Source organism: Heterodontus francisci, chromosome 9, assembly GCF_036365525.1.
Source record: "Heterodontus francisci isolate sHetFra1 chromosome 9, sHetFra1.hap1, whole genome shotgun sequence".
Classification (NCBI taxonomy): Eukaryota; Metazoa; Chordata; class Chondrichthyes; order Heterodontiformes; family Heterodontidae; genus Heterodontus; species Heterodontus francisci.
This window is the reverse complement of record NC_090379.1, coordinates 31,648,420-31,720,508: the sequence shown is the minus strand read 5'-3', so window position 1 is coordinate 31,720,508 and position 72,089 is coordinate 31,648,420. Positions and strand designations below refer to the sequence as shown.

The 72,089-nt window shown below is 42.9% G+C and overlaps 2 protein-coding genes and 1 long non-coding RNA gene across 5 annotated transcripts in view; 1 reads left to right on the top strand and 2 right to left on the bottom strand.

The window, feature by feature from the left end:
• LOC137373639 (alpha-1-antiproteinase-like) overlaps positions 1-24,676 on the bottom strand; it is a 30,400-nt gene extending 5,724 nt beyond the window's left edge. The window contains exons 1-4 of one of the 3 annotated variants that reach the window (XM_068038730.1): positions 24,570-24,676; positions 11,524-12,161; positions 5,081-5,351; positions 3,110-3,257 (exon numbers count right to left, since the gene is read on the bottom strand). In XM_068038730.1, coding sequence (XP_067894831.1) covers positions 3,110-3,257; positions 5,081-5,351; positions 11,524-12,154 — 1,050 coding nt within the window. In that variant the 5' untranslated portion in view covers positions 12,155-12,161; positions 24,570-24,676. Of the gene's footprint in view, positions 1-3,109; positions 3,258-5,080; positions 5,352-11,523; positions 12,162-12,355; positions 12,493-24,569 lie in introns of those variants that run through there. The other 2 variants (XM_068038729.1, XM_068038731.1) reach the window with 2 other exon arrangements.
• Positions 24,677-31,054: 6,378 nt separating this feature from the next.
• On the bottom strand, positions 31,055-49,241 carry LOC137373638 (alpha-1-antitrypsin-like). Its single transcript, XM_068038728.1, has 5 exons — positions 49,139-49,241; positions 48,265-48,941; positions 44,288-44,558; positions 38,764-38,911; positions 31,055-31,471 (listed from the first exon to the last, which is right to left on the bottom strand). Exons 2-5 carry the CDS (start codon positions 48,932-48,934, stop codon positions 31,286-31,288), a joined length of 1,275 nt encoding a protein of 424 aa, XP_067894829.1. The 5' UTR covers positions 48,935-48,941; positions 49,139-49,241; the 3' UTR covers positions 31,055-31,285.
• A 19,557-nt stretch (positions 49,242-68,798) lies between these two features.
• On the top strand, positions 68,799-71,848 carry LOC137373440 (uncharacterized). The gene is made up of 2 exons (XR_010975631.1): positions 68,799-68,872; positions 70,978-71,848. It is a non-coding gene; the product is annotated as an uncharacterized lncRNA (long non-coding RNA).
• The last annotated feature ends 241 nt before the right edge of the window (positions 71,849-72,089 follow it).

Here is a 72,089-nt window from a genome sequence, read left to right as displayed (position 1 = left end):
TCCTATTTCTTATGATCTTATGATCTTTTGATCTGAGCACAGATTACTTTCATTCCTCTTGCAATGCAACAGCTGAATCTCTTGATTCCTGACCTTTGTCATTGATGCTTTTATTCGTAATTATAGTTGTATCACATGATGTTCAAATCCAAACCAACAATCGCCTTTTCCCTTTGTTGACGCCGATCTTTGTCCTCCTTTGTGTACAGGCATTCTTAAATATCTCTATTTTTTCTTATCTCAAATGGTGCTCCTATATCTCCTTCATTGATAAAGATGCCTTTGAGAAGCTCAGTGTCCTTTTTAAAGACAAGCACTTTTTTTCCTCTCAACAATTTTTAACTCCCGATAACCCCAATTCTGCCTAAGATACAGGTGCTGCTCCCATCTCTGTGAATGCTCTTGTAGCAACTCTGTAGAATTCCTTAACCAGAGAAAGCTTGTACAATTAAGTGATCCTTCTTTCACCTGTAGTTCCCAATTTCTCTGAGCTGAATTTTATGCACCCCCAAAGAGCGGGAAGGTCGTGGGGGGGCGCGTAAAATAGAGCGGGAGGCTCAGGGGGCCCTTCCCGACCCACTCCTGCCTCCGCCGCCACTTTACACAGGGTGGCAAGAAACGGCCTGTCCGCCCCAGGCCTATCAAGTCCCTTAAGTGGCCACTTAACGGCCACTTGAGGGCCTCCACCTGCCGCCATTGGAATTTTACTGCTGGCAGGCAGGTGTCCCAGGCCTGAGAAAAGCCACCTGATAAAAGCAGGTGGCTCTCTGATGGCCTGGGGTGGGTGGGGGGCCCTCCTGATCAGGCACCCTGTGCCCGATGGAGGGCTGCCCCCACTGCCCCAAACACCCCCAACACCCAACATGCTCCCTGTCCCCCCAGTCGACCACGCTTGCCTCGCCGGGGCCTGACCGATCACCCCCGGCGAGGCAACAAAATCTTACCTTAGTTCCTGGCTCTCCGACCTCTTCTTCGGGTAGCTGGACCACAGACCCAGCAGTGGCCACTGCTCCCGGTGACGCTGCTGGGACTAGGAGCTCCCGTCCGCCAAGGGTAAAATCCCGGCCTCTATTTTATTGATACTAAAATGGCCAGTATTGCTTTGAATGCTCCCTTTTTTCCTAATTTCCCAATATATCATCCTTTACCTTCTTCTTCTTGGCTCTATCCTTGCAGCCTTTAAGTCAAAACTTCAAGCAATATTTCCTACTATAATTCAACCATTCCTAGAATCTCAAATAAGGGCATTAATTCCCTCAGTTTTTTTCACAGCCTGCAATGTACAGAAATTCAACATTCAAGTTTGACATCACTTTGCTACTTCTCCATGATTCATCTCATTTTGGGCTTGAAATTGTGTATCCTGGTTAACGCATCCACATCATTTTCCTATGTGCTATTTTATCTTTACGGCGAAACCATTTATCTTTGTTACAATAGTGTACAGGCTATTGATGAATCATATTGGCTAGTGCATGACAAGCACCTTACATGGAAATTTGAATCTATGACCTCTTACTCTATTCGCAAAGCTGGTGTCTTGAACTTGGCCCTCTGCCCTTCACTTTGGTTTCCCAATAAATTAGTTGTGATTTGCTGAAGTTACATTGCACTCAGATATTGGAGAAAGATATTCCTCCTGTGTCAATTCTTTGTAAATCTGATACAATTCTTAGATTCTCATTTGATTAGTATTCTTCATGATTGTGAATAACTCTTGCTTGGAAATTGGATGCCTATTTGAGTGGTGGGTGTTTGGAATTCACTGCCAGGAATGGTGGTGGAGGCAGAAACCCTCAATTCTTATAAACGGTACCTGGACATGCACCTGAAGTGCTGTAACCGGCAAGGCTATGGACCAGGTGCTGAAAGGTGGGATTAGATTGAGCGGCTAGTGTTTTTCGGTCGGCATGGATACGACGGGCTGAATAGCCTCCTTCTGAGCCGTAATTTATCTATGGTTCTATTTATGTTGCATCATGGATTCCAGAGCAGTGTCAATACGTGAAGACAATTGATCATATATACGTGTGACACAGCTGCAACTTGTTATTTTAGGTCATCGCTGCATTTGGGTCAAGATTTACACAGCAATATGAAAACGGCTGTTTCTCTTTACAGGCTGATTCAACCTGCTTAGAGCCAGAACATTTGGCAACAGCCACTTAAGTTTCCCTAAGGCAATGCAGATTAAAATATTTCTTGAGGTGGTACTTCAGAAATATGGGACTGGATTTTGTGCTGCAGGCGGAGCTCCCGGCGCCGGGCCGAAAAGCCAAGGGGCCTCTGCCTTTTTGCATCCCCCCAAACGATCCTCCAGTCTTTTTACATCAAAGTTTCATGAGCTGGGATCCCCGCCCCTTTAAAGACAGGGATCTTGCCTCCAAGAGCTGCCAGCCAATCAGAGGGCTGGCAGCTCAGCAGTATCAGCAGCACCACGAGGAGCAGTGGCCACTGCTGGTACTGCAGGTCTAGTGCCAGAACCCCAGAAAAGAGAGAGGTGAGGTGGGGTCACCGGGGCCGGTCCGGAAGGCCCCGGAGAGTGGGTGTGGGGGGATGGTGGCGCTGTCCGGGGGTGGGAGCGGTTCTGGGTGGGGGGGGGGCTAAAGTGATTCTCAGTGGGCATCAAGTTGTGACAAAGGAGGTACTCCACCCCATGCCAAGCCTGCGTGTCGGAGGCCCCTACTGCTGCTGGTAAGATCCCAGCAGCGGTGGGAAGAGGCCCTAATTGGCTGTTAATAGGCCACTTACGGGCCTCAATTGGCCTCTGGATGGGAAGGCAGTTGATGGCTGATCCCACCCCCAGGAAGTTCGCTTGGCAACGCACAGTCTGCCCCGCCACCCCTCCTCTGCCCAACCCACCACCCGTCGCGATACTCCGTACCTCCCCCCACCTCAGGCAGCCACACATAATCCTGGCCATGATGTGCAAACGAGAAAGAGCACAAAAAAATTGAAGACATATTTGTGTCTTCCAATCCTAATTATTCAACTGTTATATGTAACCTTTAACATCTAAATCATTTCAATAATTTGGCCAGTGTTTCCATGATCTTTTGTTAGCTTGCAGAAAACAGATTCAATATTTTTTAGTTTTTCAATGTTTTACCTTAGAGACTTTTAGCGGTGCACTTTCAGATATTCCAGAAAGGTTTGCGTTATTGCTCAACGCATCTGTGATACCCATCGTCATCAGTACGTCTTTGAGCTGGTAGGATTTCTTCAACAACAACTTTGGGAGGTGCAGATCTGCAGACCTATTACAAACATAGTGTCAGACAGGTATTGCTTCACTCATCATTTTCTTATTTCTTATTGTTTGTCATTTTTTAGTTTTGTCATTTATACCAATACATAAATTAAATAAAAAAGCAACAGTACAAATTTAATATGGTGGTAAATCTGGCCTTATATATATTCTTTTGGGCCTCCTTATCTCGAGAGACAATGGATACGCGCCTGGAGGTGGTCAGTGGTTTGTGAAGCAGCGCCTGGAGTGGCTATAAAGGCCAATTCTGGAGTGACAGGCTCTTCCACAGGTGCTGCAGAGAAATTTGTTTGTTGGGGCTGTTGCACAGTTGGCTCTCCCCTTGCGCCTCTGTCTTTTTTCCTGCCAACTACTAAGTCTCTTCGACTCGCCACAATTTAGCCCTGATTATATATATATATATATATATATATTCTTCGTATAAACTAAAATGTAAGGCACAGTTTGTCTTATGCACAAAAACTTTAAGATGTCCAATGGATGTCAGTCAGTGTGGACATCTGTAAATGGTCTCTTGTTCTTCACCCTCACACTGCTTTGATGTACTAGAGAAATCATGCTTCTTATGAATGAACGGGACTTATTTTGGGAAAGGCATACTCAATTCACAAGCATTAGGCTTTAGAATTACTGGCAGAATGAGATCAAAAGGAAAAAGGATGCCAACGTGAGTGTCTCTGGGGATTGTTATGATAGTGAAGATATACGGTGCAAAAACAATTATACATCAGCAGCAAACATTGATTAGTTTTGAGGAGCATAATAAAATTATGACTTCAAAGGACACTGAGGGGAAGATGATTTAGTGTTTCAACTATTACACTGCAAGAGGAATTAAGCCTTTTAAAAATAAATGATTCTTAGGATATGGTCATCACTGGCAAGGCCAACATTTATTGTCCATTCCTTATTGCCCTTGAGAAGGTGGTGGCCCTGCTTCTTGAACTGTTGTAGCCTGTGTGGCAAATGTGCTGTCAGAATACTGTTAGGTATGGACTTCCATGGTTTTGACTGCACTATACATCCAAGTCAGGATGGTGTGTCTTTTGGAAGGGAACTTGCAGGTGATGTGTTGCCATGCATCTGCTGCCCATCTCCTTCTAGCTGGTGAAGGTCATTGGTTTAGAAGGTGCTGCTGAAGAAGCCACAGTGCGCCAGTGATGGAGCTAAGATTAGGCTAGTGGATGAGGTGCCTGGGAGCACTAAGGCCATGCAATCTAAAGGAGGTTGATGACTAGAATGGCATTAGCTGCAAAACAGTAACTTTTTTTTCTTTAAGCGGAATCACAGAATCGTTACAGTGCAGAAGGAGGCCATTCGGCTCATCGTGTCCACACTGGCTCTCTGAAAGAGCTACTCCCTCAGCTCCATTCCCCTGCCTTCTCCCCATAACCCTGCACATTCTTCCTTTTCAAATAATTGTCTAATTCCCTTTTGAATGCTTCAATTGAACCTGCCTCCACCACGTTCTCAGGCAGCGCATTCCAGACCTTAACCACTCGCTGCGTGAAAATGTTTCTCCTCATGTCACTTTTGCCTCTCTTACCAAATACTTTAAATCTGTGCCCTCTCATTCTCGATCCTTTCACGAGTGGGAACAGTTTCTCTCTATCTACTCTGTCCAGACCCATCATGATTTTGAATACCTCTATCAAATCACCTCTCAGCTTTCTCTTCTCTAAGGAAAACAGTCCTAACTTCTCCAATTTATCTTCATAACTGAAATTCCTCATCCCTTGCATAGAGTACTCCATCTCTGCATAGCTAGAAAATAATAAATTTAACTTGATTTCATTGATGTGATGAACATACCCAATCTGTAATGAATAAAACAAGTGCTGGAAATTGGTAATGGTCAGATTTTGTTCCACTTCTGCCAATTTTCCTGGGGTTGGTAGAATCAGCACTAGGGAAGCATTTCCTTTATATGGAACCCTAATCACAGTACTAGAAAGTTGTGTATCGTAACCAGAATGATACATCCCCGTCCTCGTCATCATTTGAACTTTCACTGTTGTTGTGTCATCTACATGAAAGTCGGCTTCATAAGTGTTCTGAGGATCAAAAGGTTGCACCCAGTTACCTACAAGAATCAGATTGAGATAATTAGATTGTTTGGTAACTCATATGAATATGCAAGATATAATTTCTTCCTTTCACTAATGTTAATAAAAAAGGAGTTTATTTTCCTCTGTACATTGTGTTTAGTACACTGATTAACACATCCATATTAACTTCACTGTCACAATTATTTTAATGTAGTGGTTTCCATAAAGACAACAGGAAAGACAGGAAACGAATGCCAACACGTTAACCAGTGTGCTAAAAATAACTTGCAGAGGGACTTAAACCTCAGTCAGCGCAAGTGTTGAACAATTCCCCACTTTCTATTGAAATAGATTTTGCTGCTAACAATCACAAAGGAAGGAAACTAAACTCGATGGAAATGGCAGATAGAATACATGGCCAATTATTTATTTTGCCATTAATAATCCTAATCAATTGCTTAGTTATTTATCTGTGATAGTGACAAGTCCTCGAGTTTTAAGAATAATGTTTTCCACAAAGAAAGTGGATCAGTGGATGCTCTGCACTTAGGCCTACCATTGTTGTTGTTGTTGTAGCCTTAGTCCCAAAGGACCATAAGCTTCTCTCTCCATTGGAGAGAGAGAGAGACAGACAGACAGTTGGTAATGTATAGCTTGAGGGTCACCACTCCTCAAGCATGGGGCAAGGTGAGGAGGCAGGCTTCCATGAACTACCACAGCTGTTACGGGGATTGAACCCACACTGTTAGCATCTTTCTACATTACACTCTAGCTGGGCCTATCATACAGCCATTCTAAAACTGAGTGGCTCATTCATTGTCTGTGAATTGCTTTGTCACTTTTTTAGATTGTGAAATGTAAGCTCTATCTCTTTAAGTACCTGTTGAGAATCTTAGATTTCCAATTATATGTCTTTTATAACTATTTGAAAAGATAGCACTTAAATTTTCCTGAAAATATTCTCACTAATCTTCGCTTTACCTTTCCTTCTGAAAGTCTCTCATCAGATATGAGATGTAAGATCTAGAACTGAATAGAATTGGGTGTAACAAGTCTCTAACTGTATTGCTACAAATTGTTTCAGAGTTAATACTCTGAAAATTTGAGCAACTTCAAAGAATTACTGTAAATTCATGTGTGTAGGCCACTTTGTTGTATAGGTCACACCCATTATTTACACCTCCCTGCAGGGTCTCCCATTACCTTACAGCAGCATGTAAAGCAGGTCACTAGGTTCAAAGAAGATACAAGCTCTATACAAAAGCATGACAATAAACAACCTTACAGTCAATAATTTTGTTCACCTGTTATTTGCCCAATGAGTAGATATGAAAAATCCCCGAACTCTGTCGGAGAACTAGCAAGTTTCAGTGCAGTGCTCAGCTTTGTACAAACCCAACATTTTATATCGGGTGGAGGCATTCATTCCTACCCAGCTGATGCCAGTGATGAGTTCGTCTGAAAGAACTGAAATAATCGCCCCTTTTTCTTCCTGAATGGAGTGGAATTCATCTCCTAATTGAATGCTAGCTGAATATTGCTGTGTGCTATAATTTGGTTTAACATTCTTTTGTGTTTTCTGCTTTTTTATTTCTGTAATGATTACTGATAAAACCCAGGAAACTAGCAATGGGATTTACTCAGAGGGTTAGCGTTAAGTAATATAGTTGAAAGTTGATTGATGAAAGTATCCTGGATATTTGCTGATATTAATCAGGAGGGGATTTTCTTTTGAGGTAGAATGAGAAATGTTTTGCTCTGCTTCCATCTATCTAACTTCAGATTGCTTCAAGATGACACAGACTGCATTAACAAAATGACAAAACATTCCTTTGGCTGGATGTTAGCTGTGGCTCAATGGTAGCACTTGCACTCCTGAGTTAGAAGATTGTGGGTTCAAATCTCACACCTGGGTCTTGAGCATAAGATTGAAGCTGATACTCCAGTGTAGCACTGAGGGAGTGCTGTACAGTTGGAAGTGCTGTCTTTTGAATGACATAATGAACCAAGGCCCCATTTGTCCTCTCAGGTGAATGTAAAAGACCCCAATGCACTATTTTGAAGAAGAGCAGGGGCATTCTGATCGATGTAATAGCCAAAATTTATCCTTCAACCAACACCTAAATACAGATTATCTGGTCAGTATCTCCTATTCTCCTATTCTTTACTCTCAGATAGCAGCTATTCAGGATCCTGCCATTCACACCTCCTCTAGACATAGGTTTTGTTTCTTTACTTGTCCCATTACCAGTCCCTTTGGCCTTGTACCATGAAACCTTTTGTCATTTAATCTCTCTCCTGCCTTCCACCCTATCACTGACCTTCCCTTTTGTTCTTTTTCCTACCCTCCCCCCTTTCACTTGTTCAAAACCTATTACATTTCTAACTTTTCCTAGCTCTGATGAAAGGTCACAGACCTGAAACATGAGGCTGGATTTTAAAGTGGTGACCTGGGTCCTGCCACTGGGGTTGAAAGCTGGTGGAAAACCTACTTCAGTGGTCAGTGGGACCCAGAGAGGCAGCTTCCCAGCGGCGACCAATTGCATGGCTGCTGCCGGGGCTGCCATCTCTATTAAGGGCAGCAGCCCTGCCCCCAAGAACTGCTGGTCAATTGGAGGGCTAGCAGCTCAGCAGCACTACTACTAGCAGTGACCACTGCTGGGCTGCACCTGCAGGATGAGGGCACATTGATGGTCATGCTCCCTCAAAGGCAAGTAAGTGGGGTCTGGGGATGCCAGGGCCAGTCAGGCAAGCTCTGGCAAGGGGGGGGAGCGGGGTGGATTCATTGAGAGAAGGTGATATGCCGGGGGGATCCTTCATGGGCCAAAGAGTGCCCAAAAAGGAGGGCACCTCCCCCCCCCCCCCACCCCCTCCCACCAGAGTCAGCCAGGAGGCTACCAGGGTTTACCTGGTGTTCTCCCTAGGCATAGGAGGGTCCTCCAACCACTGGTAAAATGCCAACAGAGATGGGGAAAGGTCCTTAATTGGCCACTTAAGTTACATAATTAGGCCCTGGGTGGGCAAGATGGCATGGCAGCGGGAAGATGATGGGCACACTCCCATGCCATTTTGCCAGCCTTTCCTCCTCCCAGCCCGTCCCCAAAATCCAGCCCATTAACTTTGTTTTTCTCTCTCCACATATGTTGCCAGACTTGCCGGGTATTTTTAGCATTTTTTTCATACTTTTGTCAAATCATCAGTCCTTCTTACTACAACAGGTATAATTGCAAAACCTACAGAAGGAGATGAATAAAACCAATAACTAGTGCAATGGGTTAGAACATCTTCCCATCTGTGAGACATGGCTTTGAACCCAATGGAAACTGATGAGATGAGAGGTTTTCTCACTGTTGGCCATGAGTGAAATTAATGTGGCCAGTTTCAACTCCATTAGTAGACATGAGTACTCAGCACAAAATGTCCCAAACTAAGCATCAGTGGGCGTTAACATTGCAATCTCATTCAGAAAAGCTAAAAACGGCTGGAAGTAGAAAATTCCCACTGATGCTGGTGGGTGGGGGTTGGGGGGGTGGGGGGGGGCGAGGTTCTTTTGAGGCAGAATGAGAAATGTTTTGTTCTTCTTCCATCTGTAGTCTAGCTGACCTCTACTTACTTCATGATGGCACTGGGTGCAAAAACCAAAATATCATAATATTCCATTGCTCAGCATTAACAAGCTTGCATCTTTTCACTAACATTTTGAAATGAACATGATAACATTTTTCAGTTCCCAAAACTATTCCTAGCCTTTTTAAGTGAAGCTGCCATTAAGTAGCAAGTGGCAAGTAGCAAGTGGTGCTGAATGATGGGCAGATTTGTGCTGTAAATATGCATCTTCTAAAAATGAAGTCAATGCTGGCCAAATTTGTTTCACTCTGGATCTTTACACTGAATGGACAATTGGGACTTTCAGCATAATTCCTCTTAGTCAATGTTTAAACAAGTACTGATGGTGATACTTAATTTTATATGAAATATTTGCTTCATTTTTTCACATTTTAGGCAGCTCACATTGCAAGGTATGAGCAATTTGAAGGAATAATAACCTAATACTAGATAATCATCTGGAGGATTATTTCTTGAAATATAATTTTAAATAATCAAAAAAATCTATTAAACCAGTAAAATATGTATTGATTAATGAAACATTAAATGATTTGAATTTCATATCAGTGATGAGCAAAAATTAATTTTATTTCATTTTATAAAATAATTATGTCACTATCTCACCTCTGCAATTGCATATTAACCAACTTCCCTTATAGGACCACTCTGATGAAAAATAATTGCTTGAGGTCACTCTTTCCAATGCCTAACTAAATCAATTTACTCCTTCCAAAAATCCAAGGAACCTACTGTATCTTAAATTTCTTTTTAGTTTAGTTTAGAGATACAGCACTGAAACAGGCCCTTCGGCCCACCGAGTCTGTGCCGGCCATCAACCACCCATTTATACTAATCCTACACTAATTCCATATTCCTACCACATCCCCACCTGTCCCTATATTTCCCTACCACCTACCTATACTAGGGGCAATTGCTAATGGCCAATTTACCTATCAACCTGCAAGTCTTTGGCATGTGGGAGGAAACCGGAGCACCCGGAGGAAACCCACGCAGACACAGGGAGAACTTGCAAACTCCACACAGGCAGTACCCAGAATTGAACCCGGGTCCCTGGAGCTGTGAGGCTGCAGTGCTAACAACTGCGCCGCCCTGATTGCCAAATCTATCTGCACTACTTGAAGAGATTTTAGATTTTTAATTAGTGTTACCCTTATTTCCTGCATCCTGACTTGGCTATCACTCTGTACAATATTTCCATCATGCCTTGGTGTCAATGTCTTCTTCTTCTTTGGCCTCCTTGTCTCGAGAGACAATGGGTAAGCGCCTGCAGGTGGTCAGTGGTTTGTGAAGCAGCGCCTGGAGTGGCTATAAAGGCCAATTCTAGAGTGACAGACTCTTCCACAGGCACTGCAGATAAAATTGGTTGTTGGGGCTGTTACTCGGCTCTCGCCTTGCGCTTCTGTCTTTTTTCCTGCCAACTGCTAAGTCTCTTCGACTCGCCACACTTTAGCCCCGCCTTTATGGCTGTCCGTCTTTATGGTGTCAATGTAAATTGTAACAAACAAACTTATATTTATCGACTTTTGTTCTCGCCTTATTGCTCTCTCCACTTCCCTTCCCAGTGATTACCCTGCCGCCATATTCTGCCAGACTGTGGTCCTGGACGGATCCCTCCCCTACCATTGGACAACTTTTATTCTACAACCACATCTCTAAAAACAGATTAGCTGGTTTTTTATCTCATTTTTGTTCATGGTGCGTTGCTGTGTGCAAACTGGCTGCAATTCAAGAGTAATTCATTGGCTCTGATGTGCTTTAGGTCATCCGGAGCATTGAAAGGTGGTGCATTAATGCAAGTTCTCTCTTTCTTTGAACCCTCCCCAATCCGTGACTTGCAACATCTCGTCAAGGTGGGAATCTTGTCAAGGTGGGAATCTTGTCACATCCTGTCCTCCACTGAAACTGCAGCATAAGTGAAAGAAAAGACAAAAAAGGGAAACAGGCAGGAGTAGGTGTGTCGTTTGAGAGAAAAGAAAGGAGGCAGCAAAAGAGAAGAGCAGAGACAGACTCGCAGGAGTGAAGAGAGATGGACAGAGAAAGAGCAGCCCAAGAGAAGGCAGAGAGACTCAGATAGAAGCGGAAACACAAGATCAAAGAAGGGGCAGAGCACAAGTGAGAGACAGGGAAAACCAGGAGATTGAACAGAAAGAACAGAGATAAGGAGAAAGAACAAAAGATAAAAAAAGAGATGCAACAAGATAACAGAGACAGAACTTAAGAGAAGAACTTCTTTAACTTACTTAAGGAGAGATTTCTAGACATTCACCCCAGAAATAAGTAAACTAAAGGCAAAACATAGCTTTGATGAAAAAAATTACATTTTGCTTAGGATCAATCTTTTAGAGGCCTAAATGAAATAAATTAATTGCTTTGCCAATTGATATCTCATCAAAGCACTGTAATAAAGCTTGTTTCTTATGTATCATCAATCCTCTAATTACTGCATTATAACACCAATTTTCTATCCTCAAAGGAGTTGAAATCATTAAGAAATATTCCTACTCAATTTGCAGATGCTATACCTTCCCTTTGTCCAAATGTTTTAAGATATATGTACATAACTTAGAAAAGACTTTTTACCTTTGAACAAGACATAATTGAGAAGCATCAGCACAGTATTTTCATCAAGGCTTTTAATTAAGTTCTGTATTTTGCCATTCGTTTTCTTGCTGATGTAAGTATTGATCTGTTCTTTTGCTTTCTCTGGTTCTTCGAAATTAACACTCACTGCCTCTGCTTTATAATACTGCCTTGCATCCTCAAGGAATTTCTGTTTAAGGTCAAATCCCTGCTGGATTTGCAAAGAGTTCCCCATCATCAAATGCAGTTCATTGTTCTCACTGGTTAGCTGTTGCAGGAGGTATTTGTATGCTATCTGCACTTCTGCTGCATCATTCCGTGACATATTGCTGTACCCAAGAGTACGTAGAAGTTGAACGCGAGTGTTCTCTTTTGCGCCCAGAGACAGCATGCTAAGGGCGGCAGAGATGGATATTGGCGAGAAGAAAATATTCTCGTTGGTTGAGCTTGGCTGAGCGGCAATCTGTCTGTAGAGACGTAAGGCAAAATCTGTATTTGCGACGGCAAGTTTGAATGAAGACACTTTAATTAAATTGTTTTCGTTCGGTATAGCAGGTTTTCCATTAACACTGGCTATTCCACTGAAGAGCACAGTGACCAGCAGCAAAGCAACATGAATCAGCTTCTCCATCTTCAACCTACAAAATAAAGAACAAACTTGTAGAGTTTTGAGATGGTTCAAATTCTGACCAGCTTTCATCTGACGCACACTTCAATTCTGTACAACCTTCATGATGAATCCTTATAGCATGCCAGTAAGCTGAGTTATAAAGAGATGTGAATTTTGACAATTTAACTTCTAAAACAAATCAATTTACTAAGAACTTCTTACCGAAACTCTGATCACAATTTCAGCGACTTACCGAAAAAGAAGCAGACTTGCACGTACTTTAGCTTTCTCCTTGCTCAGACATGGTCCTTCGTGTTAAATGTCAATTTATACCATAGCAAATGCAAACAGCTCAGTTACACATTAATCAGTAAGCTGACCTTCAGTCTAGCAGTTATCATAGCTATACAATGGTATTTGCATTGTAAATACAATTCTTACAAATTCTTTGTGCTTAGCTAAATACTTTAGTTTCATCCATTACATTTTACATTGAGAAAACTTGTATGCTACCCATTCCCCCCCCCCCCCCCCATTTTATTATACACTGATGTCCCCCAAACTATGATGTTCTGAATAAATTGTAAGTTATTTATTACTTGATAATGTTAAGGTTTAATTATTAATTCACACATTATTACACAAGACTATTGGTAATAAAACATGTATCCTTATAATTGCAATTCATTCTAAATAGATAACTCCAAAGTTGATCTTTCATAGAATTATAAACAGTGGCAGCTAAAGATAATGAGACTATCATTTAAACAAAATCTTAAACATTCTTAATGAAGCAAATTGTATATTTATTCTAATTAGATGTATTTAAAATTAACTGTAATTAAAGTTGTAAGTCAGGGTACATATTACTCATACATTCTTAAAATTTTGCAGCACAGGAGTTTCATTTGGCCCATCATTACTACATCAGCTTTCTGAAGAAGCTATTCATTTAGTTCCATTCCTGTGCCCTTTGCTTAGATCCATTTAACTTTTCTTATTTATTTATCCAATTCCCTTTTTAACCGTTATTATGGATTCGGCCTCCACCATTGTTTTTGATGGGCCATTCCACATCATAACAACTATCTCCATATAACTATTTATCTTGACCTCTCTTTTTGTTCTCTTGCTAATTTATGCCCTCTAATTGTTGGCTTATTGACCAGTGGAAATACATTTTCCTGATTTACTTCCTGAAAGCCCCTCATAATTTTGAGTACAAATTTGGAATTGTTAAGCTGGGCAACTAAACTAATGAGAGTTAAAGAAAAGACTTGCATTTATATAGCACCTTTCACATTTTCAAGACATCCCAAAGTGCAGACAAAGGCGTACTTCTTGTCATAGTTACTCAATAATTTGTTTTAGTGATGTTGATTGAGGTATAATCATTGGCCAGGACACCTTTGAAATAACATCATAGGATTTTTTAATGTCCATCTGGGAAGGCTGACGGGGCCTCAGTTTAATGTCTCGTCCAAAAGATGGCGTCTCTGACAGTGAAGCACTCCCTCAGTACTGCATTGGATAGGTTTTGTGCTCAAGTCCTGGAGTGAGGCTTGAACCTATAACCGTCTGCATTACAGTTGCAAACTTAATTTTATTTAAACTTATTTGAGGTTATGCAGCCAGTGAACAGGAATAATTTACATTCAAGGCTGGGTACTCATACAGCCATATTTAATTTAATCAGCAATAACTGGAACAAGAAAACTTCACTTCAAACAGTGAAGATCAGGTGATGGAAAAATTGGGGAGGATGGCCACCCTAAAACTAATTTAAAGTGTAAAAGTTTATGCTTAGGTTTATTCAAAGGGTAACACCAGCTTAATTTAAATTTGGAAACATAAGCAACTTTCAAAGTTATTGGGCTGAATGTTGGATTTTGGGTTGGAACCCCAACGTCAGGAACATTTCTAGGTCCTAACCCCACATCGCGTTGGCGCCTGTTACCCGAACACAATTTTCAAGAATGTCGCTAATTAGTGGCCATGTGGCACATTTGCTGCCCAATATAGGACTGCAGGCAGGCTACAAAGCCTGGAGGGCCAATAGGAGGCCCCCCAGCACTAAAACATCGGCAGCCCCACTGTCACAAGTGGGAGCTGCCAAGATAAGGGGGAGAACAAGTGGGTGCCTCAAAATGGAGATGCCCTTTGACAAGTTTTCAAACTTTACAAAAACAAAGAGGCCACAGCTGCCAGGCTGTCTTGGTGGAAGGGAGCTGTGGCCCAATGGCAAGTGCAGCTGCAGGGGTGGGTGGTTAAATTGCATAATGGACTGTTGGGTTCCCTCCCCCTTCCCACAGTCTGCCACCGGGAGGCTGCATCCATCCATCGACTGTATTTCAGCCTCAGCAGGGGGCCCAGATGCCGACTGGAAAATTCCAGATGATGTCGAGAGAGTGACCTTAATAGGGCCTTTAAGTGGCCTAATTAGCTACCCGCCACTTCCAGGTGGGTAGTCGCCAAACCGCACATCCCTCCCACAAAAAACTAGCTTCTTCCAAAATGGCCCAAGGACGGGAATAGGCTGGCAAAGTGGCACAACACTCCCCAACTCCAAATAGCGTGCATGCCTACCTCTGACCCACCTCTTCAGCCCAACGAAAATTCAGCCAATTCGTCAATTACGATATGTTCACTGTTTGTCTAGCGCAGCGAGTTCAGAATTTGTCTAGTGCAGTGTGTTCAGAGTTTGTCTAGTGCAGTGTGTTCAGTTTGTCTAGTGCCGTGTGTTCAGAGTTTGTCTAGTGCAGTGTGTTCAGAGTTTGTCTAGTGCAGTGTGTTCAGAGTTTGTCTAGTGCAGTGTGTTCAGAGTTTGTCTAACGCAGTGTGTTCAGAGTTTGTCTAACGCAGTGTGTTCAGAGTTTGTCTAACGCAGTGTGTTCAGAGTTTGTCTAACGCAGTGTGTTCAGAGTTTGTCTAGTGCCGTGTGTTCAGTTTGTCTAGTGCCGTGTGTTCAGAGTTTGTCTAGTGCAGTGTGTTCAGAGTTTGTCTAACGCAGTGTGTTCAGAGTTTGTCTAACGCAGTGTGTTCAGAGTTTGTCTAACGCAGTGTGTTCAGAGTTTGTCTAACGCAGTGTGTTCAGAGTTTGTCTAACGCAGTGTGTTCAGAGTTTGTCTAGTGCCGTGTGTTCAGAGTTTGTCTAGTGCCGTGTGTTCAGAGTTTGTCTAGTGCCGTGTGTTCAGAGTTTGTCTAGTGCAGTGTGTTCAGTTTGTCTAGTGCAGTGTGTTCAGAGTTTGTCTAACGCAGTGTGTTCAGAGTTTGTCTAACGCAGTGTGTTCAGAGTTTGTCTAACGCAGTGTGTTCAGAGTTTGTCTAGTGCCGTGTGTTCAGAGTTTGTCTAGTGCCGTGTGTTCAGTTTGTCTAGTGCCGTGTGTTCAGAGTTTGTCTAACGCAGTGTGTTCAGAGTTTGTCTAACGCAGTGTGTTCAGAGTTTGTCTAACGCAGTGTGTTCAGAGTTTGTCTAACGCAGTGTGTTCAGAGTTTGTCTAACGCAGTGTGTTCAGAGTTTGTCTAACGCAGTGTGTTCAGAGTTTGTCTAACGCAGTGTGTTCAGAGTTTGTCTAACGCAGTGTGTTCAGAGTTTGTCTAACGCAGTGTGTTCAGAGTTTGTCTAACGCAGTGTGTTCAGAGTTTGTCTAGTGCCGTGTGTTCAGAGTTTGTCTAGTGCCGTGTGTTCAGAGTTTGGCTAGTGCAGTGTGTTCAGAGTTTGTCTAACGCAGTGTGTTCAGAGTTTGTCTAGTGCCGTGTGTTCAGAGTTTGTCTAGTGCCGTGTGTTCAGAGTTTGTCTAGTGCCGTGTGTTCAGAGTTTGTCTAGTGCCGTGTGTTCAGAGTTTGTCTAGTGCCGTGTGTTCAGAGTTTGTCTAGTGCCGTGTGTTCAGAGTTTGGCTAGTGCAGTGTGTTCAGAGTTTGTCTAACGCAGTGTGTTCAGAGTTTGTCTAACGCAGTGTGTTCAGAGTTTGTCTAACGCAGTGTGTTCAGAGTTTGTCTAGTGCCGTGTGTTCAGAGTTTGTCTAGTGCAGTGTGTTCAGAGTTTGTCTAACGCAGTGTGTTCAGAGTTTGTCCAACAGTGTGTTCAGAGTTTGTCTAACTCAGTGTGTATAAAGTTTGTCTAGCGTGCTGCACTCAGGGTTTGTCTATTGCAATGGTTCAGTTTGTCCATTGCAGTGGTTCAGTGTTTGTCTGGTGCAGCGTATTCAGGATTTGTTACGGGCAGTGCATTCAGGGGATGTCAAGCGCAGTGTGTTCAGGGTTTGTGGAAAGCAGTATGAATCAATGTTGAACAATTGATTGTCGGCACAACATGTTGCAAGGAAATGAATAGGTTTGAATGTAGACAGTGAAATAAGATCTGGTCCTATAAGAGCTGAGCTGAAGTAGACCCCTGTATTACTTCAATGACACCGACAATGAATTTTCAATTTCACTTGACTGTCTAGTTGAATAAATTGTCGCTCATTGGATTCTCACACTGTTCTGAGTGTTCATGACCAGCTGTTAGTGTTCAAATAAAATTAAGATAGCTAAAATTATATATTGCATGCATTCTTTAGATCATGGTTGGCTCCTTTTTCACAATTGTTAGTCAATACGAGACAGATATAAATTTCACTATAGCACATGTTGTAACTACTTTTGAAAGAATACAATTTACAACTTTGGAGCATTTAGAACTGTTTGAAGAGGTAAGAGTTTGATATTAACATTGTCTGAACGTTAGTGCCAACAGAAAGTAAAAGCATGTGCTTTGATACAAAGTGATGCATAGACAAAACACAACAATTGTCCATACTAAAATAAAAGCAAAATACTGCGGATGCTGGAAATCTGAAACAAAAACAAGAAATGCTGGAATCACTCAGCAGGTCTGGCAGCATCTGTGGAAAGAGAAGCAGAGTTAACGTTTCGGGTCAGTGACCCTTCTTAGAAGGGTCACTGACCTGAAATGTTAACTCTGCTTCTCTTTCCACAGATGCTGCCAGACCTGCTGAGTGATTCCAGCATTTCTTGTTTTTGTTTCAATTGTCCATACTAATTGTACTTAATTTGCAAATGACAGGGACAAAGTTACACCTCAAAAGAAAATGCACTGTCTTTTGATGGAATAGTCTGTTTCATTTTATAACTGCTCTTTTCCATTTGCTGTATTCTTACTATTGATAACACTGTTTGGAGAAATATCCAGTTTTAAAGGCTGTCATATACCATACTAGAGTATACTGTCATTTCTAAACTATAATTGGCAGATTTGATTTGATAAATGAAAACAAAAAGATTCTAAAAAATCCAAGATGCTAAAAACTATATAGACTAAAATCAATTTGTATATTTATCTAGTTGAGTGCTGAATCAACAGCAAATACTACAGAAGATTATTTTATTTTGTAATAATTGAACATTGACCTCCAGATGTCAAGGTGACTGAGAGGGATGAGTTGTTGCTGTTAAAAAGAACTTCAATGTCCCTTAAAACTATATATATATGTCCCTTCTATATAAACAGTGCCCTTTAATTTTTTCTTTCATATTTCAAGAAAAAAAATGAACTTTTTGCTAACGCCAATTAAATTTGTTTTACAAACTCAGCATGTAGCTTTGACAGACAATGTTATTTACTCAAGATTTTTGAACTTAGATCTTTAAACAAGAGAGTGGAGACATTTGAAATATATTAACCTGTGATGCCTGCTTTATAAACAAGTCAACCCATAATTATCTGCAGTGAGAATCAGTTCATGAGTTTTTGATCCAATAACTTTTTTGAACAATGTTTAATTTGTTAATTGATTTTGTGGCCAGTACACTATTTAACAGAGGAGTACTGAATATAAGTGCCATGAAAATGCATCATAATCTGTCATCAAGCACATCAGCTCCGATTGTGTTTTTTTACTTTAACTGTTAAGTTTCCCTCAAGCTGCTGAACTCAATAATAAGCTGGATTTTTCTGTGATGGAGTTTGCTGGAGGTGAATTAGAACTGCACTTCCACCAACTCAGTGTGACCCTACTCTAAATCCATTGCATTTCCCTAGTTCTGGTTAATTTTAATATTGAGGGTAGAATCCCAGCACTATTCGGAACTTGACTCCTTGAAGTCTTTAGACTATTATGCCTTACATAAAATATAGAACAGAACTATACTTAAAAATGGGGTCATTCCAATTGAAATGTTCAGCTTTGTATTCTACACGCATAATGAACATCTAACTAGATTAATAGCTGTTGTTTGCATTGGAAATATTAATCTGTTTATCTAAACTTTAACAACTCATTATTTTAGTTGATGAAAATGTTCATTTTTAAATTTAAACTGTTCTGTTATTTACACCACAAATCATATTTGTTTTCAAATAAGTAAATTTTGTACTGCAGCATACCTTGTATGAACTCCAGTTAAACAGTCAGTCTCAACATCCCCTTTAAATGCTAAAACAAAAACAAGAAATGCTGGAATCACTCAGCAGGTCTGGCAGCATCTGTGGAAAGAGAAGCAGAGTTAACGTTTCGGGTCAGTGACCCTTCTTCAGAACTGACAAATATTAGAAAAGTCACAGATTATAAACAAGTGAGGTGGGGGTGGGGCAAGAGATAACAAAGGAGAAGGTGCAGATTGGACCAGGCCACATAGCTGACCAAAAGGTCACGGAGAACAGGCAAACAATATGTTAATGGTGTGTTGAAAGACAAAGCATTAGTACAGATTAGGTGTGAATACACTGAATATTGAACAGCAGCAAGTGCAAACCTGAAGAAAAACAACCTGAAAAAAACAGTGGGTAAGCAAACTGAACAAACTAAGATGAAATGAAATAAATGCAAAAAAAGATTGTAAAAAATGTAAAAAGGAATGTAAAAAAAAAGGAAGAAAAAATAACTAAAAATGAAAGTAAAATGGGGGGCTGTCATGCTCTGAAATTATTGAACTCAATGTTCAGTCCGGCAGGCTGTAGTGTGCCTAATCGGTAGATGAGATGCTGTTCCTCGAGCTTGCGTTGATGTTCACTGGAACACTGCAGCAATCCCAGGACAGAGATGTGAGCATGAGAGCAGGGGGGAGTGTTGAAATGGCAAGCAACCGGAAGCTCAGGGTCCTGCTTGCGGACTGAGCGGAGATGTTCCGCAAAGCGGTCACCCAGTCTGCGCTTGGTCTCCCCAATGTAGAGGAGACCACACTGTGAGCAGCGAATGCAGTATACTACATTGAAAGAAGTACAAGTAAATCGCTGCTTCACCTGAAAGGAGTGTTTGGGGCCTGGGATAGTGAGGAGAGAGGAGGTAAATGGGCAGGTATTACACCTCCTGCGATTGCAGGGGAAGGTGCCCTGGGACGGGGACGAGGTGGTGGGGATAATGGAGGAGTGGACCAGGGTGTCGCGGAGGGAACGATCCCTTCGGAATGCTGACAGGGGAAGGGAGGGGAAGATGCGACTGGTAGTGGCATCACGCTGGAGGTGGCGAAAATGGCGGAGGATGATCCTTTGGATATGGAGGCTGGTGGGATGAAAAGTGAGGACAAGGGGAACCCTGTCACGGTTCTGGGAGGGAGGGGAAGGGGTGAGGGTAGAGGTGCGGGGAATGGGTCGGACACGGTTGAGGGCCCTGTCAACCACAGTGGGGGGAAATCCTCGGTTGAGGAAAAAGGAGGTCATATCAGAAGCACCGTCATGGAAGGTAGCATCATCAGAGCAGATGCGTCGGAGACGGAGAAACTGGGAGAATGGAATGGAGTCCTTACAGGAGGTAGGGTGTGAAGAAGTGTAGTCGAGGTAGCTGTGGGAGTCAGTGGGCTTATAATGGATATTGGTAGACAACCTATCCCCAGAGATGGAGACAGAGAAGTCGAGGAAGGGAAGGGAAATGTCAGAGATGGACCATGTAAAGGTGAGAGAAGGGTGGAAATTGGAAGCAAAGTTGATAAAGTTTTCTAGTTCGGGGCGGGAGCAGGAAACGGCACCGATACAGTCATCAATGTACCAGAAAAAGAGTTGGGGGAGGGGGCCTGAGTAGGACTGGAACAAAGAATGCTCGACATATCCCACAAAAAGACAGGCATAACTAGGACCCATGCGGGTACCCATAGCGACACCTTTTACTTGAAGGAAGTGCATGGAGTTGAAGGAGAAGTTGTTCAATGTGAGAACAGGTGAAGCAGCGATTTACTTGTACTTCTTTCAATACGCGACATGAAATCGTGTGACATTGATCACAAGTCGTGGGAGTCAGTTGCCAGCATTCGCCAGAGCTGGCGGGCAGCCATAAAGACAGGGCTAAATTGTGGCGAGTCGAAGAGACTTAGTAGTTGGCAGGAAAAAAGACAGAGGCGCAAGGGGAGAGCCAACTGTGCAACAGCCCCAACAAACAAATTTCTCTGCAGCACCTGTGGAAGAGCCTGTCACTCCAGAATTGGCCTTTATAGCCACTCCAGGCGCTGCTTCACAAACCACTGACCACCTCCAGGCGCGTATCCATTGTCTCTCGAGATAAGGAGGCCCAAAAGAAAAGAAGTATACTGTATTCGCTGCTCACAGTGTGGTCTCCTCTACATTGGGGAGACCAAGCGCAGACTGGGTGACCGCTTTGCGGAACATCTCCGCTCAGTCCGCAAGCAGGACCCTGAGCTTCCGGTTGCTTGCCATTTCAACACTCCCCCCTGCTCTCATGCTCACATCTCTGTCCTGGGATTGCTGCAGTGTTCCAGTGAACATCAACGCAAGCTCGAGGAACAGCATCTCATCTACCGATTAGGCACACTACAGCCTGCCGGACTGAACACTGAGTTCAATAATTTCAGAGCATGACAGCCCCCCATTTTACTTTCATTTTTAGTTATTTTTTCTTCCTTTTTTTTTTTACATTCCTTTTTTACATTTTTTACAATCTTTTTTTGCATTTATTTCATTTCATCTTAGTTTGTTCAGTTTGCTTACCCACTGTTTTTTTCAGGTTGTTTTTCTTCAGGTTTGCACTTGCTGCTGTTCAATATTCAGTGTATTCACACCTAATCTGTACTAATGCTTTGTCTTTCAACACACCATTAACATATTGTTTGCCTGTTCTCCGTGACCTTTTGGTCAGCAATGTGGCCTGGTCCAATCTGCACCTTCTCCTTTGTTATCTCTTGCCCCACCCCCACCTCACTTGTTTATAATCTGTGATTTTTCTAATATTTGTCAGTTCCGAAGAAGGGTCACTGACCCGAAACGTTAACTCTGCTTCTCTTTCCACAGATGCTGCCAGACCTGCTGAGTGATTCCAGCATTTCTTGTTTTTGTTTCAGATTTCCAGCATCCGCAGTATTTTGCTTTTATTTTCCCTTTAAATGCTAAACAGCTATCAAGAATTAACTTCAATATAATTTTGTTTTCTTTCCTTGTCCATTTTGCTGACATTTTGTTGGATATTTTACTTATGTGCTGTTTATGTCAATTCAGACAACTAATGCAGGAGTTACCAGGTTGGATTTTCCTTGAGTTTTCAACTTGTTTTTTTTGGAGGAGTGATGAATTGAGAAGAGGAAAATGGATTTGTGAGGATTTAGCTGCATCCCTGTCTCTAAAACCTCAAGGCACTGTCAGCAGCTAGAAAACCTGAGCAAAACACATCTGCCAATTGTACAAATGTTACTTTAGTAACTCTATAATGTGTGAGGTTCAACTTCCTTCCTTTGTCACCTGTGCCCCACCTCATAAAGGAACACTGATGGAAAAGGCACATTTAGGGTTGCTTGGTGGCTAATTATATGTGAAAATGGATTTAAAGGGCACCTGGTGAGGATACTGCACTTGTTCTAACCCTACGGCGCAGTGGTTAGCACTGCAGCCTCACAGCTCCAGGGACCCGGGTTCGATTCCGGGTACTGCCTGTGTGGAGTTTGCAAGTTCTCCCTGTGTCTGCGTGGGTTTTCTCCGGGTGCTCCGGTTTCCTCCCACAAGCCAAAAGACTTGCAGGTTGATAGGTAAATTGGCCATTATAAATTGTCACTAGTATAGGTAGGTGGTAGGGAAATATAGGGACAGGTGGGGATGTTTGGTGGGAATATGGGATTAGTGTAGGATTAGTCTAAATGGGTGGTTGATGTTCGGCACAGACTCGGTGGGCCGAAGGGCCTGTTTCAGTGCTGTATCTCTAATCTAATCTAATCTAATCTACTGCTGTATATTTGCTGGGATTTATCTTTTACCCTTTCCATCTATACCTGGCTGGTAGGTTTAACCTTGCCCTATTATCCAGAACCTTTTCTATTGATCTAGCATGAAAATGTGAGAGTGTTGTCAATCTGATCTAAGATGAGAGCAATTGCATACATATATGGACCTTTGCACAATCCTGTCAACTTTCTCGACAGAAAAGGTTTTCACTCTATGCATGTAGAGTTATATATCCTTAATCACCTCATAATGTATGTGAAGGCTCTTTTTCCAGACAGCTGACACGATTCTTTTAAGTCATGGTATGTATTTGCTCATTTCTTGCACCTGTTATCAGCCCCATTAAGAAATGCATCCTGACACCAGGGTTGCATCCCTTAGATGGCAAGACAAGGGTCTCCATGCTGGAGAAAATTGCCCACATGCAATGACAAAGAACTGCAATAGGTGATGGAAACCTTAACATCTGGCCTTGTAGTAGTATAATGTGGATAAATGGTGGCAAAAACAGAATGGCAGATTATCTGAACGGTGATAAATTGGGAAAGGGGGAGGTACAGCGAGACCTGGGTGTCCTTGTACACCAGTAGCTGAAAGTAAGCATGCAGGTGCAGCAGGCAGTTAAGAAGGCAAATGGTATGTTGGCCTTCATAGTGAAAGGATTCAAGTACATGAGCAAGGATGTCTTGCTGCAATTATACAAGGCCTTGGTGAGACCACATCTGGAATATTGTGTGCCGTTTTGGTCTCCTTATCTGAGGAAGGATGTTCTTGCTATGGAGGGAGTGCAGCGAAGGTTCACCAGACTGATTCCTGGGATGGCAGGATTGACGTATGAAGAGAGATTGGGTCGATTAGGCTTGCATTCGCTAGAGTTTAGAAGAATGAGAGGGGATCTCATAGAAACCTACAAAATTCTAACAGGACTGGACAGACTAGATGCAGGAAGGATGTTCCCGATGGTGGGGGAGTCCAGGACCAGGGGTCACAATCTAAGGATAAGGGGTAAGCCATTTAGGACTGAGATAAGGAGAGATTTATTCACCCAGAGAGTGGTGAACCTGTGGAATTTTCGACCACGGAAAGCAGTTGAAGCAAAATCATTAAATATATTCAAGAAAGAGTTAGATATAGTTCTTGGGGCTAATGGGATTAAGGGAAGAAAGCAGAAACAGGTTACTGAGTTTGGATTAAAAGGAAAATACTGCGGATGCTGGAAATCTGAAATAAAAACAAGAAATGCTGGAAATACTCAGCAGGTCTGGCAGCATCTGTGGAAAGAGAAGCAGAGTTAACGTTTCGGGTCATGATAAAGGTTTACAAAGTTATGAGCGGCATGGACAGAGTGGATAGTCAGAAGCTTTTTCCCAGGGTGGAAGAGTCAGTTACTAGGGGACATAGGTTTAAGGTGCGAGGGGCAAAGTTTAGAGGGGATGTGCGAGGCAAGTTTTTTTACACAGCGGGTGGTGAGTGCCTGGAACTTGCTGCCAGGGGAGGTGGTGGAAGCAGATACGATAGCGACGTTTAAGAGACATCTTGACAAATATATGAACAGGAAGGGAATAGAGGGATATGGGCCCCGGAAGTGCAGAAGGTGTTAGTTTAGGCAGGCATCAAGATTGGCGCAGGCTGGGAGGGCCGAATGGCCTGTTCCTGTACTGTACTGTTCTTTGTTCTTACAAGGAGGAACTCACTGAAGTCTTGAGCGAGTTTACGGGAGAAGCAGTGGGAAGGGAGGTAGAAGCTGCAGGTTGGTAATGAGATTCATGTCCTCATGTCTCAGTTACTGCAGCAGAAATAAAGTCCACCATCACAGCAGACTTTTGGATTTCCTCTCCTGAAGTTATTGTGGCATTCGTGCATGAGAGCTATTTTAATGCCTGCTCTTTGACAACAAATTACAATCTCTTATTTGTATAACGAATTCTACCAGTCGTTCCCATGTTGCAGGAATGATGACAGAGGTTGCAAAATTACAGGGAAATTACTGCAGCTGCACAAACATTACCTAGAAAAAATCCTCTTATACAATTCCTATGAGGCCCTTCTATTTTAATTCGCATTCGCTCTTTCATACCCTGTTTTACTGCAAATCCCAATAGTCATGACATTAATGTTGCTTTCAAGTATAGTCACAGATGTCAATTAATTGCATTTACCTTCCGCTATTAAAGTGTTAATTATTTGATTTTTTTTCTTCTTAACACAAATTATTCATCGCAATTACACGAAGAAGAAAAAATCCGGTTTCAAAAATAACGCCAAGGAATTACTTACTGTATATCCTGACTGATGTCCTGCGTCCTCACTTGTGAAGGGTAGATCGATTGTGCAACCGCCGACTCTCAGTCACACGTTAGACCAACAGAACAAGACACAAAAGAGGCGATCTTTTAAATCAGCCTCTAACTGCACACACTGCAGTTTTCAAGGTGATTTAATACACTTGCATCAATGCATCACGGTTTCTGATACATTTGTAGCAGTTCATTTATTGAACTGTATTGGCTGTTGTTTGGGTGATAGAGGAAAATAATGGAAGCTTTATTTAGGGTGAGGCAGAAAACAAGATGGGGGCAGACGAGTTTACAGATCTGGGTGTTAACAAGCTGCGAGGTATCTTTGGCAGCAGCTCTGTGAGACGAGGAAAACGCGCTGACGTTCATAGATTATGTTGATACAATGTTGTCAATCTTCAGAATCTGTTTTTTAGTTAATTCGAGCAGAACACTTCCTCCTCTCCCACCTCCAAAATACTCGGAGCAGGAGGCTTAAAGAATAAAGTCAAGTGAAAGCGATATAACTTCAAAAAATTGAAGGGCCAACTGGAACAGAGCAATATTAGAGAAAAGGGCATCATTCATAGCACGGGGGCGAGAGACAAATGAACCCAAGTGATCTTTTTCATTTTCTTACAATTTGTTTTTAAAAATAACTTATTTGTTTGTGTTACAGCAAGTGAGCTGAAACCAAATAAAAATGTCAAGACTTTTTAAACTGAGTTTTATTTTGGATAATGAAAACAGTCTTAGTAATAAAACACATTTGAAATGGACACAGTAATTGTATCAATTGCACACCTGGAGTCACTGTGAGTAGTTCTGGGGACCACACCTTAGGGAGGATATATTGGCCTTTGAGGGAGTGCAGTTTTGGTTTACTCCAATGATGCCTGAACTCCAAGAAATAAGCTACAAGCAAGGATTACACAAACTAGGGTTGTAATTCCCTTAGAAGGTTAAGGAATGATTTTATTTATTTAGAGATGCAGCACTGAAACAGGCCCTTCAGCCCACTGAGTCTGTGCCAACCATCAACCACCCATTTATACTAACCCTACATTAATCTCATATTCCTACCACATGCTCACCTTCCTCCTACCTATACTAGGGGCAATTTATAATCACCAATTTACCTATCAACCTGCAAGTCTTTGGCTGTGGGAGGAAACCAGATCACCCGGCGAAAACCCACACAGTTACAGGGAGAACTTGCAAACTCTGCACAGGCAGTACCCAGAATTGAACCGAGGTCGCTGGAGCTGTGAGACTGTGGTGCTAACCACTGCGCCACTGTGCTGCCCTTGATCAAAGTTTTCAAGATATTAAGTGATGGTCTGGAATGCACTGCCTGGGAGGGTGGTAGAGGCAGGTTGCCTCACATCCTTTAAAAAGTACCTGGATGAGCACTTGGCACGTCATAACATTCAAGGCTATGGGCCAAGTGCTGGCAAATGGGATTAGGTAGACAGGTCAGGTGTCTTTAATGTATTGGTGCAGACTCGATGGGCCGAAGGGCCTCTTCTGCACTGTATTATTCTGTAATTCTGCGATTCTGTGAAGGGGAATAGACAGGGCAGATTGGGAGAATCTGCTGGATTTTCGTTTTCTGGTCAGGACCCTGACAAGCAGAGAATTTCCGTAACCCGATCCCGTGCCACGTCACTGCTGAATCTGATCTTTAAATGAATTGTATGTGGTCTTTAAAGACAAGCAGCAGCCATCACTGGGCTTGCCATTGCCTATACAAATGAGTCACCAGGAATCTCGGAGGGCCTGTCTGGGTACGGGAACACGTTCCCAGGTGGTACCCAGCTTTTGCACTGCCTCTATAGAGGATCTAATAGATGGTGTGTCTAAGAGGAGAGAGGTTTTCTACCCAGCCTCATGGAGAAAGAATCCCCCCCCCCCACCCCCCCAACAAGATCAGGAGGGTGTGGATGAAGGTGGCCATGGAGATCAGCAACTGGGGACCCATGAGAAGGACTGGGATGCAGTGCAGAAAGAGGTTTAATGATCTATTGCAATCTGGTAAAGTGAGTGGCCACCGGAAGCCGGTTGAATGGGCACAAACTCTCTAAGTACTAGAATACACACGAGATGACCTCACAGCATGTCCATCCATCACCCTCGCATTGCCAGTTTAAGTGACGTTCACTGCACAGAGACGCTCAGATGGGGACATCACTGAGATGGACATCAGCCCACTTGTATGTCATGGTGGGAGAGATGAGTGGGGGGAAGCATATTTATGGATCTTTCTTGTCTGACCCCGCAGGAGAAGAGAGCCTATAATACATGGGAAATGGCCAAAACGTGAGGTGGAGTGACCCAGCTCCACACTCTAAAGTCAGTGGAAGAGGCAGCGCTGGAGATTGCCAGCATGCCATCCCAGCATTCGGTGGGGGATGGCGAATCAGGAGCCCATGAGCAGCAGGGTCATTTGATAGCTCTTTCTTGAGTTGCAGGACATGGAAGAGACTCCTGCCCAATGCAAGTTCTGGATCTAAGGTCGCCGTCATATAAGGAGCTGAATTCGAACCACTTGTCATTACTATCATCTGTGTCTCACAGGACGAGTCGTGGAGAGGCCTCAGCACTAACATCAGCAGCTGGAAGCGAATCCATGGAAACTGTACCATCAAATCCTAACTTGGCACCCTCCACCAGCACAGACACATTCACCCCAGTTGGGCTAAAGATTAGCATAGAAAGGGGAGCACTGAGTGAACATAAGCAGGAGGACAAGGGTGAGGCAGACTTAGCTGTGGGCAGTTCCCCTTGGAGGACAGAGGACAGTCACACCATTGCTTCGCTGGGTGAAAATGCTGGGCCATGAGTGTCACAGACAAGGAAGGTCTTCCTCGAGAACCAGAACAGATAAGTTCTTGTTTGTCAAAGTTCCTTGAGGTCCTGTGGAGCTATGGCAGGCAATGGAGGAGTCCATGTTCTGTCATGATCCAGGGATTCGATCACATGAACTGATCTATTGAGAGATTGGGTAATCTCTTGGAAAGTCAAATGCAGCACCACTCTGAGTGGGTGCAGGAGCAGTGCGCCGATATGCAAGGAAAGAGTGAAACTCTCTGCAGCATAGGCTGCTCAGTGTCACTGATGGCACAAAGGTGCTCTGAGTGGATGCCAGCTGCGTCCCAGCAGTGGCTGCTTCCAACATCCAGGAGCACCAGGAAAGGGCTGAGATGGACCTAGCGGGTGACCATAGGGCAACTCCTCAGAGGGTTCTGGCATCACCCTTCAGAACCTTGCCCCTTCCAACTCAGGAGCCATCTGTGTGCCAGGGCCCTGTGACAGTGGCAGTCCCTGCCATGACGCAGGCACGGCAGCCTGTGGAGGGGCCCCCAAGGGCACTTGCAAGACAAGGATGGAAGCCAAAGACATCTCAGGTGGTGGCAGAGAGAAGGCAGCAGGCTGCCACAACATCATTCTCTGCCACAGGAGGAGCACCCAGTAGAAATGTAAGGGAGAGGAAGATGCCACATCACTGATTTCACTGCTAAGGTCACCTGGGTGCTAATGATCATTTCTGTCTTTATTTTCTAATGTCTCACAATACAAATCTCGTTTCATCACTCAGCCATGTGTGTTGTTGATGTATCCTCTGGAAAGGGGGATGCCACATTATGCTGCATTGTGGCGCGTGCATGGAGATCTGAAACTGCTATGTGCCCAACCTTCTCAATGTAGAGCAAATGTGAATGGAGAAAAACTCCATATTCAACTTCATGGCTGCCAATGGAACCTTGCAGTCTAGGATCTAAGTGGTGTAATAGTTCTGTGGGTTGGAGGATGAGTAGTGGGCTTCTCAGCTGCAAGGGTTAGGTGAAGGTTGGCTGAATCAGTGTTGCCCTTGCTGCCATTCCAGCCTGTAGATCTCCCTCCTGTTCCTCCTCCTCTTCCTCTTCCCAATGCTCCTCTGGGTTCGAGTGATATTCCTGCTGCTCCTCCTCATCCATCTCCAGGTCTTTTTGCATTGCCATGTTGTGCAGGGCACAGCAGATGACCATGACATGACACAAGGCACTCTCGCTGGCTCCAACTGGTGGGCACCACCTGACTGGTCAAGACAACGGAAGCATCTCTTCAAGAGGCCAATGGTCTGCTCCATGAGGGTCTGTGTTGGAGATGGCTCATGTTACAGCGCCTCTCTCCATCTGTCTCTGCATCTCAAACAGGCATCTGAAGGCAGTTCCTAAAGGGATAAGCCTTATCCCCTGTCATGAGTTTCTTTTTGTTATCTTCAGCAACACAATGAGGTATGTGGATTCCAGTTCCTTGAAGATTTCTAGAAGGTTTATTAACAGCTAAACTAATATATACAATACAGAGCAAACCATATATAGAACCTTTGTTCAGGTGTTGCTGTGTAGAGTGACTATGGCTTCTAATCACATGACTACATCCTGGTACATTAGCATACTGTGTTCTTGAAGGGACATCACTTTTAAAGCGATCATGCAACATCCCCCGGCAGCCACCCACTGTGCTCCTCTGGCCTCACTACTTCCACTGATTGGGGAATTTAGGACCAGGGAGCATAGTCAAAAAAATTAGAGCCAGACCTTTCAGAAGCGAAATTAGGAAACACTCCTACACACAAGGGTGGTGGAGGTTTGGAACTCTCTTCTGCAAATGGCAATTGATGCCAGATCAATTGTAAATTCTAAAACTGAGATTGATAGATTTAACCAAATTTAATGGAATTTAATCCTGAGACGTGTGAGGTGATGCATTTTAGGAGGACTAACAAGGCAAGGGAATATACAATGGATGGTAGGACCCTAGGAAGTACAGAGGGCCAGAGGGACCTTGGTGTACTTGTCCATAGATCACTGAAGGCAGCAGCACAAGTAGATAAGGTGGTTAGGAAGGCATATTTGATACTTGCCTTTATTAGTCAAGGCACAGAATATAAGAGCAGGGAGGTTATGATGGAGCTGTATAAAAGGCTAGTTAGGCCACAGCTGGAGTACTGTGTACAGTTCTGGGCACCACACTATAGGAAGGATGTGATTGCACTGGAAAGGGTGCAGAGGAGATTCACCAGGATGTTGCCTGGGCTGGAGCATTTCAGCTATGGAGAGAGACTGGATAGGCTAGGGTTATTTTCCTTAGAGCAGAGAAGGCTGAGGGGGGACCTGATTGAGGTATACAAAATTATGAGCGGCATAGATAGGATAGATAGGAAGAGGAGGTGTCAATAGCCAGGGGGCATAGATTTAAGGTAAGGGACAGGAGGTTTAGAGGAGATTTGAGGAAAAATGTTTTCACCCAGAGGGTGGTTGGAATCTGGAATACACTGCCTGAACAGGGTGGTAGAGGCAGGAACCCTCACAACATTTAATAAGTATTTAGATGAGAACTTGAAACGCCATAGCATACAAAGCTACAGGCCAAGTGCTGGAAAATGGAATTAGAATAGATAGGCTTGATGGCTGGCATGGACACAGTGGGCTAAAGGGCCTGTTTCTGTGCTGTATAACTCTATTTGACACTTCACAATAAAGTATTTGTGAATATGTTCCTCAAAGCCCAGATAGCTTCAAGGTCCCTTAGTTACGGGGCCACGGTCATATCAATAATCTTCATTTAGCATTGATTTTATCATGGACCTGTCAATATTTCTCAAAGTATGCAGAAAGAATAATGTTATGCAGAGTGAGGAAATGCAGGTCGATGTTGAGGCATATTGTCAATGTAACTGTGGAGTGCGTTTGACTGCATCATATCATTTAGGCATTCTTACTGTCATCACTGGATATATGATTTCAAAAGTACAATTTATATTGTGATTTCCCATTTTGGTACAGACATAGCATAATAGTAATTTTGTTTTTGCATAAAGCTTCCAGCATTTTTAAAGGATGAAAAGTGAAATTGAGTTGGACCAAGAGGGTGGTTTGTGGTACCTACAGCATAATGGCTTGGTCTGGTCTAAGTGTCCCATGGGACCCCTTCGTTTAATTTGAATAAGTCACAGGTTCACTGAAGAGGTAGCCCAAGGAGTTTTGCCAGTAATATATTTGACTGGGGATATTAAAATCCAATTAAGCAGCAGCTCTTAAAGAGCTGCAGATAGCCTTTGAGGGAAAAGTTGGAGTGGGGACTGAAGAATAGCGTAATTAATCACGATGACACAGCAGCGACAATGAGCAACATTCATCCATTTGATGCTAAACAGTTGGCGGTCCTTCTGACACACCACAGCCTAATTTTTGCTCTGAGAGTTGGCCTTTGTGGCCCAATTTTTCAACTCCAACCCATTTTATTCTGCCAGTAGTGCTTCATAAAATTGATCTGATTGTGTAAAAAAGCACCAACATGTCACATGGAAAAAGCATCATACAATTGAAAATGATCAGCTCTTCTGATCCTTCTTAGTCACAAATAAAAAAAGAATAATTTTACCAGATATTACTTCTTGAGGAGATTTGAACAAAAGAGCTGCCAATGACACTGTAAAAGTTCAGATGCATTGTCTACTTTAATGTAAATTATATTAAAGAACCTAGTACTAGACTTTATATAAAGCATGATAAACAATAAGTCTACATTTAATGCACTTGGTTATTATTGGAGAGCTTTATTTAACCAACTTTCAAGCTATTTAAATGTTAACAGCTGTTACAAGTAACTCCATTGTTTCAATTTATTGATGCTGCATTTTTTTGTGAATTTGTGGAGTTTGCACCAGAATTAAACAGTGGGGTTCATCACTCTTCCTGCAAACAGGACGCTTTTGGTGTTGTGTTCAGCAATTAATAGTAAGAAAGGTCTGTTAAATTTAAGCTGAGGAGGCCTTGACATTGGCATTAAAATTCTTGTAACTGCTGTAGCTTCTGCTCCTCTTTCATCAACATCCAGCACTGCCTCATGAACCACCTACAAGATCAAGTAAATATGAAAACTGATTAATAGAAATAACATCTTAACAGCTTAATGTGCTGTATGAAAGTTACTTCAATATCAAGTCAGTGCTTCTAATCCAGCAGTAAAAAAGCTGGCTTAAATGTCAAATGTTAACAATGTTAACATTCCTTAGGCTTTTATAAAACTGCCATTCATTGAATCGTCCAATGATGTAACACTTGCACAGAATTCAGGGAGGTAAAATATTGAATATTTGCGTCGAACACACCAATTAATATGAATGGCAATAATATATCAATCTCTATTTTAAAAAAGAACCCCATTCTTTTGCTCCATTCTACTCTATTACCATGTCAGACATCAGGATCAGGCGTTCCTTGGAGCTGCCCCTGTCGTTACTTTGCTGGAAGTGCGGTAGGACCTCTGTTTAAGCAGCTCTCAACTCTATGATCACTGAAGCCACCAGCCTCTCTTTTCATTGTGATTATTATTACCCTCTGTTTTATTGACACCAATGGGGCCAGCACTGCTTTGAACATTCCTTTATTTTAAGCTGCATATATCATCCTATATCCTCGTATTGCTCTATCTTTATTGTGTTTAGCTGAAGACTCATAAGCAAAATTTCCTCCTGTAACTTGCTGGGGATGAATTTCCTTGAAGCTATTCCTGCTCTGCTGCTGGAACCGAATTAGTCAGGGTTTTAGCTGAACTACCTGTGAAGTTACAGTAGTGGAGGGGAAGCAGCTTTGATGAAATTCTTAGGCATTCTTTCACAGAACCTCAAAACTGTGGAACTCCTTAAATCTCTCAGTATTTCCTACCAGCAACAATGTATAAGTTTTTAAAACCCAAGTTTGGCATCTCTAAGCTATTTTGTCTTTATGTATTTCAACTTGGCATTGAAATTGCTACATGTCAAATCTCCTGTGTGCTACTTTAACAACATTGTTTATTATTGTATCTTAAACAGAGCAACAATGTTATTAAAGTAGCACAATCTGCAGACTATTGTTGGAATCATGTTTGAACCTTTACCAATTACTCTATTCATTGGCCTCTGTCCTTCAGCATGGTTTCCAAATAAATAATTCATGTCTTTCTGAAGTAGCCCTCAGATACTAGAATCATAGAACCATGCAGCACAGAAATAGGCCATTCAACCCATCATCACTCTGCTGGCTCTTTGGGAGAGCTATCCAATTAGTGCCACTACCTTTCTTTCTCGTATTTCTGGTCCCCTGGGCCAGATGGGATTTATCCTTGGATTCTCTGGGAAGCTAGGGAGGAGATTGCAGAGCCTTTGTCCTTGATCTTTATGTCGTCATTGTCGACAGGAATAGTGCCGGAAGACTGGAGGATAGCAAATGTTGTCCCCTTGTTCAAGAAGGGGAGTAGAGACAGCCTGGTAATTATAGACCTGTGAGCCTTACTTCGGTTGTGGGTAAAATGTTGGAAAAGGTTATAAGAGACAGGATTTATAATCATCTTGAAAAGAATAAGTTCATTAGCGATAGTCAGCACGGTTTTGTGACGGGGAGGTCGTGCCTCACAAACCTTATTGAGTTTTTCAAGAAGGTGACCAAACAGGTGGATGAGGGTAAAGCAGTGGATGTGGTGTATATGGATTTCAGTAAGGCATTTGATAAGGTTCCCCATGGTAGGCTATTGCAGAAAATACGGAAGTATGGGGTTGAAGGTGATTTAGAGCTTTGGATCAGAAATTGGCTAGCTGGAAGAAGACAGAGGGTGGTGGTTGATGGCAAATGTTCATCCTGGAGTTTAGTTACTAGTGGTGTACCGCAAGGATCTGTTTTGGGGCCACTGCTGGTTGTCATTTTTATAAATGACCTGGAAGAGGGTGTAGAAGGGTGGGTTAGTAAATTTGCGGATGACACTAAGGTCGGTGGAGTTGTGGATAGTGCTGAAGTGTTGTAGGGTACAGAGGGACATAGATAGGCTGCAGAGCTGGGCTGAGAGATGGCAAATGGAGTTTAATGCGGAAAAGTGCGAGGCGATTCACTTTGGAAGGAGTAACAGGAATGCAGAGTACTGGGCTAATGGGAAGATTCTTGGTAGTGTAGATGAACAGAGAGATCTTGGTGTCCAGGTGCATAAATCCCTGAAGGTTGCTACCCAGGTTAATAGGGCTGTTAAGAAGGCATATGGTGTGTTAGCTTTTATTAGTAGGGGGATCGAGTTTCGGAGCCACGAGGTCATGCTGCAGCTGTACAAAACTCTGGTGAGGCCGCACCTGGAGTATTGTGTGCAGTTCTGGTCACCGCATTATAGGAAGGATGTGGAAGCTATGGAAAGGGTGCAGAGGAGATTTACTAGGATGTTGCCTGGTATGGAGGGAAGGTCTTACGAGGAAAGGCTGAGGGACATGAGGTTGTTTTCGTTGGAGAGAAGGAGGAGGAGAGGTGACTTAATAGAGACATATAAGATAATCAGAGGGTTGGATAGGGTGGATAGTGAGAGTCTTTTTCCTCGGATGGTGATGGCAAACACAAGGGGACATAGCTTTAAGTTGAGGGATGATAGATATAGGACAGATGTCAGAGGTAGTTTCTTTACTCAGAGCAGTAGGGACGCCCTGCCTGCAACAGTAGTAGACTCGCCAACTTTAAGGGCATTTAAGTGGTCATTGGATAGACATATGGATGAAAATGGAATAGTGTAGGTCAGATGGTTTCACAGGTCGGCGCAACATCGAGGGCCGAAGGGCCTGTACTGCGCTGTAATGTTCTAATTCTAATTCTAATTCTCCATAACCCAGAAAACTTTCCCTGTGTCATTATGTAGTGTGATCTGCCCAAGGCCATGTGCTCCTCTCATTTCTCCACACCTCACGGTCCTGCTTTTTCCTCTCCAGTTGCTCGTAAGAGCCTCCCATTTTTTACTTTCCATGAGAAATGAGCAAAAAGAACTGGGGAAAAAGTACATGCGATGATTTCCCGTTGCCTTCCTTATGTGTGCTTTAAAGGAAACACAAGTCCTCTTCCCAAAGGATCCTCCACCTGTAAGCAACCGTTGTTCCATGAGATTCTGGCTCTTCTGTCATCACTAGCAAAATTTTGCTGGTTCCACCGTTGGCCATGGCTCGAAACCCTGAGCATGGGACCCTTAACTGGACCTGGGGCGACCACCTCTGAGGTCTCAAATGATTCTGCTACCCTAATATAGTGAATTTGTTCTAATTTGATTAGTGGTATGGTAGGTACCACACTTCCCTGGGAGAGGTGGTGGTGTCGTGGTACTGTCACTGGACAAGTAATCCAGAGACCCAGGCTTATACTCTAAGGACTTGGGTTCAAATCCCACCATGGCAACTGGTGGAATTTAAATTCAATTAATTAATGAAAATCTGGAATTGAAAGCTAGTCAGCAATGCTGACCATGAAACTACTGTTGATGGTCATAAAAACCCATCTGGTTCACTCATGCCCTTTAGGGAAGGAAATCTGCCGTCCTTACCTGGTCTGGTCTACATGTGACTCCAGATCCACAGCAGTGTGGTAGACTCTTAAATGCACCCTCTGAAATGGACTAGCAAGCCATTCAGTTGCACAAAACCACTACACAAAAGCTGAAAAGGAATAAAACTGGATGCAACACCTGGCATCGACCAAGGCACTGGAAGTGACAACGGCAAACCTAACCCTGTCGACCCTGCAAAGTCCGCCTTACTAACATCTAGGGGTTTGTGCCAAAATTGGGAGACCTGTCCCACAGATGAGTCAAGCAGCAGCCTGACAGTCATACTCACGGAGACACAGCTTATATCCAATGTTCCAAACACCACCATCATCATTCCTGGGTATGTCCAGGACAGAACCACCAGAGGTGGCAGCACAATGGTATACAGTCAAGAGGGAGTTGCCCTGGGAGTCCTCAACATTGACTCCAGACGTTGTGAATCCTCATCACATCAGGTCAAACATGGGCAAGGAAATATCCTGCTGATTACCACCTACTGCCCTCCCTCAACGGATGAGTCAGTACTCCTCCATGTTGGATACCACTTGGAAGAAACACTGAGGGTGGCAAGTGCACAGAATGTACTCTGGGTGGGGGACTTCAATGTCCATCACCAAGAGTGTCTCGGTAGCACCACTACTGACCCAGCGGGCCAAGTCCTGAAGGACATATCTGCCAGACTGGGCCTGTGGCAGGTGGTGAGGGAACCAACAAGAGAGAAAAACCTACCAGACCTTGTCCTCACCAATCTACCTAGCAGATGCATCTGTCCATGACAGTATTGGTAGGAGTGACCACCACAAAATCCTTGTGAAAATTAAGTCCTGTCTTCACACTGAGGACACCCTATATCTTGTTGTGTAGCACTACCACTGTGCTAAATGGGTTAGATTCAGAACAGATCTGGCAGCTCAAAACTGGGCATCCATGAGGCACTGTGGGCCATCACCAGCAGCTGAATTGTATTCAACCACAATCTGTAACCTCATGGCCCGGCATATCCCCCACTCTACCATTATCATCAAGCCAGAGGATCAACCCTGGTTCAATGAAGAGTGCAGGAGAGCATGCCAGGAGCAGCACCGGGCATACCTAAAAATGAGGTGTCAATCCGATGAAGCTACAACATAGGAATACTTGCATGCCAAACAGTGGAAGCAGCATGCAATAGACAGGGCTAAGTGATCCCACAACCAATGGATCAGATTAAAGCTCTGCAGTCCTGTCACATCTTGTCGTGATTGTGGTGGACAATTAAACAATGAGCACGAGGATGAGGCTCCACAAATATCCCCATCCTCAATGACGGGGGAGCCCAGCACATCAGTGCAAAAGAAAAAGGCTGAAGCATTCGCAACCATCTTCAGCCAGAAGTGCCAAGTGGATGATCCATCTCGGCCTCCTCCTGAGAATCCCAGCATCACAGCTGCCAGTCTTCAGCCAATTCGATTCAATCCATTTGATATCAAGAAATGGCTGATGGCACTGGATAATACAAAGGCTATGGGCCCTGGCAACATTCCAGCAATAGTACTGAAGCCTCATGTTACAGAATTAGCTGCGCCCCTAGCCAAACTGTTCCAGTACAGCTACAACACTGGCATCTACATGGCAATGTGGAAAATTGCCCAAGTAGTCCTATCCACAAAGCAGGACAAATCCAATCCAGCTAATTACCGCCCCATCGGTCTACTCTCGATCATCAGCAAAGTGATGGAAGGTGTCATCGGCAGTGCTATCAAGCGTCACTTAAACAGCAATAATCTGCTCACTGACGCTCAGTTTGTATTCTGCCAGGGCCACTCAGTTCCTGACCTCATTCCAGCCTTGGTCCAAACATGGACAAAAGAGCTGACCTCAAAAGGTGAGGAGAGTGATTGCCCTGGATATCAGGGCAGCATTTGACTGAGTTGGCATCAAGGGGCCCTAGCAAACTGGAGTCAATGGGAATCAAGGGGAAAACTTTCCATTGGTTGGAGTCATACCCAGCCCAAAGGAAGATGGTTGTGCTAGTTGGAGGCCAATCGTCTTGGTCCCAGGACTTTGGTGCAGCAGTTCCTCAGAGTACTGTCCTAGGCTGAATCATCTTCAGCTGCTTCATCAATGACCTTCCCTCCATCATTAGGCCAGAAGTGGGAATGTTCGCTGATGTTTGTACAATGTTCAGTACCATTCGCAACTTCTCAGATACTGAAGCAGTCAGTGTCCATATGCAGCAAGACCTGGACAACATTCAGGCTTGGGCTGATAAGTGGCAAGTAACATTTACACCACACAAGTGCCAGGCAATGACGATCCAATAAGAGAAAGTCTAACCATCTCCCCTTGACATTCAACAGCATTACCATCACTGAAACCCCCACTATCAACATCCTGGGGGTTACCATTGACCAGAAACTGAACTGGAGCAGCCACATAAATACTGTGGCTACAAGAGCAGGTCAGAGATTGGGAATTTTGCAGTGAATAACCCACCTCCTGACTCACCAAAGCCTGTCCAGCATCTATAAGGCACAAGTCAGGAGTGTGATGGAATACTCTCCACTTGCCTAGATGGATGCATCTCCAAGAACACTCAGGAAGCTCAACACCATTGAGGACAAAGCGGCCCACTTGATTGGCACCCCTTAAACATTCACTCCCTCCACCACTGACGCACAGTGGCAGCAGTGTGTACCATCTACAAGATGCACTACAGCAATTCACCCCGGCTCCTTCAACAGCACCTTCCAAACCCGCAACCTCTACCATCTAGAAGGACAAGGGCAGCACATGCATCGGAACACCACCACCTGCAAGTTCCCCTCCAAGTCACACACCATCCTGACTTGGAAATATATTGTCATTCCTTCACTGTCGCTGGATCAAAATCCTGGAATTCCCTTCCTAACAGCACTGTGGGTGTACGCACACCAGATGGACTGCAGCAATTCAAGAAGGCAGCTCACCACCTCCTTCAGAAGGGCAATTAGGGATGGGCAACAAATGCTTGACTTGCCAGTGATGCCCACATGCAATAAAAAAGAATTAAAAGAAAGAATTATCAAGGCCAGAATGATCCTCTGGTCTAGTTTTGATCACCTAAGGGTGTGGTGGGGGCTGGGGGGTGTGGGGGGGAATCGAAGAGCAATTTCCCAGAATTTCCCCTCCAAATTGGCTTGGGTTTTTACCTTGTTTTTCGTGTCTCCCATATGGTTTTGAGCGAGATCGAGGGTGTATCTATTATGATACACAAAGAATCACAGTTAAGTGGGACAAGCTGAATGGAGCAAAGTGTCTTTTCCTGTTTGTATTTTTGTTGTAGGCATACTAATTGTGAATAATTCTTGCTTGGAAATCTGAAGGCTATTTATGTCGGATCATAGATTCCAGAGTATTGTCAACAATATAGAAACAACTGATCATGTGTAAGCTTGTCAAAGTTGCAACTTGTTATTTTCTGACCATGGGTCATCCCTAGTTTTAGGACAAGGTTTACACAGGTCAGTAATGTGAAAATTGTAATGCTTCCCTGTACAGGTGGACTCTGCCTGCTTATAGCCAGAAACAAAATGATGGTCTACAGCAGCCAGAACCTTTGACAACCCATCTAAGTTGCCTTTATGTAGCATAAAGTAAAATATTTCTTGGAAGTGGAACTCCAGAAAGATGACATGCAAAAGATAATGATCACAAAAACAGCTATAATTGTGTCTTCTGACAAGGATTGTTCAAATCTTAATATTCGAAACATTCCAATAATTTGTCCAGGTTTCACCAGCTTTTATTAGTTGTATAAAGATTCAATATCATGTGTATTTCAGTTAAACGTGAAAGTATTTTACCTTTGATATTTGTAGCGGTACAGATTTTGTGATTCTGGAGAGGTCTGCATTATTTGTGAAGACATCTACAATACCCATTGCAGTCAGTAGCTGTTTGAGCTGGTAGGAAGACTTCAACGACAACTTTGGGAGGTGCAGATTCACAGACCTATTATATAGTATTGGAAAAATATTACTTCACTCTACATTTTCTCCAAATTTGTACGCTTGTCTTAGTAAGCTTATCATTTCTGAATTATAATCTTTAATATATATATTCCCAGTTTTCATCCATTGACTTCACTTTTTGCAAGGCGATGGTGATTTTGCTGGAACATGGTTCCAGGGTACCTTTACCATTTTCCCGAATAGCCAGCTAATCTTTGTGTGTGAACAGTCTCAATAAATGTTTGAAGGCTGTTTACAGGAGAACATCACAGAGGAGTCGGATCATGTGGTGTCCCCACTCATTGCCCATACACTTGTTTTCCAACAGGGGGCACTGGATAGCAACCAGGTGCAGGAAATCTGATTGCATTTTTGCTCTATAGGCACAGAGAATCTCGGAACAGTATTTGTTGAAATGGATTTCAACTTAATAGGAGAAAGTTTTACATTTAAAGCAGTTGTCAGGAAAAGTGCATTTTTAAGTTTTGTTCTGATGTCAAATGTACACTTTAAAATTATTACAAACTAATAATGATCTTTATACCTTTATTTAGTCTTCAAATTGCATTTGATTTCTACATGTACTAGGAAATGAGTGTGGAACAGAAACGTTCATTTGACTCATCTAACTTATTCCCTCTAACCAATTACAGTAAAACATTTACTTGGCTGGATTTTGCTCTAGTTTGGTACACTTGCACTTACCCATAGAATTTCAGTGGGGTTTTACACTGGAACATACTGTAAACTAGACAGGCAAAAAGCAGAGCACCCTACAGGATAGCAGGAACCTGTGTATCTCTTTAATTAGTCAGATTGAAGAAGCGTTAATGAGCAGCACAGAGTCTGAACCAGGAAATATCAGGACAGTGATTCAAAGTCAAATCAAGTACAGAAAGCAAAATAAAGAGAAGGAAAGAAAGATTGAATTAAGCGAGTGATGAGAGAAAAAGTTAAAAAAAGATTTTGATTTATGGATTTTTTAAAATTTCCAATAATAGTTACAATCAGAAACAATTATATTCCACAGTTGTAAAAGTTAATTTTCAGCGCCATAGAGATTGGCAGTAATTAAGGCTTATTACACCGTTAAAAGGGTACTCAAACTTAATAGGCCAGCCCTAACTTTTTCTGGTAAGTTTAGTCCATATCTATGAGGCAAGTACAGCAGCTTAACACTCATTTGAATTCAACTTATTTGAATGGTGAGTCAAACAGCAAGATGCCATTTTTGGGAAGCTTTTGCAGGAACATCACATCTCAGACAGCAATTCCAGATTTCCACTTTAAACTGAGCATCTGCAATCACCAGAAGCTCCTGTCCAATTTCCATGCAAATATGGGTGAGAGCTGTTGGCCTCACTGTTATTTCTACTGCAAAATCCAGCCCATTAGCTGCCTCCTTGGCTGCCTGCCAGAATTTTCAGATTGCAAAGCCTTGGGGTTGATGCCACCTCATTTTAGAACGCGTCCTCCCAATAATACACACAGCACAAGAAAATTTAACTTTTCCTGATTTTCTTCATATATGTAAATAGTCCTGGGGCATCACTGTTTAGTAGGAAGAAAACCAGAATTTGAGTACTTTTGTCTACTGATTTTCTAAAGCTTATCATAAAAAACTAATAGAAAATCATAAACATTATTAGTTTTTTTATGATAATAAGCTTTAGAAAACTTTATAAACCTTATGAATTTCTACCAGATGGATTCTGATGGCACATAATTAGGGCCCTACCAAATTCATGACTGTGAAAAATGCATCATGGAAAGAGAAATCTTAGGTCCTCCATGAAATCAGCCATTTTGCAAACTTTGCACATTTTATTCATTGACACAAGGCTCAACTCGTGGAGTGGTGGGCATGTTGTGAACATCATGTGTTTTAGTGATTGACACAACGCTCAACTCGCTGATTAGTAGATGAGGGAGGGCTTCCAGTGCAGTTTTGCAAGAAGCAGTCTCAAGTAATAGCAGACAAGTGAGAATGTCAGAATGAGCAAATCAAAAACAGTCACAACGATTACTGCAGCACATCAAGTAAAAGAATTTGGAAGCCAAATTCTGCATGCCGATGGTGGAAAACTGTTTTGTAGAAGCTGCAGAGTTTCATTGGATCACACACAGTGGGCAGTGATTCAGCACCACTTAGAGTCCGAAAGCCACTGCAGCAGTAAGAAAGCATCCGACACAGCACTGCTTGAAAATGAACACACACAAAAAAGTAACGATTTCATCTTTTAAGAAGTCGACAGAGAGCTCAGAAAATCATCAGTTCAGTCGTCAATCATGCCACACAAGTGCCAGGCAATGACAGGAGGGAATCTAATCATCTCCCCTTGACATTCAACAGCATTACCAGCATTGAGTCCCCACTATCAACATCCTGGGGGGTTACCATTGACCAAAAACTGAACTGCAGCAGCCATGTAAATGCTGTGGCTACAAGAGCAGATCAGAGGCTGGGAAGTCTATGGCGAGTGACCCACCTCCTGACTTTCCAAATCCTGTCCACCATCTAGTTTAGTTTAGTTTAGTTTAGAGATACAGCACTGAAACAGGCCCTTCGGCCCACCGAGTCTGTGCCGACCATCAACCACCCGTTTATACTAATCCTACACTAATCCCATATTCCTACCACATCCCCACCTGTCCCTATATTTCCCTATCAGCTACCTATACTAGGGGCAATTTATAATGGCCAATTTACCTGCCAACCTGTAAGTCTTTTGGCTGTGGGAGGAAACCGGAGCACCCGGAGAAAACCCACGCAGACACAGGGAGAACTTGCAAACTCCACACAGGCAGTACCCAGAATTGAACCCGGGTCGCTGGAGCTGTGAGGCTGCGGTGCTAACCACTGCGCCACTGTGCCGCCCAAGGTACAAGTTAGGAGTGTGATGGATGAGTGCAGCCCCGACACACTCAGGAAGCTCGACACCATCCAGAACAAAGCAGCCCGCTTGATCAGCACCCCATCTACCAACTTAGATATTCACTCTCTTCACCACCAATGCACAGTGGTAGCAATGTGTATCTTCCACAAGATGCACTGCAGCAACTCACCATGCATCATTCGACAGCACCTTCCAAACCTGTGACCTCTACCAGCTAGAAGGGCAAGGACAGCAGACGCACGGGAACACCACCACCTGCAAGTTTCCCTCCAAGCCTCACACCATTCTGACTTGGAACTATATCACCATTCCTTCACTGTTGCTGGATCAAAATCCTGAAACTCCATCCCTAACAGCACTGTGGGTGTATCTACACCCCAAGCACTGCAGTGGTTCAAGAAGTCAGCTCACCACCACCTTCTCAAGGGCAATTAGAGATGGGCAATAAATGCTGGCCTGCCAGTGATGCCCACATCCCATGAAATAATAAAAAAAAGTTGGTTACAATGGAACTTGTGGTTGCTTTTGCGAGCACCAACATACTATTGGAAAAACTTGATCACCCAAAGCTGCAGGTATTCATTCAACATAATGTGCAAAATGGTGGTCGCCTGCCAAGTGCAAGTAAACTATGACAGGACGGCCAACTGAAGGTTTTGTTACACATTGTGAGGAAATGAAGTCTCAGATCAACACATATGAGTGTTTTGTAATTATCTGTGATGAGTCTACCGATGAGCCAGATAATTATGTGCTGCATGTTTTGTTTGATTTTATTTCTGGTAAGGCCAAGATGTACAGTCAGGAAAGCTAACAACTGTGCTCGTCCACTTAGAAGCTGTTAATTACACCACAGTTTCTCAAGCGATAATCAAAACCATTTCAAAATATGGGGCAGATTTCAACAAAGGGTCTGCTTTCATTAGTGACAGTGCAACTTACAGAACAAAATTTTTCAAATCTGTGCACCAAGGTGTAATGCCTAACGTTGTCTATATTACATGTAATGCATGTATAATTTCTCTTGTCAGTGAGCTGTGGAAAAGTGAGTTTGGTAAAGTCGACAAACTGGTCAGCTACATTTACAAGATCTTCAAATACTGCCCTAGCCACAAACTTCGATACAGACAACACATTGAAAATGCGGCTGAAATGGCTGAAATTGGGGAACAAAACATTGCCTTTCCTCCAGAGCCAGTAATTACACATTGGAATTCTTGGTTTCGGGCAGTACAGTATCATGCAGTTCACCTGAAATACTACTCAGATGTCACCTCAGAAGAGCTCACACTGACACCGAACACACAGGTTTTAACAAACACTGTAACCCTTCTAAACTTCTGTTCACTAAACTGAACTGTTAGTTAGTTAGAACTAAAGTTCAGCTTAATGAGCAGGTTCAGTTTGTTGCCAAGAATACTACACAACTGATGGATTTCATCACTTGGTTTGAATCTCAACACGTCACAATCCACAAAGCTTACAATAAAGTAATGGATGTACTGTTCTGGGCTGAAGCACTGTCAAATGAACAACACTGATGATGCTGAATTAAAAGCCTGTGCTCAACAGGTGTTTTCTTGCATGGCAAAGAAGCTCACACAATATAACTGCTACAGGAAAGAGTCAAGTGGTGAAGAAAAAGCAGCTCAGAGGTTTCAACAACCTTCTGCAGCGTTCCTGAAAGCTGTGCATATCTTTGACCCTGCACAAATGCACCTGTTCATGGTGGATTTAAACTCATTTGATGCGATTCCTGGTTTTGACAAGAACTATAAGCTGGAGATTGCTGCTTATAAAAGTATTGCAAAAGAAGCAGATTGTACTGTGTACTGTGTCTAAACATGGACAGGTGTTCACAGCGCAGAGACAGGGAATGAAGAAAGAAACTCGATCATTTTCAAGATTTGATGAGCCACCATGAAATTTAAGATTTGAATGCGTGAAATAGTGAAATTCACGATTCTTAAAATGCTGTAAACGTAAAATTAGTAGAATCATGAATTAGGTAGAGCCCTACGTATAATGAAGGTTGAGCTATGATACAATGTAGCATTGAGTATAAACCAAATTTAAATTCCCCAGCTACCATGGTAGGATTTGAATGCATGTCTCCAGATCATTAGTTGAGGCTTCTGGATTAACAATCTAGTAACAATCACTAAACTACCCTACTCATAAATAGCTGGCTAAATATCAGAAGTAGGGTTCACATCCACACCTCCAGGAGAAACTGCAACCTGAAGATATGACTTGGACCACTCGGCCACCCTGATCCCTCTCAGGGTTGGCCCTTTCAGGCCTTTTTTCATGAAAGTAACGGATCTTGGGGCACTGAGACTATGCAATCTAAAAGATGTTGATGGCTAAAGTAGAATTACCACAAAACAATGATCTTTCCCCACATTGCCGCTGATTTTAACAGCTCTGTGCAGTCAGAAAATAATTACATTTAACTTTCACTGATGTGATAAACTTACCCAATCCGTAATGAATTTATTAAGTTTTGAAAACTGGTAATGGTCAGATTTTGTTCTACTCCTGCCAATTTTCCTGGGTCTGGTAATATCAGGACTAGGGAAGTATTTCCTTTATATGGAATCAAAATCACAGAACTGGCAAGTTCTTCCTCGTAATTCATAGCATATCTTCCTTTCCTCTTCATCATTTGAACTTTAACTGTTGTTGTATCATCTACATGAAAGTCATCTTCATAAGTGTTCTGAGGATTAAAAGGATTCACCCATTTACCTAAAAGAACCAAATAGAGATAATGAGAAACTGTACTGAATTGTTTACTCACCTGTTCGAATATATACGGGCATTTTTCCACAATTCATTAATGTTAATAAAAAGATTGTTTCCAAATCCTTCCATGGCCTTGTCCCTTCCTATCTCTGCAATCTCCTCCACCCCTACAACCCTCCAAGATCTTTGTGCCTCTAATTCTGGCCTCTTTCGCAATTCTGATTTTAATTGCTTGACAATTGGCGGCCGTGCCTTCAGCTGTCTAGGTCCTCAGCTCTGGAATTCCCTCCCTAAACCTCTCTGCCATGCTACCTCTTAAGTTGCTCGTTAAAACCTACTTCTTTGGCCATGCTTTTGGTCACCTGTCTTAATATCCCCTTATGTGGCTTAATATTAATTCTTGTTTGATAATGCTCCTGTGAAGTGCCTTGGGACACTTTACTACATTAAAGGCTCTATATAAGTGCAAGTGGGTGTTGTTGATTTCCTATTATTCTCCAAGGAAGGAAACAAAACCCCATAGAAATTCTTTAAAATTCTTCTGGGAAATTATCTACTTTTTGCCATTTCTACTAATTTAGGTATGTTAGTAAAATGTCACAGTGTTTGTTTCTTCTTTCAGATTTCATTACAAGAAGTTGAACTTGAGGGGGTGGGTGCCCTTCTTTCAGGCTTACCAAAGAGCTATAGGACTGGTCAACAGGACGTGCCAGAGGAATGTCCCAAGGAAGATATTTCCTTCCTTGTTGTGAAGAAACAATTAGCCTCCACTGAAAGCTTTCATGTACTGCTGGTAAGGCTGATGATACTGGTTCTTTATTAAAATACATATTCTAAATCAAAATCTGGTTATATATTTCTTGCTAACTGTTGCTTTTCCTTTCATTGCAAAAGTCCTTTATAACATCAATTATAAAATCTAGAACAGATTAATTACTCTCTTACCTTTATTGCTATGATTTGTTTCAGGAGCACAGTTCTCTGCCATTAATGCTCAGAAAATATGAGCAACTACGAAGAATTACTGTAAAATTATGTGTTTAGGCCACACTGTTCTATAGGCCACCCAACTGCAATTTTAATATATTCCTGAGGGGGTGTCCCATTATCTCACAGCAATATGTAAAGCAGGCCCCTAGGTTCACAGGAGACACAAGCCTGTACAAAGTCATGACGAATGCACAACCTTACAGCTAATTTAAAGCAAATTGTTTTGTCCACTCTTTAAATCCCAACAGGTAGATTTGAAAAACTCCCCTCCTTCCGTAGGAGAACTAGTAAATTTCAGTGCAATGCACAAATTCCCACTTAGCTGATATGAGTGATGAGCCGGGGTCTAAAGAACAGAAATTATTATCCCTTTTTCTACCTGAATAAAGTGGAATTCATCCCCCAATTGAATGCTAGCTGACTATTGCTGAGTACTATAATTCTGGTTTAGCACTCTTATTTTTTTCTATTTATGTTACCGGTTATTGATAAAACCTGGGAAACAAGCAGTGGGAAGTTTCTCTGCCAGCAGTGTGAGGAGCACGAGGTAAGTAATGTTTTTGATAATTATCCTGGATATTTCTGGATACTCTGCATCTCCACATTTCTAACAGTTCCTCAATTATTCCTCCAACTCAATTCCTTTTGGTTGAGTCATCAGTCTACAGAAGGAGATAAATAAAGCAAACGGAACCAAAAGCTGGGATCTGGGCTTCAATTCAGCTGAAACTGGTGAAATGAAAAGTTTTTTTCTGTGTTGGCTGTAAGTGTAATTAATGTGGTCAGTTTCACCTCCATTGGTAGACGCGAGTACACAGCACATAATATCCCAAATTAAGCATTAATGGGCATTAACATTGTGATCTCACTCAGAAGGGCCAACAAATTGCTAGTGAGTGGAATAGAAAATTCCCATTGATGTTTGAGTGGAGGAGCAGGGGGGTTGATGGTTTCTTTTGAGGCAGAATGAGAAATGTTTTGCTCTGTTGTCATCTATGCTCTACCTGACCTCAGATTGCGTGAGATAACAACAACTGGAAAAGTAAGATGGAAAATGATCCATTTCCCAGCATTCACATCCTTGCACTTTTTCACCAACATTTTGAAATAAACAGGAGTTTTATTTCCCTAAAAAAAAGTCTCTCTGCCTTTTTAATTGAAGCTGCCATTGTGCTGCAGAGATGCACCTTTTAAGAAGGAAGTCAAGGCTGGCCAAATTCACTGCGCTCTGGATCTTTACACTCATGGACAGGTGAGATTTCCATCATAACTCCTCTTAGTCAATTTTTAAACAGGTACCGATGGTGAAACTCCACTTTATATTAAATATTTACTTCATTATTTCACATTCTGGGGAACTCATATTGCAACTCAAAGCAATAATAACCTAATAGTAAAATATCATCTGGAGGACAACGTCTTGGAATATAATTTTAAAGATATCAGGAAATGAATTCTGATATAACACATTTCTGTTAATAAAATGTGAAATTGAAGATAAGAATTCCAACAATTTAAAATTGTAAAATGAGTATGTTGTTGAAACAAATTTATGGTTTGCCTTAGATATCCTCCTGAATTAGCATCGCCGGTCTTTCCTGCAGGCGAAACTACATCCATCAAAATCAGGAGTTTGCTTTTGTTAGCCAACATTATTGTGTGGCCTGGGGTGCAACAGCGTTGTAAGAATTGGATATCATGATCCTTGCACATGTCCTCAGCAATTTTCTGGAAGGTGTTTTTTAATGAGATGATGTTGGATGCAAATCTATGAAATAGTCTATTTTGCAATTGTTCAGTAACAAATAGATAAATATTTGAATTTCCATCACAATGTAAACTTGATGTTCTAGCCCTTCTCCAAAACAAAATAGTAACTTGTGCCACACTGGCCCTTTTAGCTGTCTGCAAAAATGTTTACTCTTTTTTGAGGACAGTATTTTTATTCAGAAACTTGACCAGCTGGCTAAACCTTGGCTGGTTTTCTTTTTAAACAGACATGCCTGCTTCATCGGTCTTCATGAATTAACCTTGAATATGAGCTTCACTCTCCTTTTGCCCACAGGAAGCTTGACTGTCAACCACTCCCCTCCCCACTTGATTGGTCAGTAGAGCTGTCAGTTGAACTGCCGAGTCTCTTCGATCTTTCCACCCACACACTTCCCCGTTCAGTTTGGGCTCCTTTGGAACTAACTAGTGCAAAGCCTCTAAAAATATGATGTTCCAACCCTAAAAGTCTATGCGCTTGCTTGGAATTGTTGCTTTAATAACCCACCTGTCCTGAGAATCTAACCCTTGAAAGTAAACTTTACCTTAAAAATACATTTAAATCTAAATTACACCAAGCCCAGCCTGCCCCACCTCTCCCCATTTTGTGGTTAATTGGTTGAAAATCCCAAACCTGACAGTCATTAACTCATTTGTGTTCATTTATTAACCATATGTTACTGCACTGAAGTTCACAAGGTAGCTTTGATGGGAAAAAATGCCTTTTGCTCAGATTCAACTAGTCTAACTAATCCTTCCAAAGATTAATATCTCGTCAATACGACATAATTTGGCATAAATTACCAATCCTCAAATTACAATATTATAAAATGCTCTAACCTCAAAGAAGTTAAACTGAAAAAAAAAAAATTCTTTCTTGAGATGCGGAAGATACACCTTCCTTTTTTTCAAATGCTTTAAATGCAAGTATAACTTACAAAAGACTTCTTACCTTTGAACAAGACATAATTGATAAGTATCAATACAGTGTTCCGATTAAGGGTTTGAGTAAATTCTTGAATTTTGCCATTCGTTTGCTTTCTCAAATAGGCATTGATCTTTCTTTTTGTTTTGTCTAATGCTCTGAAATCAACACGGACTGTGTCTGTCTTATAAAATTGCCTGGTGTCCTCAAGGAATTTCTTTTGAAGAACTAATCCCTGCTGGATGTGCAGAGAATTCCCCATCATCAAATGCAATTCACCATTTTCACTGGTTATCTCTTGCAGGAGGTATTTGAATGCTGCATGCACTTCTGCTGCATCATTCTTTGACATATTGCTGTACCCAAGAACCCCTAGAAGCTGATCGCGAGTGTTATGCTTTGCACCCAGAGACAACATGGCTAGGGCGGCAGAGATGCTTACTGGAGAGAAGAAAATATTCTTGCTGGTTGAGCTTGGTTGAGAGGCAATCTGTCTGTAGAGACGTAAGGCAAAATCTGTATTTGCAGCTGAAAGTTTGAGTGCAGACAATTGTCTAAATAGATTGTTTTTAGTTTTTGAACCAGTATGAGCTTGCTGAGTTGCAGCCTTCCCTATAGAAATTTTTCTATTCACACTGGCTATTCCACTGTAGAGAACAGTGACGAGTAACAAAACTACTGGGATCAGTTTCACCATCTTTAACCTGCATAGGAAAGAACAAACTTGTATTGTAGTGTTTTAAGAATGTTCAAAGTTAGTTTCATCTAATTCACACTTAGGATTTATACAACATTAATGATGATGCTTAATTACACCCAGTAAGCTAACTGAGTTTTAAACATGTTCAAATATTGCCAACTTAATTTCTAAGGCAAGTCCAGTTAATAAGCAGCTTCTTACTTGATCGTAGTTTTAGAGTCCTTCTATCTAAAATGAAGCAGGCTGTTCTTACTGTGGCTTTCTTCTCCCTTCTACATGATCCTGTGTTGAATGCCAATTTATACTGCAGCAAATGTAAACAGATCTGTTATGCATTAATCAGTAAACTGACCTTCAGTCTGATGGTCAACATTGCTATGCAATGGCATTTACATTGCAAATATAATTCATGAAGCTTCTATAAGCTTCAAAATATATGACAAAAAGCATTTTGTAACATTCATTTTGTCTATTATGTTATTCATTCAAAAGAGGAGCACGTCAGTCCTTTCATTACCTCCTCCATGCTGCAGTTGTTCTCAGCAAATTTCAGTTAATTTATTAGGTAATGTCTTGGCATAACTGTTAATTCCCACCATCAAGCTCATTCATGTCAATAAATACCCAATATTACAGTTGCAATTAATTCTACACAGATAACTCTCATCTTGATTTTTCACAGGATAATAAACAGCAGTGAACACTGAAAAATAGAACAACTGTAAAATTAATTTGCATCAAAAATTTGGTAAAAGCTGCTTCCTTTCTGAATACACACACATATTCATATAATTTTATAATAAATAAAAAGCCACATAAATATATAATATACAGACACACATTTCTTTTGTTCTCTTACTCTCTCTCCATCTATTTGATATTAGAAATTAAAATCTATATCTTACAAGCTGTAAGATATCAACATTGACCTTTTCTAACTGTCAATAGAATACAAGTGAAATAATTAGTTGGCTTCAAATTCAACTTATTTGAAAATCAGAGTATTACGTGAAAAACAACTCTTTTGCCTAGAAATTGGGCTGTATTTATGGGGCTACGTAGCCTCCTAAGGCTGCAAAATAGTGAGCACACTTCCAACCTTAAGTATGCAACCTGCCATATTGGCTAAGGATAAACAAGTGGTGCCCTTTACCCATGCTTGAAGCAGGTGTTAAGCAATTTGCATATGCAAATAAGCAGCCTCATGTCTGCTTAAGGAACCCTCTGCATGATTGGTTTGCCTAGTGGCACCCAGCACTTTAGTTATCACAGAATCACAAAATTGTTATAGCGCAGAAGGAGGCCATTCAGCCCATAGTGTCTGGTAATCTACTTTTGGATAAATGATGTGGGATAAATAATAGGGGTTTTAAATAGCTGTTATGAAAACCCCACATGCCAAATGGGAAATATTAATTTCATCGATTGGAACTTTGCCTGAGACTTTTACTGGAAATTGTTACAAATAACTTTTTAAAAAGAACAGCTAGCAACCAAGATGGCCATGGACACTTGAAACATCAAAGGATTCGACTGGAGACAAAGATGATTGACTCAGCCTAGCCAAAATAATAGAGGGCTCTCTGATTCAATTACCTGAGATAGCCTCATCAATGTGGTCATCAAGAACCATCGACACCCATTGACTTTGAAAGAGCCAACCCCCCTCACCAAGTATGTCTGGACAGCCTGGGGGGAGAACCTTGAATCTCAGAGAAAATTACAGAAGAACCTCATTAAAACACAAATTGGTGGTCATGTCATGTGACTACTTGTGCAACTCTGGGAGATTGTGAGTTGTGACTCAGAAAGCAGCCTAACTAAAAGCCATCAAGAGAACTCTCTCTCTTTCCAGTGAAGACTTAGAGAAGTCTCAGTGGCAGCTGGTAAAGCCAAACCTACAGACTAGCACAACCAACAACTAGAATACAAGGGTCAAAACCTCCTCTTCTACCTTCTGGAGACTGCGACGTCGACCTACAACCATGCACATGGCCCAATGAGGACTTCAGGACTACAATTTCAACTAAGGACACTGGGACTGAGATTCAGTATTCAAATTCCATTTATTTCAGACTCTACTCCAACCACCCAACTTGGTTTTCCTTTTGTAATCTATTTGTGTATGTGCGTATCTCTCGTGTGAACGTGAGTGTATTTTAGTGATTTTAACTAGTTTCGAGTGATAAGGATAATATACTTACACCTTTCTTGTTTAAACTCAAGAAAACCTATCTGATTGGTTCATTTGCAATTATATTAGAGGAACAGAAGCAAGCACTCACTGAAGTGGTAAGTTCAATAACTGTGTTAAAAAAGGATAAACCCTGTTGCGGTCAAGCCAGAGAAGGGACGAAAGGGGAGCCTGAGACCCCTTCCTCACCTCCTATGTTACACAGCACATACACAAGAATTACTTTGAAATTCAAAAATGGGGATGCAAAGTAGTGCTCTGTGTTATACCTCTGGTATTTGGAAAAGTTCACCAATAAAACTGATGATATAAATGAATTATTGCAAATCTGGTATCAAAAGAACAATTCTAGCCTAAATAACTAGGAGTATTTTCAGAATACAGAGATCAGTACAGGAGAGATGGGCTGCATGTAAATCAAATAGAAACACAAAGATGTATGAGGAAGATTTAGGCAGCAATCAAAAATCATTTAAAAAGAAAGAATTGCATTTATAAAGCATCTTTCATGACCTCAGGGCATCCCAAAGTGCTTTACAGCCAATTAAGTACTTTTGAAGTGTAGCCACTGTTGTAATGTAGGAGATTTAAATCAGATAGATGGGTGTAGGGTGGTGTGGGGGGAGAGGGGGGAGGGACAGTGCAGTGAGATAATTGGATTCTAAATGAAATAGATCATCGGGTAGAACCTGTATATGCATACAGAAATCCCTAAGAGACGTACATGAACTGGAGCGCAGGAAAAATCAATCACCAGGAGGCATGAAAGAAGACTAATCTACAATAAGAGGTTACACATGAATAGCAGAAGCATTAGAAATAAGATGCTGGAACATGAAAACATGTGCTGAGAATATCAGAAACAAGGCTAAACCAACAGGATGGAAATTAATTTAGTATTCAGGAGTATAGAGTGTTCAGAAAGGCCTCAAAGAAAGAAGTGGTATAGCCACGTATATCAGGGATAACTGGGAAATAACTGAAGTTGTTTCTGTGGGATAGATACCTCGGGCTGAATTTTATCAGCGTGCCGCGCTCCATGGCGACGCTGTGAAGTTGGCGGCCTTCCGTCACGCAGGTGCTGCCGCAGAGACCCCGTGATTTAACGTGGGGGGACTCATTTAAATGGAGGGGGCAGAGCGGCTGCCTCCGACGACGTAGAGGAGGCGGCTGCCGCGTCCCCGGGAACTATATAGGTGCCATTTTTAAGGGCTTTCAGCCCTTCAGGAGAAATTTAAGTTTTTAAAGGTGCCAGTTGTATGTAAATTTAAATATAGATTTGTCCACACCTGCAAACCCCTATCCCAACCACCCCCCCCCATGCATAAAAAGTTAGTTTTTGGCCTAATCCCACAAAATAATTAATTATCAGTAATGACCTTTGCCCCCCCGAACTTTATTCCCTTTGACCCTAAATCCATCCCCACCATCCCCACATCCAATAAAAAAGTTTTTTCCCGCTTCCTCCCACCCTGATAATTTGATTCCTCTCCCCTCCCCACCAGTGTCTCACCTCAGAACTCCATACGGAGTTCCGAAGGCAAGTGAGTTGTGGCCAGTGGCTGTTAAATCAGCATGGGATGGCTGGTGGCAGCAGGTAAATTCATTTACATGCTTATTACCCTCATTTAAATATTTTAATGAAGGCCCCGCCACGAAGAGGCGGGGGTGGGCCGCACCAAGGCCTCGCCGCCGCCGCCACTAATATCCAGTGGGGCCTTCTCAGTGTCGTGGGTCATGACGGGCTGCTCACGCTGGCATTTTATGGGTCTCCCCGTCACCATCCATGGCGTCGAGGGTCTGTTAAAATCCAGCCCCTCGTGTGAAAAAAATCTAAGCTATCACTAGGTGTATGGTACAAACTGCAAAGTCAATGCAGGAAGGTGCTGTCTGAGTTGCTCTGCTCCTCCAGAAGCTTCACTATAACAGTATATTGCCAAGAGAATCAGCTTTCAAATAAAGGAAGGTGTGAAGTTGTAGTACTTACCCACTAAACACAGCAGGGCGGCACAATGGTTAGCACCGCAGCCTCACAGCTCCAGCGACCCGGGTTCGATTCTGGGTACTGCCTGTGCGGAGTTTGCAAGTTCTCCCTGTGTCTGCGTGGGTTTTCGCCGGGTGCTCCGGTTTCCTCCCACAGCCAAAGACTTGCAGGTTGATAGGTAAATTGGCCATTGTAAATTGGCCCTAGTGTAGGTAGGTGGTGGGGATGTGGTAGAGAAAATGGGGTTAATATAGGATTAGTATAAATGGGTGGTTCTTGGTTGGCACAGACTCGGTGGGCCGAAGGGCCTTTTTCAGTGCTATATCTCTAAATATAATTAGGCGCAAACGACTAGTGGCAACACCTAAGTAGTCATATTCAGCTGGCCTCAGACACCGGAAACATCAGAGGAATGTATGATGGCATGAAGAGAGCTCTTGGGCCAACCATCAAGAAGATCGCCCCCCTCAAATCTAAATCGGGGGACATAATCACTGACCAACGCAAACAGATGGACCGCTGTGTTGAGCACTACCTAGAACTGTACTCCAGGGAGAATGCTGTCACTGAGACTGCCCTCAATGCAACCCAGCCTCTACCAGTCATGGATGAGCTGGACATACAGCCAACCAAATCGGAACTCAGTGATGCCATTGATTCTCTAGCCAGCGGAAAAGCCCCTGGGAAGGACAGCTTTACCCCTGAAATAATCAAGAGTGCCAAGCCTGCTATACTCTCAGCACTACATGAACTGCTATGCCTGTGCTGGGACGAGGGAGCAGTACCCCAGGACATGCGCGATGCCAATATCATCACCCTCTATAAAAACAAAGGTGACCGCGGTGACTGCAACAACTACCATGGAATCTCCCTGCTCAGCATAGTGGGGAAAGTCTTTGCTTGAGTAGCTCTGAACAGGCTCCAGAAGTTGGCCGAGCGCGTCTACCCTGAGGCACAGTGTGGCTTTCGTGCAGAGCGATCGACCATTGACATGCTGTTCTCCCTTCGTCAGATACAGGAGAAATGCCGTGAACAACAGATGCCCCTCTACATTGCTTTCATTGATCTCACCAAAGCCTTTGACCTCGTCAGCAGACGTGGTCTCTTCAGACTACTAGAAAAGATCGGATGTCCACCAAAGCTACTAAGTATCATCACCTCATTCCATGACAATATGAAAGGCACAATTCAACATGGTGGCTCTTCATCAGAGCCCTTTCCTATCCTGAGTGGTGTGAAACAGGGCTGTGTTCTCGCACCCACACTTTTTGGGATTTTCTTCTCCCTGCTGCTTTCACATGCGTTCAAATCCTCTGAAGAAGGAATTTTCCTCCACACAAGATCAGGTGGCAGGTTGTTCAACCTTGCCCGTCTAAGAGCGAAGTCCAAAGTACGGAAAGTCCTCATCAGAGAACTCCTCTTTGCTGACGATGCTGCTTTAACATCTCACACTGAAGAGTGCCTGCAGAGTCTCATCGACAGGTTTGCGGCTGCCTGCAATGAATTTGGCCTAACCATCAGCCTCAAGAAAACGAACATCATGGGGCAGGACGTCAGAAATGCTCCATCCATCAATATTGGCGACCACGCTCTGGAAGTGGTTCAAGAGTTCACCTACCTAGGCTCAACTATCACCAGTAACCTGTCTCTAGATGCAGAAATCAACAAGCGCATGGGTAAGGCTTCCACTGCTATGTCCAGACTGGCCAAGAGAGTGTGGGAAAATGGCGCACTGACACGGAACACAAAAGTCCGAGTGTATCAGGCCTGTGTCCTCAGTACCTTGCTCTACGGCAGCGAGGCCTGGACAACGTATGCCAGCCAAGAGCGACGTCTCAATTCATTCCATCTTCGCTGCCTTCGGAGAATACTTGGCATCAGGTGGCAGGACTATATCTCCAACACAGAAGTCCTTGAAGCGGCCAACGCCCCCAGCTTATACACACTACTGAGTCAGCGGCGCTTGAGATGGCTTGGCCATGTGAGCCACATGGAAAATGGCAGGATCCCCAAAGACACATTGTACAGTGAGCTCGCCACTGGTATCAGACCCACCGGCCGTCCATGTCTCCGCTATAAAGACGTCTGCAAACGCGACATGAAATCGTGTGACATTGATCACAAGTCGTGGGAGTCAGTTGCCAGCATTCGCCAGAGCTGGCGGGCAGCCATAAAGACAGGGCTAAATTGTGGCGAGTCGAAGAGACTTAGTAGTTGGCAGGAAAAAAGACAGAGGTGCAAGGGGAGAGCCAACTGTGCAACAGCCCCGACAAACAAATTTCTCTGCAGCACCTGTGGAAGAGCCTGTCACTCCAGAATTGGCCTTTATAGCCACTCCAGGTGCTGCTTCACAAACTACTGACCACCTCCAGGCGCGTATCCATTGTCTCTCGAGATAAGGAGGCCCAAAAGAAAAAGAAAAAGATCTCTAAATAAATAAATAAAATGTTATGGCTTGTCCATTCCAGTATAGAATAATTATTAACAGTATAATAAGTTTTAATTACTGCCAAACAACCTCTCTGATACTGAAAATTAACTTTTAGAAGTGTGGAGTCGCATTTCTTCAGATTTTAATTAAAATGACATTTTCTTTCTCGTAACTCAATATTTCTTTCCCGCTTTTTATTTTACTTTCTGTACATGATTTTACATTGAATTAAATATTGTAAATTACACTTCCTGGTTTAGATTCTGCATGCCTCAGTAAGGATTCCTCAATCTAATTGGTTAAGGAGATACATCATTGCTTGCCCTGTTCACACAGGTTCCAGATCCGCAGTATACGCTGCCACATCGTTTTGGATTTTTATTTACCATGAGTTCTGTGATGGAAACCATATCTGCCAAATGGAAACATACTAATTTCATCATATGGAACACTATTTGAACGCTTACTGGACATTGAACATAACTTGTTTAAAAAGACCACAGAACTGAATGGCTGAAAACATGGCTGCACATGTGCATTCTGAAAGACAGTTGCATAGAGAGACAATGGGAGTGCTCCCTGATTCAATTAGCCAGATGGGTTTTGTCAATAGTGAAGATCAAAAGACATTGAGAGTCATTGTCTGTGTAAGAGCCAGCACTCCATCCCGCTCCCCACCAATGAGTGTGTCAAGTAAGCTTTGAAGAATCAACAATCCTCGCAGTTGATGCTGTTTCAAACAAAGAGCTACTCACATGACTAACCTGCTGGCCAACCTGGGAATTGATTGAATTGTGCCACACAAAAAGGTTTGGACAGACTGCAATTTTGAAGACCAAAGAGAAGCAGGGTCTCTCCCTCGCTCCCTGTCTCTCTCTCTCTCACGCAAAGTTCCAGGAACTCATGGAAGCAACTTAAGTCTCAAGACAGAAGCCCCCTGCAGCCTTCTTGGACCAGCGAAACAAGCTTGAAAGTGTGCATTGGGCCCCAACGAGAACTGTAAGACTTAATTCCAAACAAGGCCTTGACATCCAAACCAAAAACAGTAACTGAATTCCATTAAAATAAAAGCAAAATACTGTGGATGCTGGAAATCTGAAATAAAAACAAGAAATGCTGGAAATACTCAGCAGATCTGGCAGCATCAGTGGACAGAGAAGCAGAGTTAACGTTTCGGGTCAGTCAATGCAAGCTCGAGGAACAGCATCTCATTTACCGATTAGGCACACCACAGCCTGCCGGACTGAACATTGAGTTCAATAATTTCAGAGCATGACGGGCCCCCCATTTTACTTTCATTTTTAGTTATTTTTTCTTTTTTACATTTTTTACATTTTTTTTGGTATGTTTATTTTATTTCATCTTAGTTTGTTCAGTTTGCTTACCCACTGTTTTTTTTCATGTCTTTATTTGCTGCTGTTCAATTTTCAGTCCGTTAACACCCTATCTGTACTAATGCTTTGTCTTTCAACACACCATTAACATATTGTATGCCTTTGCTCCATGACCTTCTGGTCAGCTATTCTGTGGCCTTGTCCAATCTACACCTTCTCCTTTGTTATCTCTTGCCCCACCCCCACTTTACTTTTCTAATATTTGCCAGTTCTGAAGAAGGGTCACTGACCCGAAACGTTAACTCTGCTTCTCTCTCCACAGATGCTGCCAGACCTGCTGAGTATTTCTAGCATTTCTTGTTTTTATAACTGAATTCCATTTACTACTTCAAATCTTCCCCCTTTAATCCTTTCTCTTCCTCTATATCTATTTGACCTCCTCAGCAGACGTGGTCTCTTCAGACTACCAGAAAAGATTGGATGTCCACCAAAGCTACTAAGTATCATCACCTCATTCCATGACAATATGAAAGGCACAATTCAACATAGCGGCACCTCATCAGACCCGTTTCCTATCCTGAGTGGCGTGAAACAGAGTTGTGCTCTCGCACCCACACTTTTTGGGATTTTCTTCTTCCTGCTGCTCTCACATGCGTTCAAGTCTTCAGAAGAAGGAATTTTTCTCCACACAAGATCAGGTGGCAGATTGTTCAACATTGCCCGTCTAAGAGTGAAGTCCAAAGTACGGAAAGTCCTCATCAGGGAACTCCTCTTTGCTGACGATGCTGCTTTAACATCCCACACTGAAGAGTGTCTGCAGAGTCTTATCGACAGGTTTGCAGCTGCCTGCAATGAATCTGGCCTAATCATCAGCGTCAAGGAAACGAACATCATGGGACAGGATGTCAGAAATGCTCCATCCATCAATATTGGCGACCACGCTCTGGAAATGGTTCAAGAGTTCACCTACCTAGGCTCAACTATCACCAGTAACCTGTCTCTAGATGCAGAAATCAACAAGTGCATGGGAAAGGCTTCCACTGCTATGTCCAGACTGGCCAAGAGAGTGTGGGAAAATGGCGCACTGACACGGAACACAAAAGTCCGAGTGTATCAAGCCTGTGTCCTCAGTACCTTGCTCTACGGAAGCGAGGCCTGGACAACGTATGTTAGCCAAGAGCGACGTCTCAATTCATTCCATCTTCGCTGCCTCAGGAGAATACTTGGCATTAGGTGGCAGGACCGTATCTCCAACACAGAAGTCCTCGAGGCGGCCAACATCCCCAGCTTATACACACTGCTGAGTCAGCGGCGCTTGAGATGGCTTGGCCATGTGAGCCACATGGAAGATGGCAGGATCCCCAAAGACACATTGTACAGCGAGCTCGCCACTGGTATCAGACCTACCGGCTGTCCATGTCTCCGCTTTAAAGACGTCTGCAAACGCGACATGAAGTCCTGTGACATTGATCACAAGTCGTGGGAGTCAGTTGCCAACGTTCGCCAGAGCTGGCGGGCAGCGATAAAGGTGGGGCTAAAGTGTGGCGAGTTGAAGAGACTTAGCAGTTGGCAGGAAAAAAGACAGAAGTGCAAGGGGAGAGCCAACTGTGTAACAGCCCCGACAAACAAATTTCTCTGCAGCACCTGTGGAAGAGCCTGTCACTGCAGAATTGGCCTTTATAGCCACTCCAGGCGCTGCTTCACAAACCACTGACCACCTCCAGGCGCTTACCCATTGTCTCTCGAGATAAAGAGGCCAAAGAGAAGAAGAAGATATCTATTTGTTTGTGTGTTCATCACGTATGCATGCTAGCGTGGTAGCGTTGCGTACTTTTAGTAGTTATAACTGAGTTAGAGTGTTAAGGTTAATAAACTTACACCTTTCTTGTTTAAATCAGAGAAAGCCTGTTGATTGGGTCCTTTACAATTACTATTAGAGAGCAGTGAGTAAAGACTCACTGAGGTGAAGATGAAAACACTGTGTTTGTAAAAGGTAAACCTTGTTGCGGCCAAACCAGGAAAGAGGCCAGAGGGGAGCCTGAGGCCCCTTCCTCACCTGGTCACAACAGTTCCCATGAAAAAGCCCATAGAAGGTCTCTGGGCAAGTGTAAGTGTACATTCATTCGCTGATGACTGCAAAATCCAGACCAAGTCTTCTCCTATTCCGACCATTAGTTTATATGGGAGCATATTCAGTGTTGAACATTGAACATTGAACATTACAGCGCAGTACAGGCCCTTCGGCCCTCGATGTTGCGCCGACCTGTGAAACCATCTGACCTACAATATTCCATTTTCATCCATATGTCTATCCAATGACCACTTAAATGCCCTTAAAGTTGGCGAGTCTACTACTGTTGCAGGCAGGGCGTTCCACGCCCCTACTGCTCTCTGAGTAAAGAAACTACCTCTGACATCTGTCCTATATCTATCACCCCTCAACTTAAAGCTATGTCCCCTCGTGTTTGCCATCACCATCCGAGGAAAAAGACTCTCACTATCCACCCTATCTAACCCTCTGATTATCCTATATGTCTCTATTAAGTCACCTCTCCTCCTCCTTCTCTCTAACGAAAACAACCTCAAGTCCCTCAGCCTTTCCTCGTAAGACCTTCCCTCCATACCAGGCAACATCCTAGTAAATCTCCTCTGCACCCTTTCCAAAGCTTCCACATCCTTCCTATAATGCGGTGACCAGAACTGCACGCAATACTCCAGGTGCGGCCGCACCAGAGTTTTGCACAGCTGCAGCAAGACCTCGTGGCTCCGAAACTCGATCCCCCTACTAATAAAAGCTACACACCATATGCCTTCTTAACAGCCCTATTAACCTGGGTGGCAACTTTCAGGGATTTATGTACCTGGACACCAAGATCTCTCTGCTCATCTACACTACCAAGAATCTTCCCATTAGCCCAGTACTCTGCATTCCTGTTACTCCTTCCAAAGTGAATCGCCTCGCACTTTTCCGCATTAAACTCCATTTGCCATCTCTCAGCCCAGCTCTGCAGCCTATATATGTCCCTCTGTAACCTACAACATCCTTCGGCACTATCCACAACTCCACCGACCTTCGTGTCATCCGCAAATTTACTAACCCACCCTTCTACACCCTCTTCCAGGTCATTTATAAAAATGACAACCAGCAGTGGCCCCAAAACAGATCCTTGCGGTACACCACTAGTAACTAAACTCCAGGATGAACATTTGCCATCAACCACCACCCTCTGTCTTCTTTCAGCTAGCCAATTTCTGATCCAAAGCACTAAATCACCTTCAATCCCATACTTCCGTATTTTCTGCAAGAGCCTACCGTGGGGAGCCTTATCAAACGCCTTATTGAAATCCATATACACCACATCCACTGCTTTACCCTCATCCACCTGTTTGGTCACCTTCTCGAAAAACTCAAAAAGCTTTTTGAGGCACGACCTACCCTTCACAAAACCGTGCTGACTATCGCTAATGAACTTATTCTTTTCAAGATGATTATAAATCCTATCTCTTATAACCTTTTCCAACATTTTACCCACAACCGAAGTAAGGCTCACAGGTCTATAATTACCAGGGCTGTCTCTACTCCCCTTCTTGAACAAGGGGACAACATTTGCTATCCTCCAGTCTTCCGGCACTATTCCTGTCGACACTGACGACATAAAGATCAAGGACAAAGGCTCTGCAATCTCCTCCCTGGCTTCCCAGAGAATCCAAGGATAAATCCCATCTGGCCCAGGGGACTTATCTATTTTCACACTTTCCAAAATTGCTAACACCTCCTCCTTGAGAACCTCAATCCCATCTAGCCTAATAGTCTGTATCTCAGTATTCTCCTCGACAACATTTTCTTTCTCTACTGTAAATACTGACGAAAAATATTCATTTAACGCTTCCCCTATCTCCTCTGATTCCACACACAACTTCCCACTACTATCCTTGATTGGCCCTAATCTAACTCTAGTCATTCTTTTATTCCTGATATACCTTAGAAAGCCTTAGGGTTTTCCTTGATCCTATCCGCCAATGACTTCTCGTGTCCTCTCCTCGATCTTCTTAGCTCTCCCTTTAGATCCTTCCTGGCTAGCTTGTAACTCTCAAGCGCCCTAACTGAGCCTTCACGTCTCATCCTAACATAAGCCTTCTTCTTCCTCTTGACAAGCGCTTCAACTTCTTTAGTAAACCATGGCTCCCTTGCTCGACAACTTCCTCCCTGCCTGACAGGTACATACTTATCAAGGACACGCAGTAGCTGCTCCTTGAATAAGCTCCACATTTCGATTGTGCCCATCCCCTGCAGTTTCCTTCCCCATCCTACGCATCCTAAATCTTGCCTAATCGCATCATAATTTCCTTTCCCCCAGCTATAATTCTTGCCCTGCGGTATATACGTGTCCCTGCCCATCGCTAAGGTAAACCTAACCGAATTGTGATCACTATCACCAAAGTGCTCACCTACATCTAAATCTAACACCTGGCTGGGTTCATTACCCAGTACCAAATCCAATGTGGCATCGCCCCTGGTTGGCCTGTCTACATACTGTGTCAGAAAACCCTCCTGCACACACTGGACAAAAACTGACCCATCTAAAGTACTCGAACTATAGTATTTCCAGTCAATATTTGGAAAGTTGAAGTCCCCCATAACAACTACCCTGTTACTCTCGCTCCTGTCGAGAATCATCTTCGCTATCCTTTCCTCTACATCTCTGGAACTATTCGGAGGTCTATAGAAAACTCCCAACAGGGTGACCTCTCTTCTCCTGTTTCTAACCTCGGCCCATACTACCTCAGTAGACGAGTCCTCAAATGTCCTTTCTGCCGCCGTAATACTCTCCTTGATTAACAATGCCACACCCCACCCCTCTTTTACCATCTTCTCTGTTCTTACTGAAACATCTAAATCCCGGAACCTGCAACATCCATTCCTGTCCCTGCTCTACCCATGTCTCCGAAATGGCCACAACATCGAGATCCCAGGTACCAACCCATGCTGCAAGCTCACCCACCTTATTCCGGATGCTCCTGGCGTTGAAGTAGACACACTTTAAACCAAGTTCTTGCTTGCCAGTGCACTCTTGCTTCCTAGTGCACTCTTGCTTCCTTGTAACCTTATCCCTGACCTCACTACTCTCAACATCCTGTACACTGGAACTACAATTTAGGTTCCCATCCCCCTGCTGAATTAGTTTAAACCCCCCCGAAGAGCACTAGCAAATCTCCCCCCCAGGATATTGGTACCCTTCTGGTTCAGGTGAAGACCATCCTGTTTGTAGAGGTCCCACCTACCCCAGAAAGAGCCCCAATTATCCAGGAAACCAGAACCCTCCCTCCTACACCATCCCTGCAGCCACGTGTTCAACTCCTCTCTCTCCCTATTACTCGCTTCACTAGCACGTGGCACGGGCAACAACCCAGAGATAACAACTCTGTTTGTTCTCGCTCTAAGCTTCCACCCTAGCTCCCTGAATTTCTGCCTTAAATCCCCATCTCTCTTCCTACCTATGTCGTTGGTGCCTATGTGGACCACGACGGGGCTGCTCCCCCTCCCCCTTAAGGATCCCGAAAACACAATCCGAGACATCACGAACCCTGGCACCTGGGAGGCAACACACCAACCGTGAGTCTGTCTCGTTCCCACAGAACCTCCTATCTGTTCCCCTAACAATGGAGTCCCCAATGATTAATGCTCTGCTCCTCTTCCCCCTTCCCTTCTGAGCAACAGGGACAGACTCTGTGCCAGAGACCTGTACCCCATTGCTTACCCCTGGTAAGTCGGCCCCCCCAACAGTATCCAAAACGGTATACCTGTTGTTGAGGGAAACGGCCACAGGGGATCCCTGCACTGCCTGCTGGTTCCCTCTCCTTCCCCTGACGGTAACCCATCTACCTACTTCTTTTACCTGATGTGTGACTACCTCCCTATAACTCCTCTCAATAACCCTCTCCGCCTCCCGAATGATCCGAAGTTCATCCAACTCCAGCTCCAGTTCCCTAACGCGGTTCTCGAGGAGCTGGAGTTGGGTGCACTTCCCGCAGATGCAGTCAGCAGGGACACTCTTGGCAACCCTTACCTCCCACATTCTGCAGGAGGAACATTCAACTGCCTTAACCTCCATTCCCACTATTCTAAATTCCCAACAAATCTACTGAAAACCAAAAAAAAAGTCAAAACTTGTTAGCTTAGCAATCCGACGGACAGAACTTTTTTTTTGGTTAGAGGAGGAGGATGGGTGGGAGACACTCCCCGAGTAGTGTTTCGGGTAAAGCAACCGCCCAAATATGTAACCTCACTTACCCAGCAGTCCCGCGTGCGCTCCGCCTATACACGAGAAATGGCTTCCGATTTCTTGGCGCGCTTTTCAAAGCTCTGCTCCCGCTGTTCTCTCTCTCTCTCTGTGGCTTCCGATTTCTTGGTTGAAGTTGATGTAAGTGCCAGCCCTGGCAAAAATGGCATCAGTCACCTGTGAGATGCACCTGTCAGCAGCAGTTTGAAAAATTCTGCAAATATCACCGGCATATCCCTGGAAGAAGCCATAGGTTAAGAAATTAAGGGCTGTGGTGACTTTGACCATCCAGGAAATTGCATCTGCTGCGGCTCATCCTGGCTGCTCTGTCCAATGCCAGAGTAACCTGTTCCCATCTGAACTCCCTCAGCTGGGGTTTGTGTGTTCACCAGGCCTTCCCTTGCCAAGCCCAGCTGCCCACATGATACTAGTGGCCTCACGTCCCTCTCCGGTTTCCTGCCACTCAACACTGAGAAAAGCAAGTCATACAGCTCCAGCAATGGCCACGCCGTGGCACTTTTGGAGCCAATGAGCTTCATTTTGTGTCTCTGCATTATGTTAATTAGCCCTTCCCATAGCCCTCAGAGTCCTCTGCATTGTTCACGACCTCTATGCCCTGCTGTGTTCCAGACATGGCATTCTTCATGTTTCCTTCCTTTAAAAATTGAAAACTGCTGCTGCCAAGCCTGTTAATGAGCTCCTAAATGAGCTCAACAGGCACTTAAATGGAGGCGTGTGGTGTTGCCATTCCTTTCCTTCCAGCGTCCCTTTAAAAATGGCTTTGCATTCCAGAGGCAGTGGGTCCCAGTGCAGATCTCCAAGAACATAATCTTTAAATCGAGTGCGCAATCACTCCTGCCCCCACTGGGATTTAAAAATCCGGCCCCTTTTTGCATGTTTCGGCCTTAATCTTGTTTTTGTTATTTTTGCTTTTGGACGACAGCTGTTCATTATTCTGCCTTTGATACTTCCTTTGGACGCATCTTTTGTTTCTTTACTTGTCCCGTTACTACTCGCTTTGGCTCTGACCCACCAACTCTTCTGTCATTTAATGACTTAAAACCTACTACAACTTACATTTTCCCAGTTCCGATGAAAGGTTATCAACCTGAAACATTAACTGTGTTTCTCAATCCACAGATGCTGCCAGAACTGCTAAGTATTTCCAGCATTTTCTGTTTTTATGACAATATTCATGAATCCAACCTTCAAATTGTGCAAAGGAAAAGATGTTACAGTTCTGAAAATTCAGAATTCTCTAATGGTTATAGAAAACAAAGGAAACCAGGTGAGTTTATAATTGAAAAGCAGATCATTACCATATTGGCCATTTCCTAGGCAGAGTAGATCAGTTCGGGAAAAAAAACACCCTCCCCAGATATGGCAGAATATTGGACACCAAAGTAAGTTAGATGTTGTCATGGATAATCTATCTGCTGAGGTTCAAAGTTCAGTCTTTGCTGTGACTCCTCCTTCAAGTTTCTATTTACACTTATCAGAAGTTGCAAAAGGTATACATCCATTTCTACTAGATCATTCAGTATCATGCTGCTGTATCCTGGACCCTGAAGAAGCTGCTCTCAAGACTTTTTCATCCAGGTGCTTGGAGGAAAGTATTTTAGATACTGTATTTGTCCAGTTCACAACATGTTTTTAAAGAAGCCAAGGGCCAAGCTCTTTGATTTGACCTTGCTGGAGAGTTATGGCCATTCCTCAGAATGTACTTGAGTGAATCATTGCAGTAATAGGCCATGTGGCTGTAGTGATTAAACTGCTTAATTCTTTTAGACTGTCATCCAAATCAGTATCACCATATAAAAAAAATCCTTTTGTCACCCACCTAGCCTATTCTTCTAAGGCTGTGTTTTGCTGTGAAGGTGTATTTCTTGGATAACAGTAATATTAGACATTGGCCCTGTCAACTTCCCTTGAATCACTGAGTTCATACGGACTATTTAAGTTCTGTCTAGTTTATTCAGAAAACTAAATATACATAGTTTAAGATTTTGTCTTTTTCCTTCATCAAGCTATTTCTTTTCTGCATTGTCTGTTGACGATCAAAGTTATCAAAGTTTTACAAAGTCTTAGTAGAAATACAAAATTTTATTTGCTAAATACACAAGTGATAAAAATATCTTATTTAGAGCAAATATAGTGGCGTATAATTATCTTTTGGTGATTTATTTTGTTTATAAAGTCCTGATACATAACCTAAAGTGAAGATAGCTTCAATTTCCTGGAAGATATTCATTTACTTGTGGTAGAAGACAGGTTGAATATATGTTAAATTAGGAAAATATTTTAATTGCCAACGGACACTATTTTGCTTAAACATACCAATTTAACTTGCATACCAGTTTTACTACCGAACAAAATTCTTTTTCCACAAACCATGACAAGGTCCATGAATAAAATCAAATATTAACTAAAAACAATCACTGGAATGTGTGTGAGATCCTTATTTGTTCTCTGTACAACACAAAAATATTTAGCAAATGGCATATTCAGATAGTAAATTTTTCACATTAGGATAACTTGCAAAATGAGTCTGCTGTGATTGAAATTAATGTGCTGTTTTGGGAAAGCTGCATAATTAAAAGAATGATTATGTGAACATTCCTTCTTTTATGAATAATCTTCCAAAGACTATAATGCATTCCCCACATTGTCAAGGTAACAATAACCTCCATTTTTAAAGTGTCTAACATAAAAGAATCTCAAAGTACTTCACAAAGAAGTGGATAAAAAGGTTATGGGAGGTAACCAGAGAAGATGGTCTTGAGAAGGCCTTTGGAAGGGAGAAAAGCAGCAAAGTAGAGGGGTTTAGGCCAGGTGTTCCAGAGCATGGAGCTGAGGCAACTGAAGGAATTGTGAACAAAGATAAAGCAGTGAGGGGTGAGGTGCAAAAGTGGCAGGACTCAGCAAAAATGGCATGTAGGCCTGGAGAAGTTTGCAGAAGGGCGAGGATATAAATGGACTTGCAGGCAAGGGCAAGCATTTGCATTTTGATGCTTTGGGGACCAAGGAGGTTGGTAAATTCCAATACAATAGGGAGAGAGCCAAGATGTAGGCAACACAGTTTTGAAAGAATTGCAGTTATACAGGATGGATCATGGAAAGTCAACAAGGAGTATGGTGGTATAATCAAACCTAGAGGTGATGAAAGCAGAAGAGTTTCAATGGCATTGGAAGTGAGGTAAGGTTGTAGCTGGTGAAGCTGATGAAAGGAAAATAGTTATTTTAGAAATAGTGGAGTTGTGGAGATTGAAGCTCAGTTCAGATAACATTTAAAATAAGGGCTAAGATTTAATACCAGTGGGTTCAGGCCAGAAAGGAGATGGAATAAAGGCTCACATGTGGAGAATTTGGTGGGAGGTGAACAAAGTGGAATTGTATGCCAGTATAGTTGAAAAAGTTCTTGCTCATCCAGAATTAATGAAAAATAAGCAGTTAGACAGTACAATGGTGTTTAAAAAGTTAGGGATAGAGGCAGCAAGGTAGAACACAGGTAGAACTGTAAACTTATTTAAAGGAACTACATGATCTGCAAGCATGCATAAAGCCCTAAATTGTGCTTTTGAATGAAGAAGACAAAGCACATAAGTGATAATAAAAACAAGAAATGCTGGAACCACTCAGCAGGTCTGGTAGCATCTGTGAAAAGAGAAGCAGAGTTAACGTTTCGGGTCAGTGACTCTTCTTCGGAACTCATGAGTGGTCTGAATGATTTACATTTAGGGGTGTGTCCATATTATCTAATATCTAACTATATGATAGCATAACCCAGGGGATTATGTGATCTGAATTGGATCTTTGTGCGCCAACTTGCATCTTCAATCACTTTGAAGGTGGACTAAGACAGCATTTGGTAAGACGAGGCCAGATATGATTTAAGGTGCTTTGTTTCACATCAAGTGACTATACAGATGAACACTTATAATCAGGCTAATTTTATTTGATCGTTACAATCAGGTGAGGAGGGGTTGAAAAGCTCCCCTCTTGTCCCTCTCCTAGTTTGATTGCAACACGGTTTATTTCTTTTAAACAGTGGATATGTTTACCAATTCAGTGACTGTTTGACCCTTTTTGTGCTTTGATCATAAAAGAACCAATTGGACAGGTTTTCTCAAGTTTAAACAAGAAAGAGGTTAGTTTATTGTGCTTTAAACCAAAAAACGATCAAAGTAAAATAATAACCTATGCACCAACTTTCACACACGCACACGCATGAGAATCACACACACACAAATAGGTTACAGAGTGAAGAATAATAGATTGGTTGGATTAAAATCCGGAACAATAAAAAAGAATATACAGTCTGCGGAGTCTGGTAATTCAATTGTCTTCTGGCTGAATGCATGGTCCTGATGTTTCTGACTGGTAGAGGTGGCCAGCTGGTTCAGTGTTTTCTTGGAGACAGTGATGCAGTTGGTATTCTTCCAGGGGTCTCTGTCTGCAACAATGATAGACTTGGATGTTTTTCAGTCAGCAGGCAGGGTTCGAACTTACAATGTCGCCTGGAGAGTGGGAGACCCCATGTGGGTCCTTCACTGGTCAAACTGAGGTGCTTGTCTGCTGTGGAGAGAAGGAACTGCAAGTTTTCACACAGATGGAGCGACTGCCACATGATTGTCTGGTATTCTCTCTTGTTCCAGGATTACCCTTTGAGTGGCTCATCTCCACCAGGTTTCCTTTAATGTCTTGTTAATGAAGGCAAGGCAGGTCGCTCATTCAAAATTCACAAACCATTGTTCTGGTGGGAGATTTACCGGACCTATGTCTCCACTTCAATACATTGGTATGTAGGATATTTAGATGCAAACTGTGGTGTCCATTTTAGCTGCTAGCAGGGTCCTTTTATCAGTTCTCTGTCTCCTACTTTCTTTTTAAAGTTTAATTCAAGTTTCCAACCATTGGATTAAAAACAAATCAGCATTCAGCATAGCATATGTTCATGATACAATCAATATTTCTTTCATTCACACAATACAAAATAATGAACATGCTATGCTTCCCCACATATCTGAGTTGTCTTGATTGACTTGAACAAAATTAACTTCCAACTACCCTTGGCAACTCTGGCCTTGAGCGTGGTGAAAACTTGCCATGAAACCACAGTAATTGTGCATGTTATGCCAATTTAATGCAATACTATAGCAGTGGTCATCATTAAGTACATATGACATTATGTCCAGTAATGAAACCATGCCAAGGTGTTTACAAGCTCATTTTTCTGTCTTAAAAAACAGGCTCATCCATCATTTAGTCTCCTGGTTTAATAATTTGTCTGGTTCAGGTTTGCACTCTTTACAGGGAGTAATGAATAGTTACAGCAACATATTGTATGTACCTTAAACTTCTACTGAAGAACTGAAGATGAGTAAGAATGGAAGAGAAGAAAGAGGATGCAAGTTCCGAGTTGCCACCAGTTTACTACTGGTGAATGCCATGATGGAATAACAGGTTACTGCAGATAATTGCAAAGAAGCTTATGATAATTATCAATTTTAGTGATGAAAAATACAAAATTGGTGATCCTTAACATTTATTTTACTTTTTTTTATTCTTTCATGGAATGCGGGCGTCGCTGGCAAAGCCAGCATTTGTTGTCCATCTCTAAAGGCACTTGACAACTGGCTCAGCCATTTCAGAGGGCAGTTAAGAGTCCACCACATTGCTGTGGGTCTGGAGTCACAAGAAGGCTAGACCGGGTAAGGATGGCAGATTTCCTTCCTTAAAGGACATTACTGAACCAGATAGATTTTTACAACAATCGACAATAGTTTCATGGTCACCATTACAGAGATGAATTCCAGATTTATTAATGGAATTTAAATTCCACCAGTTGCCATGTTTGGATTTGAACCCATGTTCCCAGGACATTTGCCTGGCCCTCTGGATTACTAGTTCAGTGACAATACCACAACACCACCACCTACCCCATATTCCAACATTTGTACAAGTAATAACTTTGAATATCAATGTAAGAAATGCATTCAAATGCAAGTTCTGTTGTGGGCTTCATATGAATGCAAATAACATTGATATGAATCCTAACACTTCTGGCAACAGTGCTTTCAAATAATTATTCAATCGCACATGTATGAGTTGTGTTATATATATGTATTTTAATCAGATCTCAAAACATTTCACAAACAGTAAATTACTTTAATGTACAATAATGGTAGCAGGTGCAGAAGCTTTTTAAATGCACAACAAACATACGAACATACGAATTAGGAGCAGAAGTAGGCCATTCGGCCCCTCGAGCCTGCTCCGCCATTCAATAAGATCATGGATGATCTGTTTCTGTCTTGAATTCCACACTCCCATCTATCCTGATAAATTTGCCTAACAGGAATTTATCAACCTGCACCTTAAAATTATTCAATAATCCCGCCTCCACCACCTTCTGAGGCAGAGTTCCAAAGTCACACAACCCTCAGAGGGGAAAAAAAAATCCTCATCTCTGTCCTAAAAGGGCGTTCCCTAATTTTAAAACAGTGCCCCCTAGTTCTGGACTCGCCCACAAAGGAAATATCCTTTCCACATCCACCTTGTCAAGACCATTCAGGATCTTACACACTTCAATCAAGTTTCCCCTCGCTCTTCTAAACTCCAGTGAAAATAAGCCCAGTCAGTCTAACCTTTCCTCATAAGACAACCCGCTCATTCCAGGTATCAATCTAGTAAACCTCCTCTGAACCACTTCCAATGCATTTACATCATTCCTTAAACAAAGCGATTCCTGACAACGCTGGCCAGCGCCGACGTCATCAGGCTGTGCTGCGGTGCGCACATGCGCAGACGGTCTCCTGCTCTCTGCGCATGCGCTGCGTTCCGGCTTGCCAGGACCAGTTTGCGCATGCGCTGGTGACGTCATCGCGTTACGTCGTCTTCCTCGGGCAACGCGCCAGGTTGGCCTCTGCGCATGCGCTTCATGCAACGCCACTGGATATTCACGCATGCGTCAATCTTCCGATATTCACGCATGTGTCAATCTTCCGATATTCACGCATGCGTCAAAGCTTCGGCGCGAGTTTTTGAAAGTGGAAGGAGAGGTTTCGGCAGGCATTTTCTCGCATTTTATCTCAATTATTTAGTCGTTTTGGAGATTTGCTTCATTTTTATTAGACAGAGGAGATTGTTCCAAGGTAAGTTGCTCTGAAAACATTTCCATTGTCTGGGGCACTGCATGTGCTGCAGTCCCTGTTGTAAGTTGCTGTGTGCAGGCAGTACATGTGCTGCAGTCCAGCGAACATCTAAACGGTCACTTTCGTTTTTGTAATGTTTCAATGGAGTGCATTCTGTATTTCTTATCTCATCTCATGTATCCCGTGTAGTCCCTTAATAGCCTTCCTGAACTTCCTGAACATATGCCTGCCTGTTCAAAGCTCCACTTCCCCCACCTGCGGTACCCTCTCCTTGCTGTTCAGTTACAGTCATCTGTTCCTGCACCCATCAGAGCAGTGCACATGGACACACAGCCACCTGTTGCTGCACCCATCCGAGCAGTGCACATGGACACACAGCCACCTCATGCCGTGTCCAGTGGTAGCACAAATGTGAATGCTCTTGCTGCGTACACAACTGGTGAGGTGGGAGTGCAGCCACACCATTCTCCATCCTCAGTGTTGCTTTAAGGCAAAGGTAGGTAAGAGTGAAAGAAATGGAAGGTGATGCTGATAGTAGTAGGCAGGATGAAATGGGAGCGTATGGGAAGGCGCAGGAGTAGCATAGCCACTAGCAGGGAACAGCTGGGCTAAATGGCCTGCTTTATGTTCATAGTCCAAAAGAAATGTGCTTCTTTTTCCAGCACCCTCACATCATTCATGTTTTCCCTGAGAGCAGCATTAAACCATCACGAGATAGGGGCAGTTACATCATCCTGACTCCTACAGCTGAGGTGGGTACTGAGTGATTCATTGGTGGTGTTATCAGTACATGCCTATACTACAGAACATAAAGCATGCGCAACAGTAATTTCATTGGAGGGAGGGAAGCTCTGATACTCATGTTCTTTCCTTATTTCTTTTCATGTAAAACGTGCCCTTGAGAAAACAATCCTTGAGACTTAAGGACGGCATTCAAGCAAAGGAGGCAGTGCAGGAGAGGACGCAAGGATGTGCTGATTCCTGCATCTGAGGTGGGTAATAAGTGCTTCATTGGCGACGTTATCAATTGGTGCCTTCACTGCAGAACTTAAAAAGGTGTGCACAACAGTAATTTCAGTGGATGGAGGGAGGCAAGCTCTGACACTGATTTGCTTTATTTCTTTTCATGTAAAACACGCCGTTGAGAAAACAATCCTTGAGACTTAAGGTCAGCATTCAAGCAACGAAGGCAACTGGATCATGCTGCGGAGCTTGTCACGATGTGGAAAGGAACATTGCATTTATGGATGAATTGGGAATGCACATTGGGATGCGCTTGGGGAACATTCACCAAGAATAGACTGAGCTCAGACTCTTGTGACTTTGCCTTCTTCACATGGACAATACAGTAGTGGAATAGAGAGCCAAGCGTTCATTCACCACAAGGCTCTCCAGGAACAATCTCTTTAGCTGTGCATAGCAGAGACTCGGCCTGTCTGTCTCACGGGAATGCCGGACACAACACTCATGTATCCATGCACAGCAGTTCCTCGGATGCTTAATGAACTTAATTAAACTTCTCAATAATTAAAACCAGAATTGTTGAGGTTTTGTTTTGCATACTATTTCCCTGACTTTGCAACTGCACTTCAGATATTCAACTGCGGTGGAGGTAGGGGGGGTAGAGGGAGGGGTGGAGGTAGGGGGATAGAGGGAGGGGTGGAGGTAGGGGGTGGAGGTAGGGGGGTAGAGGGAGGGGTGGGTGAAGAGGGGGAGGTAAAGAGGGAGAGGGGGGAGGGGTGGGGAGAGCGGGGAGGGGTGGGGAGAGGGAGCA

What these genes read in the sequence shown, in the direction of transcription:
- LOC137373638 (XM_068038728.1), bottom strand. Translation starts at nt 48,934, where the DNA reads ATGGTGAAACTGATCCCAGTAGTTTTGTTACTCGTCACTGTTCTCTAC. An exon ending in CAATTATGTCTTGTTCAAAG is followed by an intron (nt 44,559 to 48,264) that starts GTAAGAAGTCTT and finishes TGGTTCTTTTAG; the next exon opens with GTAAATGGGTGAATCCTTTT. An exon ending in TACCGCTACAAATATCAAAG is followed by an intron (nt 31,472 to 38,763) that starts GTAAAATACTTT and finishes TTGATCTTGTAG; the next exon opens with GTGGTTCATGAGGCAGTGCT.